At 40.0% G+C, this 72,089-nt stretch overlaps 2 protein-coding genes across 7 annotated transcripts; both read right to left on the bottom strand.

Annotated features, from left to right (window-relative positions):
* Positions 1 to 15,152: 15,152 nt before the first annotated feature.
* STK31 (serine/threonine kinase 31) lies at positions 15,153 to 56,858 on the bottom strand. 2 transcript variants are annotated; one of them, XM_074574862.1, is made up of 24 exons: positions 56,790 to 56,858; positions 56,424 to 56,462; positions 56,269 to 56,321; positions 54,736 to 54,834; positions 53,673 to 53,747; positions 52,760 to 52,918; positions 50,689 to 51,044; positions 48,627 to 48,795; positions 46,501 to 46,616; positions 45,468 to 45,627; positions 39,622 to 39,744; positions 34,533 to 34,712; positions 31,921 to 32,037; positions 30,743 to 30,862; positions 30,119 to 30,250; positions 28,984 to 29,085; positions 27,918 to 27,998; positions 27,428 to 27,553; positions 26,595 to 26,720; positions 26,265 to 26,351; positions 25,251 to 25,400; positions 23,309 to 23,434; positions 20,981 to 21,049; positions 15,153 to 17,115 (listed from the first exon to the last, which is right to left on the bottom strand). In XM_074574862.1, the coding sequence occupies exons 2-24, from the start codon at positions 56,449 to 56,451 to the stop codon at positions 16,897 to 16,899; spliced, it is 2,973 nt and encodes a 990-aa protein (XP_074430963.1). In that variant the 5' UTR covers positions 56,452 to 56,462; positions 56,790 to 56,858; the 3' UTR covers positions 15,153 to 16,896. The 2 variants fall into 2 exon arrangements, with proteins under 2 accessions (XP_074430963.1, XP_074430964.1); XM_074574863.1 differs by lacking the exon at positions 25,251 to 25,400.
* A 2,057-nt stretch (positions 56,859 to 58,915) lies between these two features.
* Positions 58,916 to 70,349, bottom strand: FAM221A (family with sequence similarity 221 member A). 5 transcript variants are annotated; one of them, XM_074574855.1, is made up of 8 exons: positions 70,068 to 70,349; positions 68,911 to 69,034; positions 68,157 to 68,330; positions 67,502 to 67,692; positions 65,143 to 65,349; positions 64,187 to 64,297; positions 63,447 to 63,535; positions 58,916 to 61,659 (listed from the first exon to the last, which is right to left on the bottom strand). In XM_074574855.1, the coding sequence occupies exons 2-8, from the start codon at positions 69,000 to 69,002 to the stop codon at positions 61,597 to 61,599; spliced, it is 927 nt and encodes a 308-aa protein (XP_074430956.1). In that variant the 5' UTR covers positions 69,003 to 69,034; positions 70,068 to 70,349; the 3' UTR covers positions 58,916 to 61,596. The 5 variants fall into 5 exon arrangements, with proteins under 5 accessions (XP_074430956.1, XP_074430955.1, XP_074430954.1 ...); XM_074574854.1 differs by lacking the exon at positions 68,911 to 69,034 and having other exon boundaries at positions 70,007 to 70,349; XM_074574853.1 differs by lacking the exon at positions 68,911 to 69,034 and having other exon boundaries at positions 70,068 to 70,347.
* Between the last annotated feature and the right edge of the window lie 1,740 nt (positions 70,350 to 72,089).

The raw sequence follows: 72,089 nt of genomic DNA, 5'->3' as shown, positions 1-72,089 counted from the left end.
AGAAGGGTGCTTATCACAGCAGTGCTGGTGATGGTTCACTTTAAGGAAGGTTCTCAACCTGTATGAACCAGCCACTGTTCCTGATATTCACCACTCACAGCAGAAGAGTGGAGAGCAACAACACCATCATTTCATTGTTATGGGGGGTTTTGTTTGTTTTCACATGTCAAACTTCAGTAATTATATTAGAATGTGTGGCCCTGTTAATATTTCAGATAATGAGATTAAATCCCTAGGACCCAAGCTGCAATAGAAAGGAAGCCAACTGGTGGTTTGTGGAATCAACCAAGGCTGGTAGAAAGACATCATACACTGAAAAGAGTGAGGCCTCAGACCAAAAAAAAAAAAAAAAAAAAAAAAGAAAAGTGAAGTGTGACAACAGGAAGGTCCCCTGGGAAGCAAGGGAAAACAAGGAAGACTACATTCCATTCGTGGATTTCTCAGTGCAAGAAGGCCAAATCAGTAACTCCGTCTTGGATGGGTTTCAGACTTCTTTGATATCTGACCCTGGTTAAGTTGCTAGGAAAATAACAACATCTTCAAAAGAAGAGTGGGAAGTTTAACTCAATAAGCAGAGCAGGTGCTGTGTTGGCAGAGAGCGCTGCGATAGCTGGGTTATATTAAAAAAAAAACAAACAACAACTGTAAAGAATTTAAATACCTTCTTAATTCTGTTTAAAACAACTCAGATTATTAAATTATGTCCTTTAAGGAGCTTTCTTGATGCTCCTTTTGTGAAAAGAGGGTGTCAGAAAAAGCAACCCTTTAAAAAAAAAACTCACTAATATCTGCCTAGTATTACAAATCCCGTTCATAGCACCCTGTTCTGCAAGGAGACCTCATCCCTCAAGGGAAGGAAATAATCCACAACTATAACATACTGACCTTGCGACACTATTCAAGCAGCAGGTGCACGCAATGGTGAAAGGGGTGTCTGCCTTTATTTAATCTGCAGAGGCAATACATAGAAAAAAATAATGAGGACTAGTTATGAAGCACACAGGACACTTTGTTCTGTACTTTATGAGAAAGCATCAATTACTGAAGGGAAGGCAGCAGTATACCGTGGGAACAGACTGATGCTTTGCACAGACCACAGTGAGGAATGCTAACAACAGTCCAGACGGGCTACAGGGAAGAGATTTTCCAGAAAAATTCCCACTTTCATTGCAGTTTGCATCTACCTTTCATCACAGCTGACTCTACACTCATCACTTAGGACAGCACACCCAATGCATTCTTACAGTGCATTGTACTATTTAGAGATGGAGAAGTGTTCATTCACGTAGCTCACTATAGGCTTTGTCCTGAAACAGTTACACTACCTAGAGGTTCATCCAGGCACATCCTAAAACCTCTCGGATGGCTGACATTTCCCTTGCAGCAACTGTGTTAGGTGTCTTCCACTCTTCTGCACAGAATCTACACCAGCCTCCCAATCACAATGAAAACAGTGGCTCCTTCTCAGTCAATCTGTGATGAGATTTTAACTTTGAAATAACTGCAAGTCTGCCCTCACTTTCAACGGCACAGCTACTTGCTTACACTCTCTTAAATAGCTTTAATCTCTCTTTAATTTTTCCTCCCCATTTGCTTGTTTTCAGCTTACATACCTTTCTAAACAATTCCCAGATACATTTTCTAGTTCCTACATTCTTCTCCAAAAACCTCTATTTGACACTAGGTCTCACAGTGTCAAAGACACATGCCAGGACAGAATACTACCATCCAGAAGTGATTACACAAGACCCACGCACAAACATGTCCACATCCCTCAAATACTAAATGGCAGTTTTGTACCTTAATCTTGCTTTCAGATCCTCCTTAGCACGCACTCCTTGCCTTCTAGAGAGGAAAGCGCTAGGGATATGCACAGGCTGGAAGAGTGGAAAGCCTGGGGCTCTTCACCTGAGAGCACCAGCTGATGGCTGCAAAAAATATACTACAGAAAATGTAAGTAGCAAGGATCTGCTCCACTGTCTCAGCACACAGTAAAGGGGATACTCAATGGATCCAAGAAGATTCAGAAGTTGTAAAAAGCAGGCACTTTTTTCCATCCAATTTCAGCTTTTACCCAAAATAACTGAAGACAGATACAGAATTAGACACAATTCCAGTGAGACGAAAACCAGGAATTAAGCGCCTGCAGCTACCACAACTCCTGAATAAGTTTGATTAGTGTTCTGGTTTGGGCTGGGATAGAGTTAACTGTCTTACTAGCTGCCGGTATAATGCTGTGGTTTGGATTTAGGATGAGAATAATGTTGATAACACACTAATGTTTTTAGTTACTGCTAAGCAGTCGAGGCCTTTCTGCTCCTCACACCACCCCACCAGCGAGCAGGCTGGGGGGCCACAAGAAGCTGGGAGGGGACACAGCCAGGACAGCTGACCCCAACTGACAAAAGGAATATTCCATGCCATATGACATCACGCTCCGCGTTTGAAGCCGGGGGAAGATGATGGAAGGGGGGATGTTCAGAGTTACGGCATTTGTCTTCACAAGTAACTGTTATGTGTGACAGAGCCCTGCTCTCCTGGAGATGGCTGATCCCTACCGATGGGAAGCAGTGAATGAATTCCTTGTTTTGCTTTACTTATTAAACTGTCTTTCTCTCAACCATTAATTTTCTCACTTTTCTGATCCTCTCCCCCATCCCACTGAGGGGGAGGGAGCGAGTGGCAGTGTGGTCCTGGTTGCTGGTTAGAGCTAAACCATGACAATTAAGGTGACACAGATTCTCATTCCATAAGCAGTTACGACTTTGGGGTTTTTTTGCTTTCCTTTAAGACCAGGGCTCTAGATCCAAGATTTGTCACCCAAGACTTGAATGTCTCAACCGGAAGCCAATGCGTTTCCATTGATTTGGTACAGAAATAAGATATGCCTTCAAAGCAGTCCCTTTGGCAAAAGCATCTGGCTTTCAAAATACTTCAGAAACGATCATCTGCTCTCCGAGGTGCAAAGCATCTGCCTTCTAAGTCAGCAGGTTCTGTGGCAATAAACTGACAAAACAAGTCACCTCCAGGGTCAGCAGTGCTGGTGCCTTTCTGCAGAGATTAGCTGTGCATGCCTGACAGTGCCATAACTAAGGACAATTAGTAAGTTTACAGCAGCCTTAAGCATGTTTGTCTGAAGATACAGATGCATGAGTCATAAACAGGCTCTTTTAGGAAAACATCAGTACAAACATTTCTGCTCTCTATATAAAAAGCACTACTGTTTAAAGGTTTAAGCTGCTGATATGCACCTTAAGAAGTGATAAAATACTGCATTGAGGGTGTACTGTAAGAAATAGGAAAGATACTCCACAAACATTCAAACATTAAAAAAAAATTCCAAAAAAAAGCAGGACCATGTCATGATGGTTCCATAAACAAATTAGTAAAGAGAATTAAGAGGCATACACCTTTGGAGAGACTTGGTTTATTAGAAACCTTTGTTCTAGGTTAGTGATATGCCCTGAAAAATTTATCTCCACTTCTCTCACTGGTGTTAGGATCCAGCATGAAAGCAAACACTGTTCTTGAAGCAAACAGGTAACACATTGAATTACAGGGAGAATAAATAGCCTCCTCCAGCTATCAGGCAAGCGTACTGTACGGTTACTGATTCAACCACACAGAGGTTTTCAGTACCCATGCAGCAGGCGAGGCACTGCCTGGACTCAGGCAGCACACAGAGGCTCTTCTCGGGCTCTGGGCTTTGTTATGCCACAGCAGAAGTTCACACACAAAAAACTTTCTGCACCTATTTTTCTAAACCAGGTGAAATAAATGAGTAACAAACAATAAGAGGAGGGAGAAGAAAGACTGAAAACAAGAAATAGGTGATTGCAAGGTCTTACTGTGTATAAGGCAATAGCAACTCCAGGCTGGACTTAAAACACACACATTGAGCCCATTATCTGTAGCTGCTGCTCAGTCTGGCCATGAGCCTAATTTCTCATGAAGAATCACAGAAAAACGTTACTGTACATCTCTGCATTCAGATTCATTACAAGCACCCAAACCTCCCACTGAAATGCCCACATCAGTGCCCATACATCATCCTTTGTCATTCAAGTGCCAAAAGATTTTCCTTTCAGTTTAATTACATCAAGTATTTTCAGACTCGTTATTGCCACTGCCATAGCCCACAGTTACCAAAATCACACCCTGGGCACGTGCCACGTACTTACACATCCACGCTGCTCTGCAGGTGCACAACAGTACATTCAAACACCTCATCCTAGGCATCTTGTCAGGCATCTTCCCTTAACTGGGGCGGGGGGAGAGGGACCTTCCTGCGCCAGCTGAAAGACCATTGCCAGCAGGTCGAGGGAGATGATTCCGCCCCTCTACTCAGCACCACTGAGTCCTCTGGAGCACTGGGTCCAGTTTTGGGCTCCCCAGTACAAAAGGGACATGGGCATACTGAAACGAGCGCAGCAAGAAGTCATGAAGATGGCTACATGGCCTGGGGCATTTGCCACACGAGCTCAGCCTGAAGACCAGAAGGCTCGGGGGTGATCTTATCAAAGTGTATAAATACCTGATGAGAGGGTGTAAAGAAGACTGAACCAGACTCTTCTCAGTGGTGTCCAATGAAAGGACAAGAAACATAGGGCACAAACTGACATACAGGAAATTCTATTTAAACATAAGAAAAAGCTTTTTTTTTTTATTGTAAAGGTGGTCCAAAACTGGAACAGATTACCTGGAGTGGTTTGCTGTCTCTATCAGTGGAGATATTCAACACTCGATTGGGAATGGTCCTGAGCAACCTGCTTTGAGCGGGAGGTTGGACTAGACAATCTCCAGAGGCCCCTTCCAACCTCATCCACTCTGTGACACGCTGGTTCTAAGTGTCTGTCTAATATTTAAACAAGCAAGCGGTGCCTAAGTCAGGGAGAGTAAGCACATAAACAGATATGCAGGCTAAATCACTTTATCACAAACTTTTTTTTTTTACATTTTTCTTTTCATAGCATGCGTACATCATATATTGTCTACCCACACACTTGTGACAGTTTTGAGTTCTGCTTTGGCATGCCCCGAGTTGTTCACATCGTCTTGGGGAACATTAAATTAAAATGTCAGCTTTCAGATTAGATACATTTGAGTGCCTTTCTGTATCTTTGTCAACAGCAGAGTTAGGAGACAAAGATTTGGATGCAAACAGGCTTTGCCCTAACATTTACTGACTCCTAGAGAAGAGTAACCGAGATGAGTCAACAGCACAAAAAAGAAGTGAATGCAAGCGCGCGTGCAGGCGTGGTTTTTTTTATCATCACCCCCCAGATATTGCACTTATTTCACACAGCAACACTTTGAGAAGGTATGAGGATGCAAACCCCTCCTCCTGCATGAACATCAACAACTATAAATACAGTTACCAACAGGCACTTTACACACTTGTTATAGAAAAAGTTTTAAAGGTGTCAGCATCTGGAGAAACTCAATCCCTGACAAGTGGTGCAGGTGAACCATGGATCCCGGTAGCAAGCTAAAGGCCTGATGCGGTAACGAGAATGTTCTGCATCCTTTAACTGACCTGTTAAAGAAAGTAAGGTTGGAACAGACACCTGAACATGAACAGAGAAGCATTCTGTGCTGCTAGCTAGCATATGAAGCGATGCCTCCCTGTGAAGTTGCACTCAAAGGAGAAATACCCAAAAGACTCGCAGGGATTCAGTGCAGAGGAAGACAAGATTAAGCAAGACAAGATGCACAAAATTGCAGACTGAAAATCAGACTGAAATAAATCATTACATTAATGAAAGTGGAACAACTTCTTTTCCACCCAGCTCCTACACAGGGCAGAATGTTCCTTGGCATGGAAGAAACTGTGGAGTTGATATGAACTGATCCATTAACTATCTGAAGAGGACACCGAAACTTATCCAAAATACATCCATGTCAGTGGTCCATCAAGTTCCACTTTCACAAAGAACCAAACTCTCAGAAATCTGCCACAAATTAAACAGTAGCTTCATGTTTCCTTTTTCCCTTAGATTTTATATGCATTTCTTCAAATGCTTAGCTTATCGTAAAAGAGCTTTTTTCATGCTGTATAATATCGCAGACCTCCTCTCCGTGCCCGATGAAGGCTGTCCTATGTCAACATCTACCACATGGTTAACAGTTAGATGAGTAGTAACTTCAGAAGAGACTTTCAGCCATTGGCTGAATTTTCCATTAAAGGCATTTAAATTTCCATGACCATTTAATTTTTTTTTAAAAGACTACAAGAAGCTTTATAGGAATACCATTTCAGCTTTAGTTCCCATCAAGAAACCCTGGATGACTAACAAAAAGCCACCAAATTCACATCATACATTTCCCAGGTATGTCTATTCTAGACGTACATCTTTCCTATACATTCAGGAGAAACTGATTTTAATATTTTCCAGGAAATGACAAAATGTTTCTTGAGCATATGTAATTTGGGAATTATTACAGGAGCCATATGTTAATGCTGTAGCCTCAAAGAAAATGCACATGCTTTCATCCATACTGTTCCACTCCAGGTGAGCAATACAACATGCATACCATTCCTGTGCAGAATTCTTCCCAAAGCCTTTATCCGCAACCAAGCTTACACATCTTAGGTCAACACATTGATTTAAAAAGCAGAACAGAAGCTAGCTAGGCATTAGGCCTCCTCATCACACAGGAGTTGCAAAGCTTTGAGTACACAGCAGGGAAAACAGTGACACTGGTCCAAGTTCACGAAACCACTGAAGACACCTGTTTCAATCCACCTCCACTGAACAAAGCCTTTAGTCCCAGACTTCAGCACTTTCTTGATGTAAAGTCTTTCTGATGAGGTGGGAAAATACTGCACATTTACAAACAGAGAGCTGGGAGACATGGGAGGGATTAGTCTATACCTTGAGCTCAGTGCCTGTGGTAGACTGAGAGCAGCGGCACAGACTCTAAACTTAGAACTTAGGGTCACATCAGATGACTGAAAACTCTTCCAAGATAAACGCTACCCCAATTGCATGGATGCAGTGAACGGAAGAACACTCATTGCCAAGACTGTCTCAACAAGTGAACCGTGAGAGAAGGGACATTTGGTTTCTATTTACCCAATTTAATCAGTGCAAAGAGTGAGGTGGGTTTCTTTACCTTCTCCTGGTTCAGGATTCCCCCTTGACCTTTGATTCCAAGCTTCCTGAGAAAAATTCAGCATGAGCTAATGACTAAACATTCTAAAAGTCTAAAACATTCTACAAATTGAATCTCTTCTGGAACGCTTGGCACATCATTCCCTTTAAAAAACAAGTCTGGTTGCATCATACTCTGTGTACTATTATTTTTTAATACTACTCCTACCAGGGACAGCTGAACAAAACCAGGAGGTGTATTTCTCAGAAGTTCACATCCTTCTGCTGCTTATTCCTCCACCTGAAGGCAACCGTGACTGTATCATCATAACTACTGCTGCTGCAGATACGACAAACAAGCACAGCAGATGGGGAATCAACAGCAGATGACAACCTGTATAGAAAGAGATCAGTTTTCATCATCAGGTACCATTTGTAAAAAAAGAAGAGGTATAAAAACAGCAGATAGGATTCTGGTAACGCCTCTCAAGGGACAAAGTCAGCCCAGATTTGAAGCAGATTTTTTGGGAGGTGGGGGGGTCCCATACGAATACTGGTAAAATGCAGCATCTTGCCCAGCCCGATGACAATTTACCAGCAGGCGGTGTGTTATCTGGCAATTCTTCCCCCATGGCAGATTAGACATATAGGCAGTATACTCCAAATAGAACGTTTCCCAACAGGATCAGACATCCGTGGGTGTTTTCAGCCTTGTATCCAAACAAAGCTTGGTGTCTTACTAATCATATACCCATAACATTCTGGACACAAAAGACAGTTACTGCTTGCAGCAATGCATTTGACAACTAGCTAAGGACAACAGGCCTCTGTCTAAAATAAATAAAAATACTTTAAAATGGATTTAGAGATGTACTGAACAAGACTTTACAACTGATAAAGCCTTTGCTGAAGTCATCCTTGCAGGCAGAACCTATTACTTTGAGTGCTGCAGGTCTCTGCAAGTGTCAAGCTGCCTTTGGTACAGAACAACTCATGTATGCAGCTTCCAATAAGGAGAAGAGGCCAGCCACTTTTTAAGCTTCCTTGGACTGGAACTGCAGACACGTCTCGACTGCATGCAGTTAACCTACGTCTCCTTTCCCTACCATCTGCAACAGAGGGATTCTGATCGAGGATTCTACCTTTTAATTTATCAAATTCAAGGTACTCTAAGTTCATACATTTTTTCTTGATGAAACCAACACACCTAATAGTGATGGCTTAAGGTAAAGTGATACATTAAAAAAAAATACAATACTTGTGTCATTCCTGACAGTCAGTTTGTCTTATCTCACTACAGTACTGGAGGCTTCAAGCCTCCCTAAGCCCTGCATTCCAGTGTTTAACTACCTGAATTTGAATGTTTCTTTCCCTAATGTCTCACCTTAACTTCCTTTGCTGTAAAAATCAACCCATTAATCCCCAAAGGGCAGAAGTAGCAATAACTCCATTTTGTTCATCTCTGTTCTAGGCTTTTATCTCTTTGAAGACTTAAAACACACCCTTTCTTTACCCAAGTCTTTTTTCTAGCTCATAGATCCTGGTTTGTAGACCTTCGACTTTCTCATACTCCTCCCAGAACTGTCTCTGTGGAGTTTTTATTCTTCCTTGATGCGTGATGTCCAAGTCTGGAAAAAGTACCTTGGCCAAGATAAAGGGTATCCCCATTATTTTGCTGAAAAGACAGATGATAGGTCACTGGAGATGTTTTAAGTCTCCAAACATCCTGTCTTCTCCAACTGATTTACTCTGAAGTTGCTTGATATTTAACTTGCTAAAGCTAACTTAACCTGTTTTTGAGGCTACTAGGATAATCAGTGCATGGTCAGAAGACATGATTTTGCACATTCTTTAGAAATGACCCAATCTTGCACAGCAACTTATGCAAATGAAAGCGAGTTACCATACTAAGATTTATCAAAAAAATGGAAAAAGCAGAGATATTAAACAGCGGCTGACAATTCATGGATCATTTCAGAATTAATTCTAATGGCACAGCTGAACCACTTACTCACAGAGCCACTCTGTGGAAAGAGACAGGCGTGAATGAAATGAAAGCTGGGAAGCAGCAATCCTAGAGGAATCTAAACACAAACACCAGAATGCATACAGGTACGCACACGCGCACAGGATAGTTTCATCTGTCCTCAACACTGGACAGACATACGGCAGAAGGGGAACCTGCAAGCATTTTATAAAAACAAGGCTTGTTTCAGTGAAGTGCCACCTCTTAGTGGCACACTATGATTATATCCTTACTTTGTCAAGCCTGTGCCTACAGCCAATACCCCAGCACTTTAAGCTTGTATAACATTTACCTTAGCATAAGCTTGCAAGCTTAACAAGGACTGAGGATACTGATTTTATATAATGAACAATCATGGGCACAAAGATGCTGGTCATACATTTATATGCACATAACTTGTTTCTCCTCACCATGCTGGTTCCTGAAAAAGCAATAAACGTTACTAGAGCAAATCCATTCTCCTGATTAATGCAAGTTCTGATTTAGTAATGTATCGCTACCTACCTATCTATATAAAGACTAATCCTTTCTGCAGAGCTTTTCAAACTTCAAAACAAAGTTAGTAGGTGGCATGGCATGGCACCTAAAAAGAGGGGACATTGCAAAACAAATCACACCACTTGAAGATTTTAAACTGAAAGCAAACTCACAGAGAGTAATAAAAGATTACATTTTCTCTAACTAAATTAGAGACATCAAGCATTCGAGGGCCTGACAGTACTTCTGTAGTAGCACTGACTTAACACTAAGCAAATGCTGATTGCTTCCTCCTTAAGACTGCCCAGGATCGCTCTGTAAGTGTCTGTGCACTGATCTATGGTGGTAGGTCACCTTCAGCAAATGAACAAATGCATTTCAAAACAATTTGAACAAAGCATAAATTTTAGGTGAAGGTAGTGGTCATTTGATAATCTGAATGGCTTAATCAGCAAATGCTCTGGTGAAGCACGGGAAGTTGTTTCGCAAATTTAAAAGGTTAGAGGGACAGATTTACTACGTATACGTAGGAACAATCAAATCTGCATTCTCTCCTACGACTCGGGTGAGACAAGACAATTCTGCCACCTTACTGTTGAGCTAGTTATCTGATGACACACTAAAAAAAGAAACAAAAAGACTTATGAATCATAAAATGCTACTAACTGCAGCGGATGATGAAATTCATGACTCAGGCTACTAAGATTACCATGTTCCAAATTATACTACTTGCATTTCTTTTATGTATTCCTTTCCAGCTAGTGTAATTTGTAGTTACCATCAATTAAATGACAGTCATAAATGGAACTTCTAAAAGATAAAAAACGAATCGTGATGTTGAGCCAAAAAGCAAATAAAAATGGCAAAAGATTAACTTCATAAATGCCCTGAAGCATAGTATTAAGACATTAACAAACATGCCGGTCTGTCAGTACGCTCTGACTAGAAAATGTTTTACATTTTCAATACACTGAAGTTCAGCCTTTTGGCCCATCTAACAGCACTAACAGGTTGTTTTCGTGCCACTGTGCTCTTCCAAAGGACTAAAGCGGTAGCTTCTTGTAGAGTTAGGATGAGCGGGAAATAATACTGCCACCTATGCTTTGAAATAGCATATGGGTGATATGTATAGACACTATCAAGTACTCTTCAGAGGTACTGTACGTTTCTTAAGCTTCCTATCAAAGCCTGTCTTTTTTTAGAGAGACTTTCACAGAAGTAGAAATACCTAGGAAGGAAAAAGTGCTGTTCAAAAACCAAGTCAGTGGTATCCAGAATCTCCCTGAGTTCCCCACACCACTTCTGTCTCCAGCAGTGGGAGCAGATGACTATAAGTAAGAGTGAGGGTTTTGATCCTATCTTTAAAGATCAGCTGCTTCCCTAGTAAAACAGTGGGACAAGATGCAGCACACATCCAGACAAGGCTGGAAGCCTATTATTAAGTTGGAGGAAAAAAGGCTGCTCTGTGACAAATCACTACAGCGTACCCAAATGATCAGCCTCACAGTTTATGCCCATTAGCAGTCACGTTACTTGCAAATGGCACCAGTATAATAACTGGTGTTAAAACAACAGTGTCTCCAAAAGAACACCAGCACTAAACCATTCTCGACTTCTACAATAGTGACAATGTAAGGAATTAAGTACTGAAATACAAAGGCTGTTGAGTCATAGTGACTGAACCTATGAGGCCCGGACAGCAAAAGACGTCCCAAGAATTTAATGGCTTTGCAGACATAGGACCTTTTAAAGATCCCTTCCAACCCAAACCATTATATGATACTGTGATAGCTTGAAATGTATCCAGACGCTACTAAATTCAATATGCAAGTACAAGTTTGATCGTTTCACCAAAAAATTTTACACACAGGTGCAGAGCAAACAGGTAGCCACAGTAGCCAATCCTTGGGCCAATAGAGAAGTTAAGAACAGACAAACAAAAGGTTCCAACTAGGGAGGGGGGGAGGTAAGGGTGGACTTTACAGAGGAAAGGTGACAGCTGGAAGAACAAATGAACAACAGCTCCACCTCTTGCTGGTAAGACAGAGGATAAAAATTACAGGCAGATTGATGAGTTTATGACAACTGCACACCTGCAACATGATGAACATTGGCAACAACCAGCCTTCAAAAAGAAGCTGGCATTGCTTTTGTGGAATCATTTTGACAGTTATCTTAAATTAGGAGAAGGAAGAAAAGTTACTATGGAACAGATCCACATTTCCCAACAGCAGACTTCAACTTTAAACAAAGTCCTATGATGTAGAAAAGAAAAGAAATATGTTTTTTTCAAATAAAACCCCTTCCAATTCCAGCAGCCTCCACCTGCATCTCCTGATATCAAGGTCAGCAGGCTTTTGAGTATTCATCCAGCTGTCATCACAGCAGCCGGACCAAGGCATCTTCAATCTGTTTGCTCCAAAGGAATTCTCTTGGTTTCTCTCCTGAGGGAGACCAGATCTTCTGAGTTGTGCTGCTATATGCACTTAACGTTGTATGTGACTTCTACGCTGCACAATGCTTCTTGGGTGTTTGTTCTGTGTTTCAGACTGTGTTTCTGGCAGGACTTGCACAGCTTGCAATTTACCACAGTTCATGCAAACACAGCATAAAAATTTGAAGTGTGCTAATTACCACTTAAAATACTTCTCTTGAACCTCAAGACGCTTGAAAGACTGTCTACTGGGTATGTAACTCCTATATTCTCCTTCAAGAGCTGCCCCTGTGTCTAGTCTACTCCTACCTCAGCAGGGCAAGGCTGGGGAGCAGGCAACAACTTAACCCACCACAGGGTACATAAGACAACGCTATTAAGGACTTGCATTTCATAGATTTTTCAGATTCCAGTGACACCACAACAGACTGCCTTTGAGAACAACAGAGAAATCTCATTACCAGAGCGAGGAAAGTGAACAGGAGAAAAGTTCTGAAGCAGTTGGCTAGACAAAGAAGCTGCAGCAAGGCCTAGAGGACTCGGTAAGTGATGGAGAGGATGTTATAAACGTTCCCTCAGCCCCTGGAAATAACTACATGCAACCATGTACTGATTGCAATGCCATAACATGCACTTCAACAGCACAGGAATCCTAGGCCACATCTTGGAGAACAGAAAATCCAAGACATACCTGGTAAGGGCAAAACTTGCTGCTGAGTCACCTAGAGGAATAGCATCTTGTACCTCAAAGCCCCACGGCTCACATGCACCATCTTCTTCCACCTCAAACAAGGACTCTTTCTCCAGAGCTGTCAAGTCTGCCAGTAACCAGTATACTGATGCCAGGCGGTACAGCTCTTGGCTTTGCTGGAACACAAGGCCATAGAGTTGAAAAAGGAGATCACAAAGAAACTAGAGGGCTGCTAAACTGACAGATTAAACTCATAATACTCAGGAAACCGTAAACTTCTGGCCCACACTGGGACTGTCGAGATGAGACAGAACAGATCCAGTCTGCTTGACCACACTACCACTTATTAAGATTGCAGGAAAGTTCACAAGTGAAGAAATGAGTGTCAGGGAGTTTTGGCAAGCTTTCCCAGCTCTGCTGTACAGCAAGTCCTGTGGTGGTCCTGCCCACAGGCCTCAGGCAGCTAACTAGCTACTGGCATCGCAGGTGCCTAACAAATACAAACCAATATCACGTCTTCACACAGCAGGGCAAGTCTTGTTTCTCCCCACCTACTGATAACATACCTTGCAGCTGTAACACACACACAGATCCCAGACAAAAGAGATAATAAAATATATTTTAAAAAAACATTCCAATTCAAATGGTTTTAACTTATCAAGATGCTTCTACACAGTGTGATCTTGATATATTGCAGCCCCTGAATCTAAAGCTGCCAAAACCCAATTCCAACACCCGAGCCCACGTGCCTCCACCACAATGCAGGTTGGTGCTAACGGAACAGAATTCCACATTGTAACAGCAGATCTGTCCACAACCCTAAAGGACAGGACAATTTGACAATTGTTTTCAGTCTATCTAGCCACAAGTGCGTCTGCTGTGAAAAACGCATGTTTCAAGACAACCGCTGCAGCAGCCGGCATGGTGTATAATCTTAGTGCCTGTCAGCACAGACCCAGAAATCTAAGGAAAGTTTTCACCAGCATTTTAAATTACATGAATGAAGATCTGGCTCTCAAATACCCACCGTGATCTATAAAGACATCAACTTGCAAGCTAATAGACTCCTGATTTGAAATCAGGATGAATTCATACCAATTTCCTTGTAAGTTGGGGAAACGAAGTGACTGCAGATGAAATAAATCCTTGAGGCAGTTTCCTACGAAGGAGTACAATTTAACCTGCAGGCTGTACAAACTTGCAGCCACCATCAGGAAAAAAAAAAACTGTTAAAATACTATCAAGTGCTGATAAGGACTCTGTACTAGGAGAAAGCTATTTGGAATTACAAAGAAGCCCCACCCTTCTCTAAACCACACAGGCAGAAGCATTAAATACTCATGGAGTGAGCAGCAAACTATGTGGAAAGACGTAGTAATGTTATTATGGATGTTAGGGTGGCCATGAAGATTAAGAGGCAGTGAACAAAGCAGCAGGAGTCTCCAGAAGTGACTCGAGGTGCAGCATTCAGAAAAGAGAAGTAGTTCCCACAGCTCCACCCAAACCACAGAGATAAGAAATGCTGATGTTCTCCCAATGTGATGAAAGAACACCTCTTCTCAAAGAAACTCATCCCTATCCCAGGTCTGCGGGCTAGGTTAGGTAGAGACAGAGAAAGCGTTTGTTTGCAGGTGCCTGAAGAAAGCATTTCCTCTTAGGTGACTATGTTACCAGATCTACAGCCTACAAGGTGACTGTAGTAGACGACTTGGGTATAATGTCCTGAGCAAAAGCCAAGACTGATACTGACACACAACTGGTGGACATCAAGGTAAGGAGTACAGAGAGAACACAAATCTGAACAATTAACAAAGGTTAATTGTCCTCACGAAAGGAAGGTGTCAGCACCAAGACCTCTAACTGCTGGCTTACCATTAGAGGCCATAAGATGATCTGAATGTCTCAGGGCCCATGACAGCAACTGAATTCCTTACTTCCCAGTGAAGCAATACTCAGGCCCTGAAGGTCCCCCACCAACCTGGTCTATGCAAAGACACTGCTCAAAACTGCAGAACACTGATACCAAGGAAAAGTGAGATAAGTTTCCTTTGGGCTTCTTAGAAGCAGCAACAAGCGAGTAAGGAGACAGACTGTTCCTACAGGATCATCTCAGCGTCCCTTCTCTATCTTTCAAGTATCCATCTTCTAGCCAGAAGAGATGCTGTTGAAAAAAGGTGTGTCTCAAACTAAACAGCAGGCATTCCATTATCATGGATTAGTATTCACATTTGTCAGGATAGCTATGCTACGTGACCCTAAACCAACCTATTTTCTTAATGCCTGCAGCAAGTAAGAAATGAGAAGAAAAGCCAGAGCTACAAAATTACCATAGAAAAGGTCAAAGTAGAAACAAACAGAACTGGTGACACTAAGTCTGTAATCAGCATTTTATTCAAATGGCAAGGCTGTCTCGTAGCCTGACACTCGTACATACCAAGAGATTTCAAAAGTTTTATTGCAGCTTGAAAAAAACACAAACCCATCTCATGTGCTAGGTCCCACATGTAAAATCATATTACTTATAGTGGGTGAAGAGATTTTGAAGAGACCGCAATTTTTTTTAATCAAGAGACTTCTGTTTTCAGAAATCCAAAGAGGTTAGCAATTTGAGGATTTAAGAAGTACACTTCAGGTTGCATGGACTCTGGAGCAGGAAAACTGGGCAAAAATTTATTCTAATATACATGACACAGCATGACACAAACCATCAGGTTAGTCTTCTGAGCTCTATTGCATGTTTAACATTAATTCAAATTAAAGTTAACCTTTTATTAACAGTGAAAGACTGCAATCGGTATTTGGAAGCATCCCACAAAATTGCTAAACTGTTAATTTTCATTGACAAAAAAGAAGTTATTATTCTTCTGTGATTTCTGTAATGAAAATATTTATAACATTAACCAAAAATTCTGCATAAAAAAAACCTATTTTTAACAAAGGTTTTTCTATCATTGGTTATACACACATTACATAAATTAAAAAATCATTATCATTTAACGAAAAAAGGATGAAGCACCTCACATGCTAAAAAACCATATACCATATAAAAAACTAATTGGTTTAAGGACGGAAAACCAAGTCTACTATCAGAGGTGGATCTGCCAAGGTGGTATCTTCTATCCACCGTGGCCTGTATTGTTGTACCTGAAGGCTCACCAATTCCCCTGCTGCTGGCTTCTTGCCCATTACATACTGCATTTTTACATTCTTCATCCAGCTTCAATAATTCCTCTACAGAATACTAGTCTGCTGACAGCACTGTCCAAGAGCAACACCCAGAGGCTAAATATATTGCTACAGCAACTCTGCACACTTTGACCTGTTTCTTTATGAGAAGAAAGGAAAACCTTCATAAAGATAAGCAACGATTTCCTGTAAAAATAAAGAGCTGACAGATCTCTTTCACTGGTAACGTTAACAGCAATGTGTTCCAGGCAAACAAACCTGCTCAAGAAAATCACACCTTTATAGCTATTGTCAGCATTGTTTTAGAACAGATGATATACACACACACTTATGTAGAGTAAATAAGCAGTTTTTGCAAATGCGTGTGTATAGTATTATGGTTGGCAGCAGCACTGCAAAGGAGCACCTAGAAGGGCGCCCACTCTCTAGAAAGCAAATAGCATTTTTCAAATGCAGAAAGACAGAAAAGAGGCAGGCTGCTCTCCATTTCCTTTACACCAGTTATCAAAGCAGTACGTACCGTTTTTTTTTTCTCTTACATCTTGAAAGCAGTTGCTGTAGGAACAACTTGTCTATGCAGAAGCAAAAAACATCCAGCAAAAAGGTAATGCCCTAGAGCATCTTTAAGAGGAACATGTTATCTGGAATCCCAGCAAGAAGAGGGATAGAAAACTGAACACAAAAAGAAGTTACTAAAGCTTAATCTTAAAGGCCTCTGGCATGTAACAAGACTATTCTCTGTAAATTTAAAGCCTACATAACGGACAAAGAAAAAAGGCTGACAAAGAACACAGTAACATCACACTTATACCCCCCAAACACTTATTTAGAATAAAATGTACTTAAACACAGTGAAGATCGTGTAATCACAAAACATAACTGCACCTACCAAACCTCGTATATTTTGACATTTCAGATAAGGGCATTGATTTCAAAACCAAACAAAAACAGAAGTCTCAATCAAACACCTGATAGAAAAGTTCCTTGTCTATTGAGTAGGATTTGCTCCGTTCTCCTCAGTTAATGGCACTTTTTTTTCATCTGTCTCCTGAGAATCGTGTTCTTCTTGTGGCTCATGCTCTTCACCTGGTTGTGGTGAAAGTGGAGTTGCATCAATTGTGAGGAAGCAATCATCCCTCAGCACCTGCTCAGCTGTCAGTCTGTTACAGCAGAACAAATTCAGGAGAAGAGATTTAACTTTATCATCCTACAAACAGAGGGAGAAGGATTTCATCAGTAAGCAAAGCAAATTCAATTACAAATAACAACCAACTATTTGATGAACACATCTGGTTAAGTCCTTAGGGCCCAAAGCTCTTAGAAAACGTTGTACCATAGCATTCGCAATGGTCAGCAACACTTGACAGTCATAATGCTCATTAACAACAAAATAAAAGCAAGCATTCAGCACCAGGTCTGTGACACTGGTGCCAGCAGATTTCACAAAAGAGTATGAGTTATTATATTTTAAAATATCAATTCACTGAACTACTATAAATTAGAGAAATACGGAAGTTGATCTTTCTACTAAGAAGGAACAGAAAAAGTGCCATTCACCTTCTGCAACTTCATCTTTTAACTTTTGTCATACTGTTTTATTTCTCTACAAGAGCACAGGAAAAAAAAAAGAAAACCCAAGTAACAGGCTCTAAATCAACAGCAGCTATTTTGCTATTAACTCATCACTTACACTTAGGCTCTTTGGATTTATCAGAAGGGATTACGTGCCTAAACGCTTAGCACATTAACAGCGCTAGACTCCATACACAAAACATAAAAACACAGCTGCTACACATACGCATAAACATCAGCTGTTGAGGGAGGAAAAGCACACAATGGATTTGGACAAGGGGCAAGAAAGACCATCTCAAATGCTGATCTAGAGATCTAGGTTACCAAAACTCAATGGGAAGAGAATTTTTCTGTAAGAAGGCTTGCTTGTTCACGGTCTCCTAGCCAGCAACACCTCTGACGAGGGTCAATAAAACAGCAAAGCACAAGACACCAGAACACCTCTCACCTACTCCCATTTCATCCAGACAGAAGAATCAATGTAATGCAGAGGAATGTACACAAGCAGTCAAAAACTTGGAAGACAGAAACAAGCGGACAATTTCCAACTCTTCCACTAATTACCAGAGTGACTCTTGAGAATTAGCCACTCCCCAGATAGTCTGAAATCTGGGTGAAGAGATGAGATCTGAAAACTGTTGCTCTTATAAGCATAAGGGATTATTAAATATTTATAAAACATTTAAAATGCTAAAAGAAAATTCTCAGTTAAGAAGATCCAAACATGTGCAATGAAATGCAGGAGTGAACCATGACTATACACTTCCTCTGCAAAATTAAAAGTGAAGAAAGTCTGAGCATTTCAAGTGCTTGAGAAGCTTTGTACTTGTATATTCGCATTTCATGATACTATGAACTGTCTGTCAATAATAAATATCCCCTTCTCGCCACCTTCTTGCACTAAGGAAACTGAAAATTGATTCCATGAGGAATACTGCTGTAGGACAATATTTCATTGTGTGTACTCCATTTCATTGTCTTTGCTCTTTTTTTTTTTTTAATATGCAAAACTGGATGCTGCAACAAAATGAACACTGAACCTTCACATAGCTAAACGAGTGACTAAAGAGCTGATGTCTAAACTTAGCTTTTCCTCAACAGTTACCTAACATTAATATCCCTGTTTTAAAGCTTAACATTATTTTCCCATGACAATTTTACATTTTCTGAAAACAACAAAAATTTTACTAGTTGCAAGCGTGCAATTCCTCTGGGCAGAAGACTGAGATGGAAGGGAAATTACCAGTCTACCAAGAGCCTGCAGATGGGCATGGAGATTAATTCTGAATAAGCTGATTATAGATAAAGCACTTAAAAGCAAAATAGATTTTCCCAAGAACTGGGACAAGGATTAACAGCCAGAGGTCTAAAAGATTCCCCAAGAAACAGATGAAAAATATTTATTAGTATTGCATTTCATAGTAAAACCCTCACGTGCACTGCAGGCAGCACAGATTGTTTTCCAGTGGACATTGGTGGTTGGTGCACGTGCATTGCACATGCATCCAGGATGAATCCTTAAAAACTGCCAACAATGATATATTGATTAGAATTGTATCACCTGACAAGGTCACAATCAAATGCTGCTTCTTTCATCAGGGAGAGAAAATTAAAGAAACTTGCTCTTATTAAAAGCTATAAAAATGAGTTGTTAGCATCAATAATGACAATAACGGCTAAATTAATTAGCTGTCATTAATTGTCTTGAGATAAAGGCAGCTGTTTGCACTCCAGAAAATACCTGCTACAGAAGAACACAGAAGTATAATACCCTGAAATGGCCATTTAAACTTTGAGTTGGATACTTCAGACCTTATTTGCAAAACACTATCACAGCAGAAATTTTATGGAAAACAGAAGTGAACCAACTCCTATTTTTAATGTCCCAAGAAATCTTTTCTATTTCCTTGAACTACGTTTCCATTATGCATGAGAGAAAGTTAGGTTTTTCAGTATCTAAGGATTATTATGCATGATCCTGAATGACACACTGGGCAGATGGTTCTGTACAAGTTTTGTGGAATACATTTAAAAACCCCTAGTTAGCCTTAACAGTGGGTCATGAAGCACTGAATCTTCTTTCCTATAGTACTCTACATTTCATGCAATTCATTTAATTTTTCATAAGAAAGCAAGCAACTATAATGAGCAATAAGAAATACTATTTACAGGATCACCTCCCTGCTCAAGTGCCACATGCTTTATTCTTTTATTTTCCACGGTAGCGTCATACTGGAAATAATTTTGCAGACGAATTTGGTAGTCAGTGCTGTGCTTTATCAGCAATGCTTTCATCACTGGAGAACATTGTTGAAATTAAGTTATTAAGAGACATAATGTAGAGGATAGGAGTCATCTAATAAAACAAGATTATTTACAGTACACTGTTATGCACTGATACACAAGCTACCCTGCCTAGACACTGGAACCACCACAGCTATGTTAGTCTGGTACTGTATCATGACAATTTCTTAACCTAAACACAGTAAACAGGATACGCTAAAGCTCATAATGAACACAACTCCAGTAATCTAGCCCGGTGCTTTAATAGTTATCTCCACAAAAACAGGCAAATCATCAATACGCAAGTATAACCAATAAAGAGGGATTTATTATTTGGGTTTCTTTTTTCTTTTGACAAAACAACCCAAATTTATCTGACCAACAGCAACTCCACTGCTTTGTTTTCTACTTTTCCATTTAAAGTATTTTCTACTTTTCTGGAAAACATGGGGATTAACCTCCAACTCTTCCCTACATTCCTTAGACAATTCTATCCATAACCTAAGATTTCACTTATAAGCTAAACAGTCACCTGCTTGCAGGTTTTTAAATAACAGCATAAGGCTTGATTTAAGGAGTTTCATGGCCTTCTCAAATCTAGATAAAGCAGTAAGATCTCACTTAAAGTAAGAGAACAGAATAAGCATGATATGAGAAGTAGTCTATACAGATTAAAAAGCACAAGGGCAATTCACTCAAGGGAGATGGGAAGTACACAGGACAAGAACAAAGCACTCCGTAATGAGACAGAAGTAAAGCAAAAAGTATGAAGCAGAAACTAGTCTGAAAAGGCTAATGATTTGAGAAAGGTCCATAAACCTCCCAGTGAATTTCTTTAAACTACATAGGGTGGCAAGTCTTTTGTTATTCCAACTTTTATAAGGAGGAAAAGAAATCACCTGTAGCAAAGGTACCAGAGTTTGAGAGCAGGCAACAAAACAGGTCTTAACTTGGTGTCACTCAATTAAGAGTTATCTATAAAGAAGTTGCTCCTCCTGAGGTTGGAGTTAAATATTAAGGGAACTCTGGGGTTTTCTACCTTCTCAAACATAATTTTATTTGTGCATGCTATTTAGAATCATTCAAATGATCAATTAAAAACATCTTCTCAACCCAGCACATACAATGAAATGTCTGAATTTAAAAAAAAAATAATAATCAATTAACCACCTCTAAACAAGAGCAGTCTAATCTTCATCATCTGACAACAGACATACCATGACAACTGCATCCACCTCAGGTGTTCCATCTTCTTTGATGCCAAACTCCTGGTTTTGAACGCAAAGCTGTAAATGAAAAGATACATAATGCATAACACTGGTGGATCTTTTTTTCCCCCCTTTATTTTAACAAAACGAAACATCAAGCAAGGATATTCCAGGTTTCAAGTGAAAATGGTCTGTTATGGGAAAATGGTAGGGAAGAGCTTTTTTCCTAGTTTCACAGTAGGGTAAAACATGCAAAGCGTTCAAGTTCCCCTTAAACAGAAACAAGGAGAAAAAAAAATTAGCATCAAAAGAAACTTTCAGAGGTCAAAAGAAATAGACTTTTGAAAATATGACTCAAAGTCCGTGCCCAAGCTGTACATTTAATTATATAATCCTCTTTAAGAAATGCTGAGGGGCAAGTGCACTCTAACAGACAAATGTGAACCCTGTACCCATACACAAAGTAAAACTTCCCCAGTCTTTACTATTGCCTAAAAGCACGCCAGATTACAGCATTTTTCAAAACCCTGCCTGCACATTAAGCTGAAAATGCCTCTATCCTGAACAATTACATAGACAGCAAAAGGAAGCACGTGTTTAGTCAGTGCTGGGCTCTTGTGACACAGATCAGCTGAGAACTTGGAAAAACACTGTCTCAATTTCAGAAGCGGCACTGCTGTTTAATGAGGGAAAACATAATTTCAGATGCCAAACATGAAACCGGCAACTGTTGAACATAATACTAACACTTAATCTAGAATTTTCCATCAAATGATCAATACAACACCAAGTCCAAACTGAAGATTAGTTACATGTGGCTTAGTCTGAAATTCAGCTGGCAAATTTGGATGAGGTTTCAGAAGAATGCTGATCTTTGCTGCATCTTAGATATTCCCTTCAAACAGAGCCATTTGTAAAACTCTGTTTATCTTTTTTTTCCCCCACTTTTTTTTTTTATTCACTTGTAAAAGTCTTTTTCTCTAGAACAGCTGTAGATCTGAATAGCAGCAGTACTGAAAGTGTTCTAACTAAACCGTACCACATTAATGAATTATAAATACCTGTGATTACTTCTCCCAAGTAAATAATGACAGGACCAGAGGAAATGGTCTGAAGTTGCAGCAGGGGAGGTTTAGATTAGATATTAGGAAGAATTACTTTACTGAAAGAGTGGTCAGGCACTGGAACAGCCTGCCCAGGGAGGTGGTTGAGTCTCCATCCCTAGAGGTGTTTAAGAAACGTCTAGATATGGCACTTCAGGGCATGCTCTAGTGGCAGAGATTGTAGGTTGTTTGGTTGGACTCAATGATCTCAAAGGTCCTTTCCAACCATGAAGATTCTATGATACTAAGCTACACTTTAGTTCATCTATTTCAGTAGAAAAATTGCTTATTTTTAAGCAACCGCTTCGTAAATCGGGAATAAAACATAATGAAGAGTGACTTTTATATGAACCTGCTTCATCTTCTCAGCACAGGTAACTGATAGTGGCTACCTATCAACTTGCAGATTAGTTCTCTTCTAAGAAGTGTTTTTAAGATGCTGCGACACAGAAGGGACTACTGAAGCCATCACTGTGTAGCTGATGGAACTGCTTCCCAGGAAGATGTCCATGTACCTTGAGCTCCAAGTGGTACTCAGTGAACCAGTTCCAATATATCAAGTGCTCATGCAAAATCACTGCCTGGGAACATCAGCACTTGCTGGGTAGTTTGCTGTTTTTCAAGTTTGAGAGATTTGTAGTTTTCCCATTCAGAACACGACACTGACACCCAGAGTTCGGGAGGTAGCAATACAGTGCGAGAAGACAAAAAGGAGATGGAGGAGGAGATGCTGTGCAACATACCACCAAACACAGGGAAGTAGATTGCTTTCTCCTCCCTGGCATAACATGCACTACAAAACAAAACACTTATCTAAGCACTACTGCCAGCAACAAAACATATGACAGTCCCATCCTTGCCTTCTTCTTCCCTCTCTTTTGATTTGGGTAATTCCTCAGGGGCAAGGTCACAAAAAAAAGAAGAAAAAAAGGCTCAGAAGAAATTAACAGGAACTGCAGCAATAACTGAAAATCCACAGCATGAAGAAAAAAAATCTGTATTTTTTGTTCATATTACTATAAAATTACATTGTCTATTTTACAGAAAAATGCACTGTCTTCTGCCCAAAATCGTAACTTCCATTTGTTCCACGCGTACCACTCAGTTGAAAACACCAATGCTTATTCCGCCAAAATAGTTCAAAGCAGGAGCTGGAGATAACAATTACTGCTCTTTATAAGCCTGCTACAGTTCCATAATGTTACGAGAAACTCTCCCACAAGCCATAACGTACCCAGAACAGAAGGCAGCCGTAAGCATACATGTCAGAGGCTGGAGAAGCTGGCTGTCCCATTTTCAGTTCAGGAGAAACTAAGCTCAGCGTACTAACAACCATAGTGTTTGCAGCAGCACGTTGTTCCTACAGGGGAAAAAAAAGTATACCCATAATTTCAAGGAAGACCAACAGCACATTGAAACAGATATATCTCCCTCTCCCTTTTAATGGGCTAGACAACTTTACCATAGAGTTCTGTGCTGACCCCGTCTGAAATGTAAAATCCTCCTTTACTGAGCAAAAAAAGTGGTGTGTAAAGCAAAAAAAAAAAAGAGATAATGTCACCCATCTATCATCTGTAACTGTAACAGAAGAATAGGGATGGCAGATTTTACTCCATACTAGAACTATTAAAGCTCATAAGGTGGTAAAGAATACAAATTGCAAAACTTCTCGAACTAGAAAAAAAAATCACAAATATTAAAAGACATTCAGCACTATTTTGGACAACTTTAGTTCTAAAGTTCAGTTCTGACAGCTTTCCTGTTTTTTCTTCTCTGCCTTTCTGGTCTTTACCTGAAACTAGCTGCTTCCTCCCTCCTGTTTCCAGCATGTTTTAGGACACACTACGTCAAAATAGAAGCTAGACCCTGAGTTTCTACCCCCTTCATGACAGCAGTCGGTCAGCATCAGCTATAGCCAGACTGGAGAAGACTAGTCTCCAGATTGCCAAGCATACTCAGTAACACATCAGTTACCAGCTCCGTTCATGCATTTGTGACTGCGCAGAAAGCACAAGCACTGCGCAGTACCAACACCCCTATAGAAAAGGCACAAACTGGACCCAGCGTGTGGAACGTGGGTGGAACCTTCCTGCTCGATCACACATGAGCTGCTCATTTGGGCACAGCCCACACCTGCAGGGAGGAGTAACAAGAGGGACAGTCCCCCTCAGCTCTTGTAGTTTTCACAGTGACACCATCTGTACTAAGTATTACCTTTCAGAAAATTCAGCTGTCAAAAATTTTAAAGCATCTCTCTTTAGCATGTTGAAAATTGAAATTTATTTCAAGAGAAGCACACCTTGCTGCCCAAGCATTTGACACTCTTCATGAGCTTAACAGATAATGCATTCCAAAACAAAAATAAGGGTTCTCAATAAAGTTTACTTTTATTTGTATTATGTTTATTATATTAACATAATGACATATTATTATAATAAATATTACTATTAAAAAATGTAAATAAGCATGAGGCAGACTTCTAGCACAAAAATGTTTTGGCTCAAACAACTTGAGTTTAGAAAGTCAAAACGTGACTACAGAAGAGATACTATCACTGGAGACTTCGCTATGTAAACACAATGAATAGTAAGAAAATAGGTTGTGTTCTTAAAGAATATTAGATTTTACCCTACTATAGGAACTATATACCCTACTATAGGAACTTACATTACTATAGGAACTGAGGACTAAATCAGAAGTACATATAAATGCAGGTATATGTAGGCAACCTGTAAAATCGTGTTAGTTTACCAAATACTGCGACAGACACATACTAGAACCCCATTTTGTATCACACAGAAAGGCAAAGACTTCCCATAAGCTTGACTAGCCCTTCTTCAAATATGAGTTCTTACTCTCACCTCTGATGATGGCGATTACCATCAAATATACAAGACAGACAGCCAACAAACTACTGCAAATTCTCTTCTTTGTTCCACTGTTTTGCTTAACGAGCGCCCACACTGAGTAATTCTTTTTTCCCCATCCAAGATTAGACTGTGTTTAGAAAGCTTTCAGTAAGACTCAAACTGCCCAACCCTACTCAGAATATGAAAACGGGAGTCTCACTGCTAAGTGCTATGTTTATCAATAAATCTTACTTTGCAAACACAGTTGTGTTTTGCTATATAATTCTGACTAAAAGTCACTAAAGGAATTTTTTTTTTTTTTTTTACCTCTGATTTTGTGAAATCAAAATCTCCAACAATTCCTTGTTTTCGATTCACAGCAAAAACATTATTTCCATGTAGAGATCCATGTACTAGATTAGCTCCATGCAACGTTTGCAGACCTTGGGCCACTCCTTTCATCACTTGTAATGCCTCCTAATGATTTAATTTGTGTGTTTATTACAAAGATAGATATGGAAAATACAAAGCACAGTTTCAAGTAAGTTTCTATCCAGAACTAAGACTTCTTTTTTAAGGTTTGTACACATTCGAAGTTCATGCCAATTCCGTTTTATGAAGTATGGATTAATTCCCAGTAAGTAAGATTATTATGACTTGCACAGCCAGGCATAAAAAAATAAAATTAATGAAAAAAAAATTTAAAAAAAATTAAAAAAATCCAGTCATCAATTAACAAATCACTAACATAAAAAGATATAGGGGGGAAAAAAAAAAAAACAACCCAAAAAACCATTCAACTTGGACTTTTACAAGTAGGTCCAAGTCAGCAAACAGAAGCTCTAAATCATTGAATAGAACCAGAGAAATGACTGCATTGTCTGCTAGCTACTGCCAGGGATGACAATCTGAACTGCCTATACACTGTGTGAGGATGAGGGAAAAGAAAAGGAGGGGGATGAGGAGGGGGAGGACAGAAAAAAAAACAATTGCACAAGAGTCCTCTAAAACTTCAATACAGAAATGCCTGCCTCTGAACATCTAACATGTTCAACTCCAGTACTTTTAAAATGAACTAGTAATACAGCTGAGGCATTAATTTCAACAAAAGAAAAAAGTGTAACGAAGCAAAATCTCTTTTAAAAGTTGCAAACTACTGCCTGACCAGATGCTAAGAATGTCAGTCAAGCTATCCTGTGCAACTTTGTACAGTCAATGTCAGCCACCAAAGGGAGTACACTGGTGAAACACTATCAGCACTGTAACATACAGCAAAACAATAAGATTTCAGTTTAAAAACATACAAAATAGAATGCTGATAGTCTAAGTAGTTATACTTACTTCTAAAGTTAAAGGTGTAACAGCCTGCAAAGCCCCCAAACTTGCTCCTGGGTAGTACGGGACCATTAAATACACCAAAGGATCAGACTTCAACAACAAAAAAAAAAAAGAAAGAAAGGACAATTAGATTGTTTCAAATATCAGAAATATTGGGAAGTTTAACATGCACTGGATATGTGATAAATTGATTCATTATGTTTACTAAGTAGACAGTTTATCTAAACTCAGAAATGAAATATTTTTTTGATTCGGTGCTCCAACTTGGCATGTAAAGCTTTAAGGCACAACTGCAACTAAACCAGAAATCAAGATAATGAATTTGAATCTTGCCTTGCAGAAAAGAAGAAACAACAGTTGTAATAATCCAGATTTCTCCTTCTGCTGATCCCAAGCTCTGTGATATTTGGCAACTCTTTCTATCACTTTGGCTTCTGATCTTACATCTACGGAGTATCCCTTAAAAACAAAAGAGATACCCAAGCCATTACCCCTAATGCCTGTAACATTACTGCATTAAACTTTTTTTTTTTTTTAGATTAAAGAAATCCATATTGTTAGATGCCATCGAATAACTTCCTCTTCTACTTAACACAAAACTCAATTCCAACTGTCATAGATTGTTCCCATATTTTCTTATTAACTTTTAGAAAGTCTGTACCAACAAAACAGGGAGCGTGTCTCAAATTTGCTATTTAAATAAGCCAAGTCAAAAGCAAGAAGAGTATTTACAACTATGCCTCTCATAATAGTACATCCCCTGGTTTCCCAATTGCTAGCAGATTGGTAGAGAAGCAGAGCAGTTGTTCTTGAAATTTCTCAGTGAAATGATGAGGAAGACAAGCCAGCATCTGCAGAAAGAGACAGGAGTAATGAACAGGAAAAAAGGCCCACCAGATACCAGAAAGAACAGACAGTAAAGGGGAAGCACTGTTCACTACAGCAGTCCTCAAAAGAAGTGAAAAAACATCAATAAGCAATATGGAAGCAATCCAGAAGTAAAACAATGCTTCATGTTCTACAGGCCCCCACAAAAAAATCTGTCATCAGAAAAGGGCTGTTAAACACAGGGATGTGAAAGGAACAGCAGAGTTCATTCAGAATCAGCACGTTAACAAGCCAAGGCCTCACCTGCAGCACTAACTCACAGCCAGTGCCAACATTACCTTTAAAAGAACCTTCTGGCCCTGAATTTCTGAACACACTAAAGGTCGCTTCGAGCTCAGTTCCTTCATGGGCTCTGCATCCAAAAGGTCTCGCTCCAGGCTGCGTGTCAGAAGTCCACCAGAGTTCTGAAGCACATGGACACACCAATATCCAGAGTAAGTGCACGGCATTTAAAAGCTGTTAAGATTCAGAGGCTCTGACTACCTCTCCTTCTTCCTCAATCAACTTAGCAAAGCAAAAAACCAGTTGGGACATGTTAAAAAGTTCCAGCATCTGTTACCAAGAGGCTGGCCATGATGAGGCACCTAATCAAACCCCTTCCTTGAATATTCCCCAGAAGAGGGCGAGAAGGAGGAAGACCACAACAAACAATGCTAAGGGTATATAACTCCCAAATGGACAGAGAGCGTGCAGAGCACTGTTGGTGTAGAGCCTTGATAGTGCCTGAAACAACAACTGACAGTGCATTCAGACACAATCTCTGCTTACCACATAGTTCAGAATTCCTGCTTCTGGATAAAGAAGTGGTAACTCAGGGAACCATTTCTGTACCAAATACGTCAGCTTCTCCTAAATGAAGGAAACAAGGCCCACAGCTTCAAGTCACTATTGTCTGACACATATAAATATACGCTGACATTTTCAATATATACCCAGGACATTCAAATGTACACTGACCACGACTGTACCTCCTTCAACAACACCATTCAAAATAACACTGCCATTTGCTTTAACAAGGGGGAAGGGGGACCAACACGCACACAAAATGAATGCAGCAGATCAAAAGGGAAAGATTTTTGAAAGCTCTGAGGGTGGGTAGTGTTAAGGCCCCAAACAGCTCACGCAGTATCACGGAAAACATTCACCTTTTCTACAAGAGGCTTTAGTAGGACTAAACAAAGGAAAACAACTTCACTACGGGTAAGTGGAGGAAGGTAGAAATCAAGTAGTAACACAGACCAGGCCAGCATCTCATGCATCTCCAGACCCCACATAGCTGTAATGTAACTATTACACACAAACGCTACATCGGCAGAGGTAGGTGCATCACCACCACAAATCCTGGTGCCCTTCTACTCGCTCGCAAGGGAATGGTTTTCGATTCTTCCCTCCATATAGAGAGGGCTTAGAGAAAGAGTGTTCTAAGATAACTTCGAGAAAGTCATCCGCCACTTCAGGATAAAAGCCTGTTTTAACCAAGTCATAAGGAAACAGTTCCCCTTCTTGCAAGAACTACAGTCTTTTTTCCTGCAACTGAGCTTACACTTCCACCTGCAGCTCTTACGGGTTGAGAACTACAGCTCGGATTTTTTTCTCACGTCACCTCCTTATGGAGCAGTGAAGAGAGGGAAGATCTGAAGAAACTATGTTCCAATACAGATAAAATTGATCAGCCTCCATGCTTTCTCCCATAGCTTTCACCAAAAAAGGGTGAACATTCAACACTATAAAAATCATATTTTTTTTATTTTACCCAGAGCACAAATTAAAGCAACTGAAATTCAGATGTACCTCATACAGGTTTTTTTAGTTGCCTAAGTAGTTTAATACTTACATATTCTTCTCGTTCCTTGGATATTTCCTGAAGAAGCCTATTTCGCAGATGAGCAATTTCCTCTTTTATTCCCATCATTTCAAACTCACTGTAATCATCAGACTGCATTAAGAATAACAAAGTCAGTGTGCTATTCTCATTCTGCTATTATACCAAACAACAGTAACCTACTGTATCAGGATTAAAAAACAGCTTCCATGTCACAGTTCTGGAGTTGAACATATTCTTAAATGCATATTTTACTCAGTCTCCTTCCTGGAAACCCAAAAGAACCTCTTAAAACCTAATCACCAAGAAAGGTGTTCCCTTTATTTATGTGACAGACCAAATGTTCCAGCCCTTTGCCTACTTGTTTCTGAAGTCAAAGAGCTTTTTTTTTGTTGTTTTTTAATTAGCTGATCACATATAATCATAACAGCACCATCATCCATCTACCAGCAATGACAGGTTCCACAACTCAGTCACTTTTTTTCTCCCATAAAAGGCATTTTCCTCATGTCACCTCATTATTCAAGAACCCTTTTCCCAATGGGTTTCATTAGTGTGTCTCATTTTAAATCCCTCTTGGAAGCTTACTGCCCCTTTACAATGCTTACAGAGACACATATGCAGGTTCTTTTTTTCCTTAAGCATCACCAGAATAATTAAATGTGTGATCAAACAGCACTGAAGCTGGGGTAATATTTACATTCTTTGGACTCTTCTGAGGGGTAGTGGGGAACCCTGATAATTAGAAGAGATATTGACTTCTGTCACCACAAGGGGAGGCACACACATTATTAACAAAGTAAAATCTTAAAGTAATCACACAATCAGCACAGTAAGAAGAGCTGGACAAAATTGTTCACGCTGTGAAAAGTGACCGTCACCAGAGGGACATAGTTAAAAGCCCAGTGCCATAGCTGGGAACCGAAACAGAAAAGTGGCGAAGTACCAACTTCTTTTTTTTTTTTCTTTAACCCACCCAGGATTATTCTCAGGCACCTGTAAAACTTCCACAGTTAAAGGCAAAATTCAGATCACAAGATCTGAAACTATTCTATACAGTTATCATTTACTCGGAATAGAAAAAATTAATATTTCTAAACCAATTTAAAAAACAGACAAAACCACCAATACTGTAACATTTCCATACTTCCTCAAAGTTGTTCTTTTCAACCAGCTTCCACCTTAACTGGGCCTTTAAACTTTTCACGGTTTTCTTAATTGATAATAAGTTGTTAATATCAGGTCTTCTATTCAGCCATTCCTCAGCCTGCTTTTTGAACTAGGAGGAAAAGGGGGAAGAAAAAAAAAATCAGAAAGCGTTCAAGCATTCTATTTTAATATGCTTCAGTCCAATACGTTAGAGAAACTGCCTGAAGCCTATCTGAATTCAGCTTTTCAGGGTCTTTCCCCAAAGAAGAGGGATTTTATTGTGTTTCATTTTAATTACATTAACAACCTTCTGGAAAACCAACATTCTACTTAAAAGCTCAATCCCCTTAAGTTACATGCTGCTTGTAATGAATCCAGAGATTCCAGCTTCCACTGCTTTATTTTTTAAAAAAGTATCTTTGTATCTAACTGAAATGAAGAATTGGCTGAGGTAATGCACAACTGCAGTTCTCAAGCTTTAACCCAACCAATGTCTCATCACTAATATACTCCTAGAATTTCCTTATAAAAAGATAAGAGGACATCTTTCAAAAAGAAGTTATGTCAGAAAGGGTTACTACTATAGATCAGTGTGGCAGAAATAAATAAGGCATAAACTCACCTCAACGCTGGCCGAGTATCTGTTCTGTATGACATTGATCATACTTTGCTCCTGACAAATGTCATGTATAACTTTATTGTAAGCACTCATAATTATTCCCTTCTCTGCTTCATCAGGCTCCTGGATTGAATTACACAGAGGGAGATTAAAGATTGAGAGTCGTTCCTCATTTATACACAGCAACATTTAAGATGTAAAACTTTTACTGAGAAATTCCATTGTTAATGGCAAAAATAATTTCTCAGACTTTTCCCTCTCTTCTTAAAGAGATTCTAAAAGGGAAGTTAGCAAGTCTAAGAGTTCATCCAATAGTTCCAATAGAATAAAACTGACTGGCACTCCTATGCCGAAGTCCAATTTCATATTGCACATCCTACGAAAGACTTTTTTTAGGGATAGCATGGTTAAATAGATCTGAAGCATTAAAGCATGCAACCTTTCTTCTAAAAGAGTCACTGGTTCTATCACAAAGAGCAGTCACAAGCAGACTAAACTACTGGTTTGTTGTTACTATGATGCTACATTGGAGGACAGGTTCAACTTTTGCTGATATGACCATTCTCTGGCACAACAGAAACTCATTGCAGAGACAATGCAAGTACCTCAAAGAATTGGCAGAAGAGAATGGAGGAAATGCTTATCAGAAAAGGTAAATAACTGATAAAAAGGCTAATGCAAGCACAGAAAAAGATTACCAGTAAGGCAAGAACGCTTGTCCCATGCAAAATTGAAGTGATGAAAAACTATTCATCTCTTAAGACTGCAAAAAGTAAATGTATCCATACACATTCACTTAGAGAGGCAATCCCATTATTTTAAACAGAAACTTAATTTTCATCACCTGTATTTTCAACACAAGCACCAAAACTCAGTACAGCTGAAAGAAAGCTCCTCTGCACATAGAGAGGGAAGAATCAGTTTCCCCAGTATTTCTTAGTTAAGCCAGTCATACACACAGCGAAACTCCTGTAACCTAAAGCTGTCCTCTGCCTGTTGCCTGGAAAACATTTTTTCTCTCTGAGGAGCAACCTGAGTGACTTTAACATATTTCCACAAAAAAAAAAAGACACTGCTTTGTAGCAAATAAAATCATCTGATACATTAAGAAAAGCTTTAAACGGAAATCAAAGATAAATAAAATATACAGAAGTCATGACACAGTAGGCATGATAACTTACATTTAAGTCAGTATCCAGTTCTTCACAAATAGCCAGCTCAGCCTTTTTGAGAATTTCATCTGCGTTGCCAACCACTTCCTCTAAATCTGAAGATGCTTCTGACATCAGGTCAAAACACTTCAAAGAGGAAAAAAAATTAATCACCCTTGGAATTGAAAGTAAGTAGTTAGCAAGCAGACAGCAAAAACAAACAAGAAATACAGAGTTATAGCACTACTGGAAATCTAATCAGGATTTGTGTCAGATCTCACCTTTAACTGCCTCCCCCTCGAGTGATACAGCGATTTCTGGAACTAACAGAGTTAAGATTCACCAGGCAAGATGAAAGTTGATTCTTGCCTTGATCAGGTTTTATTTTCCTAATCTCATTTTGATTTTTACCAAAAATGAATTTCACATCAAAAAAATCAACGTTTGCTGCCCACACAGTGATACACAAGATGCTCAATACGGCAGTTTCACTATCAAGTGGGCTTTCCATTCCTACGTAGCACTACCTGAGATAAAGACACATCCTGGCATCTATTTCACAGTTTATCAAGCATGAAATAAGGTTAAAGATTTCACCAGGAAACCCTAAGTGTTTTCATGTAAGTCAGAAATAACTTAGCTTCAAGATGTAAGATACAGAAGATGCCAGAGAAAAATCAGTAAGATCAGCTTATTACAACGAATGTTGTTTTCAGCAAGGTTTTGTTACTCATATCTGCAGAAGAAGAGATATTACATTGGCAACCAAAACTAAAATGAAAATATGGTCCTGTATTAAACATGCAAGATACACACTCATAATAGAAACCTGCAAACTTCACCTCGTTCATTTACCTATCAAGCATGTGTATGCCACTGAAGATTGAAAATATTTTATTGCTTTAACCTTAAAGGAACTAAAAATAAAAACTTTAATAGTATAAGTTCAAACAGTATGTTGCTCCCCAAAGCCTGGGGTTGCATATCAGAAAGAAGCCGTCTAGTCTCTGAAATTTCCATGTCTGTCATTGACCCATTTCCTTACTGTAGATTCCAATCAATGATAATTTAGATTCAGAAAGAAAGGAAGAGGAGTATCTACTTAAATTAAGGGGAAGGGAAACACTTCAAAGAAGCATTTGCTTTACACAATTGCTCACAGGTTTTTTTTAAAAAAAGAGCTGTAAGTTAAATTGAAACAGAATAATTATATATCAAAACCTAAAATGTTTGAGATGGATAAATGACAATTTCTTCCTTGGTCTACCTACCAGTGCTTTACCAACTCATGCCAAAAGTCTACATTTTCTGTGTCTCTGAACTGTTTTTGGAAAAGTTCAGATTTGAAACAGGTAAATCAAAGTTCATCACTACACTAACAAACTTTAGTCACTTTTATACGTGCAGAATACCACCCTGAATTGTGCCCAGCAATCACAGAAACCCACCTGCAGGTTTGTTTGCCCCCTCTAATAACTGACATGATTATAAACATCTGCAAGTAATTATATTAATTAACATTATACTGCACATGACACATGCCAAGCCTACACTGCTGCTGCATTTATTGTCAAGTCAAGGAACATTGTTATTCCTAACAGTGTCTGGCCACAGTAAATGCTCTGGGTACAGTGAAACCCAAGGACAGAAAACCTATTCGTTATGAAAAGGCACAATCCTCATGGACTAGGTACAGTTCACATGGGCAGGAAGGTTATGCTAACACAAACTCAAAACATTTACACACAAGTGCAACAAGAAAGCGATCAAGGAAGCTGGGCCTGCAGGAATGGAGGGAGAGCAGCTTACAGTCTTCTCAGGAAGATTAAGAGTCCTAAAATGAGCGAGAACATAAATATTAAGCACAGAGACAGGAAAGCTGCAAAGCTTCCTCCCTACTTTGCGCTTTCTTTACAAGCGGAACTCAGTGTATGGTAACCCACTTCCACCACTGATTTCCTTTTAAGACAAGTCACATGCACTCAACTGCTATGCTCCAAATCTCCTACAACTCAGACTGAGAGACACAGCATGGTCAGAATGGTATTCCAGAAAATATTGCAGGACACGCAAATAGAAGTGGACAATTTATTTGCACAAATTCCCTACATTCAGCATTTCAGTGAGACGGGAAAAAAAAGTATCTATTATATATGTCTACAATCTCTACCTAGATCATGTCGAGTCAGATTGGCTTCTTCTTTGCAGTGATCTTTCATCATCTTTCAGCAGCATTTATGAACTAGAACCTTTTAAAATCTCAAGTCTTTCTATCCAAAGGCCACTTGAAAGATCTGATTAAACCATTTCAGTCACACCATGAACAGACAGAGCACACCCATACAAAAGTTATACTTGCATAACACTACTGATCTTTCTGCAAAAGATGTCCTTTCATAAGAAAGCATAAACTCTGTCTCATCATAAAAGTACACTAAGAATAAAGGTAAATTAACACTTCATTCCTCAACACATTACCTTTCCACCTGTATTGAGGCACTGTCATTTGTACCACTGCTCATATGCACAATCTCCCTGACATAGGTACTTGTTCCTACTAATGCCTAGTCCTCACAAGCTCAGTGAGACAGTGACATACTTCATCTTTTCCACCAACAGGAAAGATCGACTGTTCACCTTACCTTTAAGATGCCACTGAACCAGTCAGCAAGAATTTGCAAAGCTGTGTCCGTATTATCTCTGACACAAATTAATTTCTTCACTTTAACACTCTTCCACTTAAAGAAGTGTTGAAATGCCTCCTCAGAGTCATCTGCTTCAGAACCTTGACCATACACCATCTCCAGAGAAGCAGACAGTTCCTGTGCATCAAGTGAACCAAACAAAAATAGGTTTGCAAACCAGAAGAATTTTGTGTGCAAGAAGACAGCGCACTATCTATAAAAATCAAGACATTCAACAGAAAAAGTTAGCACTAACTACTGGCATAAAACTATTTCCACTACAAAGGCCTCTTTCTATATCCAGTGAAATATATTTTATATTCCACTTTCCTCTCAGATCTCATGGCAGTATGTCTACCAGAAAAATGCAACGCAGAAAAGGACCTCACACAGAGATCATACAGTCTGATTTTTCCCTTCAAAACACGGAAGGAAAAGACACCACAAAAACCTTAACAGTTTATAAGAAGTCATGCGTATTCTAGTTTCTTCTTCCCTACGGATTGGGCTTTACAGTCCAACAGGACTTCAATGGGGTTCAATTTATAAATGCTCCTCATAGAACTACTCAAATTCAGAAAATTAAGTGAACTTGTACTAAGAAACAAGGTGAGCAGCCAGACACTCGAAGAATGCTTCTGGACTGATCCCTCCCTTCAAAAGTAACTGGTCAAATCTCTTCTGACACACCTTCATCATCACACTGATACCTAGATGGAACAGCAACTACCTACATGTCTGACACCTGAAGGCCCTCTGAAATGAGTTTTACAGTCCGGACACTTCTATTTTCATCTAAAAGCCAAGTATTCTGCAAGTACATGAAGCACAGGGTCCATCTCCTTTTGACTTGTACTGGAAAACAAACTAAAGTGCTACAAGTAAGGGAAAGTATGAGGCTAAAGTTCAGGGCAAACAGAAAACACTTTTAAACAAAGAGCAGCCTGTCAAATGACCTAAAGAACAAGTGGGGTCAGGGAGGAATGTGTCAGTCAATTACCAGTGGAGACAACATCCTGGACAGAAAGCAGTCTTCCTTGCACCTGGGTGGAAAGTCCCATGCTGAAAAAATACTTGAGAGCTACACTGGTGTTTGCAGGCAATTTGCTGTAGTTTGAAAAAGAAAATTCTCCCTGAGCAGTGGAATTTGACTGAATGAACCTGTGTTTTTGTAATAAATAGCATCCTTCAGCTTTCAAAATCCATCACTTTACTTATCCACATAATTCTCGACAAGATTACTACAGAAACCCAGTGAAAGGCTGCTGACAGCTTACATACAGCGTTTCACTTTTTTTCTTCTCTCAGATCCCAGAACATTTGAGTTAAGTATCACAGGTCTTCCCAAAGAACACCTAGGTCATGTAGATACAGAACACCACCACAATACCTCTCTCTCGCCTCCTCTTCAGAGAGGTTTTCATCTTTGCCAGGAGCCTTTCAGACACTTGAAACAGGTCATATCAGCAACCAAACATAACTTTAAGTAAAACAGACTGTCTGACACTGACACCACAGGGCAGAACGTGGCAGCAATGAACTCCCCTTGCTGAGGACTGCAGGTACTTACTGCACAGGTGAGGAAGTGAGCTTGACCAATTTTATAGAACTACACACTATTTTACCACAACCAGGCCCCAACTTTAGAGACACAGTACAGCAAAAGTTCAAATGGGATCCACAAGCACAAGAATTTCCCCACATAACAACTAACTAAATACAGTGATCATAAAAAAAACCCCAAAAAAAAGAACCAACACCAAACAGTATTTTTTAAAATACTAAAACTAATTTCATAACAATAGTTACTATAATGAACAGCATTTACTTAGTATAACAGATTGTTTGAAACAGCAATTTTCCAACTCAGCCATGTGACATGAGCTTTGTACAAATATGCTTGTCTATAAGCAAATGCAAAAAGGAAGTTTCTGCTACATTTATGGAGGCTATTTAAATCACTCAGGTGCACAATAGATTTTTCTCACACTCTCTTTTGAACAACTGGATTTTAACACATCAGGACACACGCGGGTAGAAAATGGCACTGCAAGGGAGAAGCCGAGTTCAAATGGAACAGCGTGATAGGAGGGAGAAAAAAAAAATCAGGCTCTTTAACAGCAGCAAAAAATGGGTAATAGAACTAAGAAAAGTGGTCAGTAACAGCTTCATATCCAATACCACACCCTGTTTACAAAAATAGCAGCAATAGTTACAGCAGAAGAGTATCTGCATGCATTCCACCAGACCATCCTCAAGGAAAGAATCAGTTAAGTTACATCCTATGTCTACCCATTTATTTTTCATACTATAAGCACACTTCCCAAAAACATTAGCAACTTCACCTGTATATGGATACAGAAGAAGCCTCCAGAAGGATAACAAGTTATCATATGAAGACAGCTCCATGGTCTGCATAACTACTATGCACTATGCATGAGGCAGAGGAAACATGCTCACAGACAGCTAACAGAACAGCCGACAACTGTTAGGATCACACCCTAGCTTGCTTTAGAATTGTCTAGGTTGGAAGGGACATTTCAGATCATCTAATCCAACCATCAACTTAACACTGACAAAAACCACCACTAAACCACATCCCTCAGCACCATGTCTAGCCATCTTTTAAATACCTCCAGGGATGACAATTCCACCACTTTCCTGGGCAGCCTGTTACAACGCTTGATAATCCTTTTGGTGTAGAAATTTTTCCTAATATCCAATCTAAACCTCTCCTGGCACAACTTGAGGCCATTTCCTCTTGTCCTATCGTTTGTTACTTGGGAGAAGAGATCCCCACCTTGCTACAACCTCCTTTCAGGTAGTTCTAGACAGTGATACAGTCTCCCCTCAGACTCCTTTTCTCCAGGCTAAACAACCCCAGCTCCCTCAGCTGCACCTCAGAAGACTTGCGCTCTAGATCCCTCATCAGCTTTGTTACCCTTCTCTGGACGCACTCCAGCACATCAATGACTTTTCTGCAGCAAGGAGCCCAAAACTGAACACAGTATTCGAGATGGGGCCCCACCAGTGCTGAGTGCAGAGGTATGATCACTTCCCTAGTCCTGCTCACCACACTAGTCCCGATACAGGCCGGGATGCTGTTGGCCTTCTTGGCCACCTGGGCACACTGCTGGCTCATATTCAGCCAGCTGCTGACCAACACTCCCAGGTCCTTTCCAGCCAGGCAGCTCTCCAGCCACTCTTCCCCAAGGCTGTCACGTTGTATGGGGTTGTTCTGACCCAAGTGCAGGACCCGACACTTGGCCTTGTTGAACCCCATACCACTGGCCTTGGCCCATCGATCCAGCCTGTCCACATCCCTCTGCAAAGCCTTTCTAACCTCAAAAGTAACTTATGTGTATGCCCACACTCTCAGCCCTCCTTTTAACCGATGCAGTGTTAGCACTTGGAAAGCATGGAGCTGACCAACTGTTTATTTCAGTCCTAGCCAGTTGGACCGAGCTGTGGCTGAAGCTGCTTGAATTTGTCTGTAGCTCAGACCAACAACAGTTCTTACTGGACGGTATGAAACTTAAGTCAGAAGAGATGTGTGATGCAGAACAGAGGTTTGCAATACACAGCCTCAGTGAGAGGGGCATTAGCTCGCAAGCTCCTGTTCTTCTGAGACACATTGGAAAAATACTTGTTTCTCTAGAAGAGCACAGAATGACCTCCTTCAGCTCTATGAAATTGCAGCCAAGGTTCTCCCTGTTATTTGGTAAAAACTTATTTCTGTTTTCCTACTTGGGAAAACTATTTTGATCTTCTAGCTCCTAATACAAGAGAGGACCATCAACACACTTAAGCTAAAGCACAGAATTCACTTAACACACCTAGGAGCATTCAGTACCCCTTCAAATATTTTCAAAAAACTATTAAAATTTCACTGCAGTACAACCATCTAGAAGATGCTTAATGCCTACCACCTAGTGGATTAACACAGCATAACCTTAAAACATACACCAAAAAAAACCCCCACAAAATATAAATGCCCTGTACAACTACACACCACAACTTCCCTCTGTCTGAAGGAGCAGGAACCACACAGGGCCTGCAGTAACAGAAAGCCATGAAATGCTACCCATCCAATATCTTTTCTACTTAGACACCAATCCGCATGTCAGACTAGAATCAAAAAATAAGTGTATCAAAACATTTTTTTGAATGGCATTGAAAAATAATTCCACTAGAGAGTAATTAATTCCATGAAAATGTGAATGCTTCAATTTATTAACGCTGTTCCAATCTTAGACAAACTTACATGCAGCCTGTAATCATGACAAGCTGTCAAACTATTGCCAACCTTTTTCCCTTCTCCACAAACACTTTCAAAGTCAAAACAAAAAAAATTTAATATTTCTGAAGAAGAAAAGACACTGTTTCTAACAGCAAAGGCCAGAAGCACCAGCTTGGTGTTTCTACTGGTAAAGTCCTCTTCAAAAGTTCTTACTGCCTCTGCAGTAAGGCTATTTCGCCATCTAGTTCACCACTTTCTGTTGTTAGGCTGGCTGGGAGGGAGAGAGACTCTTGGTATAAACACGTGCTTCTGTAGCATTTCACTCTCACCTTAAAAAAAAAAAAGCTTAAAACATTTTAGACTTTGCTACACTGGTCCAAACTATACAGCCACCTTAACGGAAAAGGCTAGGAAAGTGTCTAATCCAACCATAAAATTCAATGCAGTTATCCTGCAAATTGCAGTGACTTTTTAATTGTAGGTTCTCTCATTAACACCTGCCTCCTAATAAATATTCTGTGCTTTATGAAGTCTTGTTAGTCACGAAACACAGTACCATAAGAGAAAAGCTGTTGCTCAAATCCAGGATCTAGGTAATTTGCCTCTAGAAACAAAACATCAAGGAGACCTAAGTAACACTGAGAACTACAGGTGTCAAATGTACAACTTAACTCAGAAGTGTTATCTAAAGCTTCATCTGCTGCTGTCGAGGTCTCCAACTATATAACATTTAACATTAAGAAACACAGGTTTCTCCACAGGTTCTCAGTGTTTCGGAATCAATACCAATTAAAGCAGCCTCCTTACCTGTAATGTTCTTGAGCGCTCAGAGAGGGGCAGTTGATCCACTTCCAAAATTAATTCTTCCACTGATGAATACAAGTTCTGCTGCACCTCATCTCTCTTGGCAATCAATTCATCTATTTCATCCTACGCAGAAGAAAAAGCAAGTCACCCAAATGCCACGCATGCAGGAAGTGATACAAAAAAGCATTAATCCCTCAAAGTATGATTAGTACAATACATGCCTGACTAGGAATGAGTGAAAAAGCAAATTTTGTTCTTAACCTCTACTCCTACGACATGACCACCTTGCACAAATACAACATTCTTTACAGTGCAAAAATATGACTACATTATCAGACAACTAAAGAAACAGTTTCTGCATGACTGTTGATAACAGAAGGAATTCCTAATTGCTACTGTAAACATAAAATGTCCTCATTGCCCTGCAGAAACAGGAAAATATATATGAACATGGAAGACCAAACTGCAGCTTTACAGACTTGCTGTAAAGATTTGGAAAATCTAGTGTGGAAAGCAATGAATAAAGAAACAGAAACCAATAGAAGAGTTAACCATGACACTAATCCCAGTTTCACACGGAGCCAAAGAACAGTTAAATGAACACTTCCTACTAACAAGTAATATATAATATGAATATATCTGTAATATAAATATGTCTACACAAACACGGGTTCTCAGTGTTTTTAAATTTGATTTACCAAGTGAAAGCTTAGAAATTGACTTAATTAGGAGTTTGTATCCACAGAAGATAGACTAGAAACCTTTTCCCTGTAACAAGCAAGGGCAGAATGAGATCCAGTGGTTGGAAATTGAAAGATGGACAACTCGAACTAAAAATAAAATCCCAAACTGCAGCATACACTGCTTTGGAACATCAATTAGCAATTGAACAGATGTTGTAATTTAGCCAGACATTAGTGGGCTGGATAATAAAAATCAGTGGATTAAGTTCTACTATAGGTGAACACAACATATTGCTTCAGCACTTAAAAACATGAAACAACAACAACAGAAAGATTTAATAGGCACTTCTGCACTTTTTAGGCATCTCTGGTGACCAAAAACACATCCAATTTTTACAGACTTCCTGCTGTTTTTCCTGCATAAGACAGGAGCTAGTTTGTAAAAGAATACTGTAACACACTGCATGAAAAGTGTTCTTTATGACAAGGGGTCTTTATTCCTTTTTAAGACAAGATTTCTGCGGAATATTACTTCAAAAACTAGAGCAGTAGAGACTTAATGTAGCAGAAAATTCAAGCAGGCAACCAAACTCCAATTAATAACCGTTCAAGCACTAGAGTAAATTTAACAGTCTACACATGACGAAATGATAATCCAGGAACTCAACAGACAGCTCAGGACCCACGAGACAAGTCTCCTTCCAATGTCTGCCATTTAATCGCATATATTCAACAGTTCATGGATCAGATAATGCCTGTGAAATAACAATAAATTCAGAGCGCATTAAGTACACAGGCAGTATCTTAATAGTCTGCTTTACAAAGATGTAAGTATATGGGATAGCTAAAACTTATCTCTGGCACCAGCACCCTCATTAAGCTTCTCTATTTATGCCACCCTTACCCACTTTTTTTAATGAGCAATGAGTTCCCCTTTTTTAAACACTGGTGTGATTATTTTTCCATCCTTCCCACTAAAAATGCTGAATATGTACACTACAGTCTCTAATAAGTTTCTAACTCAAAATCATAAATTAAGCAACACATCCTTACAACACTAGCTACAATGTCTGAAAAGCCAGAATTTGTATTACACCCTATTGCTATGAGTATCTGCCTACATTGCAATCACAGTAACTTGTAATTATCCCTCTTTTTTCATCTGTAAAGCTGCCATCCTCTCAGTCACATTTCATAGGAGAGCTAGTTAAGCTACCAGCACCACTACCTTCCTATTTGGACACAGAATTTACATCAAATTCTACAATTAGTTTTGAATATATTTTTAAGCATTACCACTACAGAAGAATCACCTTTGTTATTTTCATACACACCATGCCCCAGTACTACTTCAGTTCACTGCTTATCTTCTTATGTTTCCAAGATATACGTTACATAAATACCTTATTAAGAAGAAATGCTCCAGTGGCCCACCTTCATTTTTGGGACAGTATCCAGGACAGACCCAGTTAAACCAGCATATACCAACTATGGAAGCTTAAAATTAAATAATGCCATTTACTTTGCACTCAAACTTATTGGGTTTACTCACACCTGTGATATCTCTTTAAGATGCATTAAGTTTCCCCAAAGCAAGACAAGATGTTCACTCCCAAGGGCGTACAAACAAATGAGGCTTGTGACAGTGAGAGAGGGCACCAGCACTCTAGGGAGGTTAAAGGAAGAGCACATCGCTTAGGCAACTGAATAGCAAGATTTAACTTAGTAAATCCAATTTTGACAGATAGTGTAATAAATAAAATCATGTTTGTTAATCAAATCAGGCTTTCTTAAAGGCTGGTGAAAAATTACAATGTTTCGACTCTTCACATACTTAAATCGCAGGCATCCGGTGTGCTACCTGGTGCCTTTGACACCTCAAGGCCTAAATCATAGGCATCCAGTGTGCTATCTGGTGCGCTTTGACACCTCAATGCCTAAATCACAGACATCTGGTGTGCTTTAACACTTCAAAGGGAAGAGCTAAGTTATGCAATAAGCTGAAAAGAGTCACCCCAAGGACACCGATAAAGATGAGGAGCCTTCAGCCTCACGACCACCAGGAGGCGGGACAAGACCGACCCCCTAGCAACACGTCGCTCAGACACGGAATATACCAGGATTGACACATATACGGGAACCACAAGAGTATATAATCAGCTACTTTCGGGAAGTGGGGGTGCGCCGTTGGCGGAGCAAAGACTCCCCGGCCGCCCAGCGCTGTTTTGCTTGCTGCCGCTTGCTTAATAAACTAATTTGATTAATTGGACTGGTTCCTGTCAATTATTGGGCCACAATCTATAACACTAGGTTGACAGATTAAGCAAACAGAGTTAAACAGTCTGTTACAGTTTAATAGCCAGCTATTTCATCCATCTGTTTGGGATCACTGGGCATCCTGCACACTGGATTTACACGTACCTCATATTAACCGAGCAAAAAAAGCTTGTGACATCAACATACTCAGTTGCACTATTAAAAATATTTGTTAGCCTATCTACAGCCAGTATCATTTAAGTAGGGATGACAGGCAGAATAACAAGCACACCCTTTCACTGTGTGCATCCTGGACACTTCCTGTATTTGAAAATACAGTAGACAAGATTCTGTGGCACATTACAGCACATAAAATAGGTATTTAAAAATCAAAATTATTCTCGGGGGAGAAAAAAAGATAAGGCACTACACTGCGCATTAACTTTTGGTACCATAGCTCTAGCATGATGCAACCAAAACTTTTGTTCTTTACCTTTCACCTACCAAAGTCTTCAAAATACTTAAGACAAATTCCAGAAGAGTCATGAGATGTCCTGCTTCCAGCTGCTACCACTTCATCTTGAAAAGTAAATTAATCCTTCAGGGAGCTCTACAATTCCACACAAATTCCCACTTGCATACCCTTTGCAGCCAGCACTCATGCACTCTAGAGGGTACCTGACATCTACACATTGTCTTTATTTTTCCCCGTTTAAAATATCAGTGACACTACCATGACAACTTCCCCTCTTCAGATAGCAGGATTTTTTTATATATTTTTTTTTTTTTTTTTACAACCGCGCACTCTTGAAAAGTCATAAGATTTCACTTCACCATTCATTTACACCTAAGCTTAAGCAACCAGGAACAATGTCAGAATGGGCAGGGGGGGACAGGAGGTGGTGTTGATTTTGGAACAAAAATAATTTTCAAGCCACATGTCAACACAAAACAGAGGGCTACACAAACACATGTGGAGCTGCCAGAAGCAGCATAGTGCTGCAAGCTCATTTCAACAGTATTTCAAATATTTTGGCTGTGTAACACACTACAATGCACCATGCAGGCATGACTTCATTGTTAGCCATTCACAACTGAAACAGGTGTCAACATCCAGACTGTCTAACGTACTCCAATAAATTAGTACATCAGAAAAACCTCAAGGACTCTTCAAGAATGGAACCTTTTTTCATGATGTTTCTCATGGAAGAATGCTGCTTGCTGGGGTTTGCAGCTCAGAAAAAACCCAACAGCGCAAAAACCCAACAGCGCAAAAACCCAACAGCGCAAAAACCCAACAGCGCAAAAACCCAACAGCGCAAAAACCCAACAGCGCAAAAACCCAACAGCGCAAAAACCCAACAGCGCAAAAACCCAACAGCGCAAAAACCCAACAGCGCAAAAACCCAACAGCGCAAAAACCCAACAGCGCAAAAACCCAACAGCGCAAAAACCCAACAGCGCAAAAACCCAACAGCGCAAAAACCCAACAGCGCACACACACTACTACATGAATGAAACCAAAGCAATCACCACCTCTATTAAAAAAAACACTTTGAGATTCCCCAGTCACACCACCATATGTGCATCTGTCCCAACTCTTCTCCATGTTAAGGGTCTTCTTTCCCTCTATACCTGGCCGTACTGAGTTAAGGCAAAACTAGACAAGGGGGGCAAAAACAAATTCTAAGATGGCTTTGCAGCAAATGGAGAACAACTTGTCTGCTGTTATTCAAGAAGGCTTACAGGCCCACCTGAGCTCAGCCATCCTATGTAATGTCCAGAAAATTGCAACTGCTACTATTTCACATGTGATCGGGAATTCACTCAAGGAAAGTTAAAGCTTATGCAAGTGAATCCCTAAGCAGCCCTGGCTCCTGGGTACCTCTCAGTCTAGCTATTCTTCTACACACTGCTCCCCTATACAAGATGCAACACTAAAATGTCATCTGCTTATTAATGTTTATCTTAATGTTGTAAAGTTTAAACATTTGATTGTCTTTTATTTATTAAAAACTATTTATTTTCACCTACAGCAATCAAATGTATGCCATGCCATAGATATTTTAATACTTTTTTAAATACTTTTCCCTGCACAAGCAGCAGCAGAGCTTACTTGGGTTCTCCTCATGGCTCGTTATTTTCTAGTCCATTTCATAAGCTGCTAAATTCAGTGTAACACAGCAACACTTCTTAAGTAAACACATTAAAAATGTTATACTTGAAAATGGTCACAACACATGTGCTGTCATTCTCCCAGATGCACAACTACCATCCCTTCCCTCCTGTACCACAATGCCCGCCACAGACCAGGGAACCTTCCCGTTCCCAAAAGCAGTATCGCTGCACACGAGGTCGCAGTAGACAACCATCCTTACCAACACTGCCATGCCTCTGTCCCCAGGCAGGCTTTTTCAGATCTGTGGTTGCAGAGAAGTTACACTAGGTGGCAGCTTTCCTCTATACAAGTCCATCTTCCTATAGAAGCGTACTTGCATACCCCTCTACCTACACCTCCCCAACAACAAGAGAAGCACATACCAAGTAGTGGCATGCTGCTTTAACAAAAGGTTTTAAATACAGATACTGCAGCTGCACAGCTGAAGCGGTTTCTAACTCTTACAGAACAGAAACATTTTAGCTATCATGTTCTAACTTCCTTATGCTTCTTTACAAAATCAAGGGCGTCAAAGAGTCTAACACAAAAAATAACGCTTCACAATAATAAAATTCACAAAAAAAATAAACATCAGTTGTGGCAAAGGCAGCAAAGCCTCCAATGTTATCTAGTAAAGGACAGATGTTTCCACGCTGTGCTCATGCTATTCAGCTACGCTTATAAGACTAAATACTCTGTCAATAACTGTTAAAGTATAGCTCTTGAGAAAAAAAATAATTCCAACCTACCACATTTCTGCATAGCCGAATTCTCTCTTGAGCCAAGTCATACTCCGTCCAAATCTTCTGCAATTTCTCCAATGAACATGGAACAGTGAGACATCCTTCTGTAACTACTATTATGGATTCTGAGAGCTGCTCCCTAAAACGACTGTTCTTATTTGTCTGTCTAAGTTGTAAGGAGGAAATAACATTTTACCAGTTGTTTCTTTTTTCCCCCCAGAACTTAAACAGTTTAAAAATCAATGTTATTCAGACCCCTTAGAACATACAAATTTTGAGATAGCACCTGCCGCGTTAATGACCTACTTTCTTTCAAAACGTAGCAGCAGCAATTTTTCTCATTCAGCTGTTAAATCTTTTTTTGACAAAGGACCAAGAATACATTCATTACATCTAAGTATTGATGAGGTTGTACATGGAAATTCACTCCTGCTTTTAATTTCCCTTTTGTCCTATTTCCTCTCTTGGTATTTTTTTTTTTACTCATCTTTCATGAACACAAACACCAATATATATATTCCTTCTTAAAGGAGCTGATGGTCATTTCTATTTCAAGTCTTCTTCCCACTGAAGTTTTGTCCCGTCTTTTTTAAAAGTTTTAAACGAGACTTTAAAACTTCTAGTTTTAAACTAGACGGGAAATTTGGGCTAAAAAGAAATACGCCTCTCTCAGCAATACGGACACCCAAAGAACTCCAACTGCCCTGGTGCTTTTAACAACTAGCTGCATTTACTAATTAGCATCCTCCTTGAAGATGGAATTGAAAGCTCTTCTTGCAAAAGCTATGGTAAGGGAACAGAAGTGAATCAAAGTAATCTAATAAACACTGAGAAGCAGGCAAAGCAAATTCCAATGTAAGCTTCCAAAAAGCTCAGGTTTCAGCCTTGCTTTTGGGAAGTACTCCCCTCTGTATACAACACTACATTTTTCTTAAAAAAATAACAAAACAAAACTTTTGGGAAATAAAAAAGCATACATGACTTCAAGAGATAAACAGGGCAATGATAAGTGGTACTATTTTAGAAAAAAAATACATACCTAACTTCTTTCAACGCCTTCACCTTAGCAGCCAAATTTCTCATTTTTGTTCCAATGTAATTATGCAGAGTTTCCTCAAAATTTCTAGCAGTTTTCATGGATGCTTCCTTCTCGCTCTGAATTATTTATCATTTTCGGAGCAGTGTTTCAACAAAGAGAGGCAAAGATAGATCAATATTCACAACAGACAGAGTTACTATGATGCAGACCATAATTTAGACTTTTGAAAACTAGAGACCAACACACACATGTGCACACACATACACAGAGCTGGCCCTCCTCTAAACACTTAACAAAATGCCTAGAAAGACATACAAACCAATGAGAATAATTTTATTTTCTTTAATAGCTTCTTAAAGGTTAATGGTTCACTTCCTTCCCCTCATTTCAGTAGTGATGTATTCAATTGTATTTCTTCAATTACTCCCCATTTGCTAACAAGTCTTCAGACAACGTGGTATTTTTTTCTTTCCTTGCTGAAAAATTCAGGGAAATGTAAGTCCAGGACCTCATTAAACTCCTTTCTCTTATCACTACCACAACTCAAAGGGGTGCAGCAAGACAAGAGCTCTTGCGGTACGTACAACCATCCTGACCTTCCTACAAGGAATATTTTCAAGACAAAATAAACAAGGAATATCTTCAAGACAAAATAAGGAATATTCTTGACCCAAAACAAGCCTGTACACCACATCAGGCTATATTCCTCAAGGGGCAACCTAAATTTAAAAGCTCTTGCTCTCATACAACAGAGATGCTTTTATAAATTCCACTTCAAGTAATGAAACACAGTCTTTAAAAGTTGTGAGCCTTTCAGACTCGCTACATATTGTGTTTAAAAAAAAATAAAAATCAAACACAGAACGGTTTAAATAGTTTTGTATTTGCAGATGGGCATGATGTCTCATGACTGCAGGGTGTTTAAGTACCCCTCAAAGCCACCACCACGCATCACCCTTCTAAAACAAGTCATTGCCTACCACAGTGGTTTTAGCAGGGAGCAAATTATTTTCTTACTTAAAAGGAACACCCCCAACCCTTTCTTTTAAAGCAGTTTACTTGCATTCAACACAAAAAGTAATTAAAACTTGCAGAAAACAGGGTTTTTTTTAAAGAAATCATCAGACTATAGATAAGAAATGCTTCTAAGAATTCCTTGCATTCAAGTATTTTTTTCTTAGCTGCAGACAGGTATTCAGTTGCTTGTTAATTCAGTTTGCATAGAAGTGTACAAACATTGTATCTTCAGTTGATGGAGAATCTGTGCACTGACAGGTTTGTACATGTAGAAACACAGGTGTTCTAGGTAGAGGTAGCTGAATAGCACAGCTGGTTATGAGTAGTTTTATTCCACAAGAAAGAAAAAGGAAACAGCTGTGCACAAGTTCAAGTTTGGAGGTGTCAAAGGGATTTACACAACAGTAGCTTTTCCTTTTGTATATGTAGAGATAAGAGTTTGCACAACGTTTTTCTGAATTCATGCAAATATAACATTTTTTCACACAACCTCTTCTTACCACTGCTGTTTATCACACTTAAAACCATTTGCAGCATTTTTAAGCCTATCAGTAACTATTACTAAGTACTGTGCTTCTCAGATAGCGCTAGGAACTTCCCCTGGAAAGACATATAAGCATCATTTCTATTAAGCCGCAATTGAGGAAACAATTTTTATCCAGTTCTAATATCCCACAGCTGCTGTGATTCTGTGATGCTTAGGAATTTTCAGCCCCACACACAGAAAGCTGTTTTTCCCCTTAAGTGAGCGGAAAAAAAGGCAAAGATTACATCCTTATACACAAAGCACATTTTTAATCACAAAGTGCAACGTTCATACTGAACACCTACATCCAAACCAGCAGCTGCATCATCAAGCGTGGTGGCAAGCCAGTACACACACCAAGGGGAGCTAGGGTCCAACCTGGACTGCAAAATGTCTGCTGACGCACACTGACAGCACCTCCCTGCACCAGGGCAAGACAAGTCGTCACTCAACCAGTTTAAACCTTCTGTATTCCAAACAACAGCACACAGCTGAACCACAGTATGATGAAACAGTAAGACAGAAGCATTGTCAGGAACACTTGCAATGAGGAGAGATGCATCCTCTTCGTATTTCCACATACCTGAAGTTCACGCTTCAGCTGCTGAACCTTCAGTTCTAGTTCCTTCTGTGTCTGCAAGAGATTTATGTTCTCCCTTCTGAGAACTTCATTATCTTCAGACAGTTTCTGATCTGGTCTTATTTGTGCGAACCTGGTGTCTGGCACTGAGGTAGAAGCTAGCATTTTTTCCCTTTTAAAATTAATGAAGAGGAATTAATTAAAAAAAAAAAGAAACCCAACAAAACACAATGTGCATTCTTTCATGCTATTGTAATTTCAGTAATGACTACAGAACACCACATCAAAAAGTCTACAGAAGCACCTACACAATCATGCTTTACTTCTTCAATCTGTATCCCTCTCCACACCACTCTTTACAAAGACTGTTGCACAACATGGAGGAAAAAAATACATCATTTGAAGAAAAACTTGGTATGTTTTCACTGTCACTAACTCAAAAGTCTTTCACGTCCAAAAAACATCTTACGATACCACAGTGCAGACCCAGAAAAGCCAAAGACCACTGTAATTCAGATCTTCTACCTACTAAATAAGACAAAGCACTTCCAGGTTAGTGTTTTGGAACTACACCCTAATAGTTATTTTTATAACGAAGAGTGATGTGAAGCCATCTGTCTCAGAGTACTGTGATAGTACTGTACGGTATTAAAGCTCCACTAGACCTCACATCAACTTCATCCTCACCTGCATGGCTTTGGTTACATCTTAGCTTCTTTCTTTCTCAATTTCCTTCGCAGGCATACCACCCCAAAAATGCCTGTGATGTGCAAGAAGTTAAAGGACACCAGAACACACAGAAATGAAACAGACGATCCACTAGCTGCCAGCTACTCAGGCCAGTCAGGAGAGCTTTGTACAAAAAAGTATCTCAACTGCATGCCACACACAAAAAAAAAGCTATTTCTTTTTTAAAATCAGATTCACAGCATATCTCCAACTCAGAAAACAGGGCAGATCAGAGTATCAAAATAATTCAGGATGAGGCACTTTACTATAAATTTAGACTTTTTTGAAGAGCACCTCTCATATTAGTATTTGTTAACAGCATAGACTTGCCTAAATGATCTAATTGTAAAACAGATTTGGATACCATGCTAGTATGTGGAAGGGCGCGCCTTCAGGTGATTCATTAAAACGTTCTAGAAGCTCAAATTATGGAACATTAGCAAATTCTAAACAAGTTTTTTTGGAGAACATTCCTTCTTACACCATCTCAACTTTCTGAATGCCAAGTACCGTCTTTCCCACCCACAAACATTTTTCTCAGCAGCCTGTTGCCATGGCAATCCTAGCAACTGTAGGAAAAGTCTCTTTAAAAAGATTTCTGACAACAACTGTAAATGCCAACTTACCACTACCTCTTGTCTATGTAATTACAAGTTGCAGAGACACCGTTGTCCCCTAAAGCTTTCCCTCTAAAACTATGATTGCTGGCTTTATTTCTTATAAGCACACATTGTTACATTCCTAGACAAATAAATCATCAAAATATGTTTGTCCTGATACATAAGGGTACTTTTACACTCTACGTTTGTGCCCAGTGAGTTTTTAATGGAGGTAAATAAATAGGGGATAGCTACAAAAAGTCTTAAGGACAAGCCAATGGAAATTACAGAGATACTAAAACAAACATTATTGCATTGCCTATCACTGCAAAATGTGCTACAGGCCTGATGTCCTGCAACCTCTGCTTTCAACTAAGCCTTATGGTATCTCCTCCTCTGCTTACTAGCTGCTACCTCTTGCTGCTTTTTCAAAACCTTGCAGGAGGAAGAACAAGCTATCCAACCAGCAACACCACTAGTGAACAGGTTTTTTAGAGATTTATGTCCCAATTGCCCTCACCACAGCCTGCACAAATACACACACACAGACTCACATATACTTCCCCTCCACGGAGTACCAGTATTACTTGATGCAGGACAGACAGAAACTGAACTTTGTATTTTAGACACTCGCTTCCCCCTTCATCTTCTCATATACCCACATCCCAGCAAGTAAGCTAATTAGATCATACAATACATCACACACAAAGTTTTCTGTGACATCCCCGCTGCCTTACTTTGGGGCAAACACAGAGTTTCCCGTAAAATTCTGAGTCCTTGTGCTGGCAGCTACTTGGTCACAGCGCCTTCTTGGGATGCTGTACAGTGCATGTGCAGACCTGTTTACCCCCAGTGGAACTGAAACTTTTATCTTCCTATGCTGATTTTGCATTTCATCTGCTTTTCTTTCTTCTGCATCTTTAGTATTTCCTGGAGATGTGCATTTTTCAGCAAACCCTGCCTTGACCACCTCTTTTCCAATATCTATTTTTTCATATTCTGCCTGGGCAATAATGGTACCATCTTCATGCTTGCCTTTGTGACGTATTTTTATTTCTTTTTCAAAAACTAGGCTGCTCAAGAACTTCTTCCCCTGTAAAATAAAAATACACTTAAGTTGCATACTGTACACTCTGAATACTTTTAGCTGAAATCAGCCACCTTTCTTCTAAGAAAAAGAGGACATGTTTAAGACCAAAACCCAAAGAGCTGCACAGGCAAAGCTTATGCTTAACACATTTATTCTGAAACAATGCTGTGTCTGTACAACTCTAACTGTACTTGATCTAATCACTGTCAATGCCAGACTAGACTTCAACACCAATAGTTCTCCCTCAATGTTCAGCTTTGCAGAATTCAGTATCATTTATAAGCAGAAGTCCAAAGTCTCATCAACTCTCAACAGAAGTTGGCAACTGGGTTATACAAGTCTTTTAGAGGATACTAGACCAACTATTTAACAGTATTATATAAAATAATATTAAAAAATACTTGAATTATTACCTTGTTTAACAGCCTTTCAGTAAGTGGTCCAGAAGTTGAAACAGAACATAGCGACAAATGAATTATGATGTGTATCTACCTTATGGAAATCTACCTTACTAAAACTACTCATTTAGAAATCAGGAAATGTGAGAATTGTCAGCTATCAGTTTCATCAGTAACATCAAAGAAAAACAGCTCTGGAAGACTGGGGAATGCACTCAAGACATCTGGGAGAAAGTTATCTTTTATTAACAGGATCTTTTTTTCTTTTTGCACCACCACTTCTGAAAACAAGCTGGTTTTGCTGAAAGTTAAGAACAGAAGGGGTGGGCGCAGAAAAGCTACACAGCGCAAGCAAATAAAGCTTTACCTCAAGAAACAAGAGCTGTTTTTAAAAAACAAATACACACCAAAAAAACCCCACAACCACCCCACACAAACAAAACAAAACCCCAGACAATTGAGAATGGAGATTTTCACCTGTCTTAAGTAATTAATCACATTAAGAATGCCAGTAGGACCACAGGGACGAGACCATACACAAGGGGTCTCCATATCTCCCCTAAATGATAAAGGCATAGACAAGGCAAGCAGGACAGCCGCTTCCTGCCTCCTCCCCCAGCAACTGCTGCTCCCAAGCCACCAGCCGGTGAAGCACGGGCAGTGCCAGTGACAAGCCTTGAAGAAGCATGCCATTAAGACTGCAAAACAAATGGTGTCCCTGAAAGGGAGACTGCCACTAGTAAAACTCGACGAACAGTCACTAGTGCCACTCAAGAGGGCTCAAAGCTTTTACCAGTCCTGTTGGCATCAGCTCCTGAGCCTTTAACAGTCATGGCCAGCCAGGGATGACAGGGTTCCTACTACCACTCACATTCACCTGCCATTCCCTCTCTTGATCAAAAGTTTGTACAGTATCTAGGCACATGACATTTGAGGAGCTTACAGACAGAAGTGAATTTATGGCAAGTTCTGTGACTTAAGGGGGGTATTTTTCTCTCTGAAGGGAAAGAAACAGAGGTACTTTGTTTCCTCAGTGATGGAAATAACTCGGGTCAGTCAGAAATAGACCTGAGGCTCTGAAGATGGCAAAAGTATACTCCAAAAATCACCTCCCAGCACAATCTGAACCATTTTTGACAAAACCATTTTAGTTTCTAGAGTACGTTCAGGCCAACAGATCACACAGTCCTTCCCAGCATGCCCAGCCTTCACAGTTAAACATCCAGTTCTTAGAAGACTCCTCCTGGTGACATTGTGCTGATATTTGGCAGCATCTGTTACAGATCCTAACATCTAAATGCTTGAAAATCTGTTACTCACCTCATCAAACATGTTTAAGTTCTGATCAGTTGGTATCTGCAGTCCCCAGAGCCTGTACTTCTTGGCAACGCTTGGACATTGCAAGTTTGGTGGAATTTCAACTATGTCTGATCTATTCAGAACCTCAGAATTTCCATAGTCAATGTACAGTACCTGACACTGCAACAATAATATAAAACACAAATAAACAGAAGTTACACAAACCTTCTACAGAAATATGCACTGATGACTACTAGAATATAAGTATTTTAACGCACATGCACGTTGCAGAGACCAGAATCGTCCGTACTGAGACTAGACACCCTTCAGAGGAAGGAGCAGAGTTAGAGAAGTCTCTTACGTTGGCACCTGTGTAAAAGCTTAGCAGCAAACTTTAAGTAACAAAACAGATCTTTGCTGGCATATTTTTTCCCCCCTCTAACGGCTACAATTAAGAAGCAATATAGAAGACTTTCTTCAATGGACAGATATGCAACCTAATGTTTCCATGCCAACCATCCTGTCTAGAAATTATAATTTTAAACAGGAACTACTAGCCTCCTGTACCAGTCACCTAATGATGATTAACAACTCTTTCAGGTCATTTGCATCACTGCTAACACGTCACACAAGGCTGCCATTTCCACCACTCAGAAGTGAAATTAAATTGCTTAACAACATTAACTACCACTTGTGAATCTCTTGATAAAGAGATACGATGCTTTGCATTTTGCAAGCATGTCATGTTTTGCTAGTCTTTTCATCAGCATTTTTCAAAATTTCATGTCACCTGAATTTGTGTCCCATGTGTCTATTCACTCTTTTTAAATACAATCACACAGCAAGTTTCAAAAAGAGAGAGTTGCATTTTTTCCTATCATCCTGCATGTAGAACTGGTACACAATTAAAGACTTTAAAAAAAATTGTTCCTGCCTTTTCACTGCTGATCACTTGCTGTACCATACATCTGTACCAACATCCATCTTCAGAAAAACACCCACCATAAATCTGGAAATTAGGAAAAAAAGATCAAGAATAGCATTCTGAAAATATAAGCGTATCTCAAAATGGTATATGTAATACATTACAAATTTTATTTTCACACTATCCTATAATTATCACAACAGCATGAAAACAAAATAATGCATTTGACATCCTATCTCTCATAACAATCTATGCTAATGCTTCAAAAACATAATACTCTTACTCCAAAACCAAAATTTTGCAACTAGAAAAGCACCAGCATTTTACACAGCACACTCTCATGCCTTTGCTGTTAATGTGTTGCTACAACATTTTATTGACACTGACAGCTTAGTAAGCTTGACAAAGGAACAGGCCAGTCCCACCACAAACATGCTGCGCTGGCTGTTGTTGCATATTCTTCCTTTTCAAGGGGAACGTAGGTCATTTACCTGTACACACGAACAGTTCAGACAAATCATTTTATTTACACCTTACTTTGTGGTAATCCATCAGTAGTTCACACACAAAAACAGAAGTTGCCATCACTCTTCGTATGCTTGTCATAGAACTGCTATTAAATATGTCCTTGTTAATTCCTTAAGAGTACTTTGTTCAGTGCATTTAACATTACAGGTTTTTGCTCCATCTCAAGAAGTATGGAAAATCTTACAAAGAATCGCTTCTCTGAGAAAGCGTTGCTCACTTGTTAAAGATAACCCATAATGTATACTGGACAACAAAAGAGAATTCAGCGTTCTGTATATTACCTTCTTGTAGTTTTCCCTGAGCGTTAGAAAAAAAACTACGGTTCCATAATTTAATTGAAGTCTGAAGTGCAGAAAGATTTAAACTTGCTTACACAAAAAAACTGTTTTCTTTAGGAAAGCTAGTGGTTCTTAAAGAGATCTGAAGAGAATATAACTCACAGCATAATGAAAGATCAAGAAAACACCTAAGAAAATGGTTGCACAGAATTAAGTCTTTTGCATTCAGGTGAAAAACAAACTCCACATATACACAACCTACTTACCTTACTAAAATCAGGTTTGCCAAAAACTGCATTAGCCTGAGGACAAGCTTCTGCCAGCGCACAACTTAATTTCAAGAGGTCATTACATCTACTGACATTCTAGGAATTGTGAAGAGAGGGTACGAGTTATTAACTGTCACTTTTAATAGATAGTTGATGGGTTATAACAGCCAAAAATTAAATCAAAACAGTTGCACTGCTGTTGAGACAAGTAATGCCCCACCTTAAGCTTTCAATCTTCATGATTTTAGTTGCACTCGTAAGCCTGCTCTCATTTTCTTCCAAGAATTAATGACACAGATCAGGGGCAGGCAACGTACCCCAGAGAAATAGTTTGCAATGAACATTTTTAACAGTTTAATTACCAGGTTCTGTAAGCAGTATGCAGATCTTACTTACTAATCCTTCTTCACAAATTTTATTATGTATTTGGTGTTCTTTTTTCTTTCTCTCCTTAATACAAGGCGACAACAGCACTGGCATACCTCTTGTTCTCTTTACATGCAAGACTTGGGTTTTGGTTCAGCTGAGAGAAGCAGAGCCTTGCCAGTTACAATTTGGTATCTGAATCACTGTAAGAGTGGGTCAATTCCAGTAACACAGCATTTATTAGACAACATTCTACTCATAATTCAAAGGAAATGATCCAGAGCTCAGAGCAGGAAAGAAAACACTAGTGCAACTAAACATTTTGCTAACCTTCTAAGTACACTCCTAACTTCTGTACCTTACAACATTAAATAAAACACTGAGTCTCAGAATGCCAGGTTAAGAACCTAAAGCAGAACTACCTATAACTATTACATCTAAAAATCCCTTTATTAGAAGTGATTCCATAAAGAGAATGAGTAAAGCTTGGTCCCCCTCCACAAGTTCCTTTCCTACTGAGGTCTTGGCAAAGCAGGTCCTACAACCGGCTCAAAGCTACACAGGTGCTGACTAATGTGCACACACCAGTTAGCCAGCAGACCAAACAGAAAAGGCAAGCTTTGGTACTCCTAGATTTCCCCCTTTCCCTGCTGCACCCCCCACATTAATGAAAACAACTCACTGTTTTGGGTTTTCTAATTTTCCTCACTCCTCTTGCCCATCTACACAAAACCTGAAAGGACCTAGCATCTCTGAACCACCCCCACGTCAAGCTTCATTGAAACTGCCCCAGACACTCAGCTGTTCGAGAGCAGGGGATTCACCCCCAGCAGAGCTCCAGCTGCCTCCTACAGTATTCTTCAGTCAACAGCAAGTATTTTAACCCTCTATTATTATTTTTTTTGCCTACCAAATATTCAAGAAAACCCCACTACAATTCAAATGATGATGAACAATTCTTTTTGTCATTTCAGAAAGAATACCTGATTTCAGTTAAAAAGGGTACCATAATATTTGCAATTCTGGAATCTAAATTAACTTTTTTTTTCCCCCAACATCAAATGCTATTAATTACTCTCAATTCCATAGAAACTCGCCGGGGGAGGGGGAAGAGAAGATAAGATTAAACACCTCAGTCAAAATCAAATAGTTCTTTGAATTCACCTGCGCCCAAAACGTTACAGCATCTTCAACGTGGCAGCCCACAGCATCTTCAACTTGAGGGAGGGGAAAGAAAAAGAATTACTCTCAAATGTGACTTAATTTAAGACGATGGGTTGCGTGGTGACTTATTTTTTTAAAAGACCGCCTCACATTACCTGTGTCATGCTCTGTGTCTCCATCCATGACAACAGGTTCTAAAACGTTACAAGATATCTACAGTTAAATAGAGACGCTAAGGTATTTTTCGGGTGGTGAGTTTACACGCATGCACACCCACCCGCCTCACAGGCCCACACGACCCGTCCCTGCCTTAAACCCTTCACGGGCTCCTGCTCCCCATCACCTCACCCCCACGCTTCTCCTCAGCCCTCCACCCTGCCGAGGCAGACACACCCATTCCTTTAGTGAAAAACACTATTTTTAGGCCAGGACGCGGGCCATAAGACTGGCAACCCCGCTGCCCGGAGACTCCAGCCGGCTGCCGGCCTCCCCGCGAACAGCGCGGCGCGGCCCGACGCTACCTCAGGCGGCTTGGGCCGGCTCCGGGCGACGGGCCCCGCCGCAGCCGCACGTGCTCCCGCCACCGGCTCTGCGCACGCGCCCGACGGGTCCCTCAGCGCTGCCGCCGCGCGGGCGGGGCTTCAGCCCTCTCCTCTCCCTCAGCGGGGGCCGCGGGGCGGCGACGGTCGAGCCGCGCCCCCTTGTCTGGGCAGCCTGTTCCAGCGTCTCAGCATCCTCGCAGTAAAGAATTTCTGCCTAATATCTCATCTCGACCTACCCTCTTCCAGTTTGAAGCCATTACCCCTCCTCCTATTGCTACATGCCCTTGTAAAAAGTCCCTCCTCAGCTTTCTTCTAGGGCCCCTTCACACACTGGGAAGCTGCTATAAGGTCTGCCTGGAGCCTTCTCTTCTCCAGGCTGAATAACCCCAACTCTCTCAGCCTGTCTTCATAGCAGATGTGCTCCAGCCCTCTGATCATGGCCCTCCTCTGGACCCATTCCAACAGGTCCATCCCCTTCTTATGTTGGGGGCTCCAGAGCTGGATGCAGTACTCCAGGTGGGGTCTCACCAGAGCGGAGTAGAGGGGCAGGATCACCTCCCTCGACCTGCTGGCCATGCTGCTTTTGATGCAGCCCAGGATGCGGTTGGCTTTCTGGGCTGCGAGCGCACATTGCCGGCTTATGTTGAGCTTCTCATCCACCAACACCCCCAAGTCCTTCTCCTCAGGGCTGCTCTCCATCCATTCTCCGCCCAGCCTGTATTGGTGCTTGGGATTGCCCCAACCCAGGTGCAGGATCTTGCACTTGGCCTTGTTGAATGCTCTGAAAGCTCATAGGCACCAGGCTTTTCCTATAAATCCGTAATTGCGTGCCCAGATGTGCCCTTTACCACACAAGAGGGTGTCAATCAGTGCATGTGGATCCTGGTTTTGAAGCATAAGTGAAGCAGCATCAGGGAGGCTCCTGCACTGATGACATCCTCGCTGCTGGCCTCCACACACCCTCTGAACATGCTCATCCCATTCCCCTCATGCAATGTGTCAGTGCTCATCTTTTGGTTTCACACACAGCAATTTGCAGTTTTCCTGTCTTGTCTAATAGGAGAAGAAAAACTGATGAAGCCATTAGCAAGGCAGAGGTGCCAGTGTTGCACAGGCAACGTGTTATGGTTGAGTCTGGGACTTTCCCTCAGCAGGTGACTGAAGGAGCATGTGGGCTCCGTGACCAGCCAGGGCCGACCACACGAGTCCAGTGAACGTAAAATTAGAGCTAAAACTGGTGTAAAGCAAATAACGAGTTACTCTGCCAGAAGACAAATGCTAAGGGCTCCAAAGCAAAGGTAGGATTCTAGACAAAAGTAGTATCTTTTGTTACGGGGAAAAAAAAAACCAAACAGGTACACCTGTGCAAGGTCTTTTAGACTGGAAAACCTCTGTTGTTGCTATCTATTGTATTTGTGCTAAGAAAAAACACTATCACTACCTGCAAAGGTGTCTCTTTCCTTAAGGTACATGGCTACAACAAAACAACCGCCAGAGACTCCAGGGACATACAGACACGAGACCTGCGAACTGTTTAACATGCACAACATGCTGTAAAGACACTGACAACTTCACAAAATAATTCTGCACGGATGCCGTTACTGGCTGTGAATTCACACATCCCATTCCCCTTCCTCCCAAACCCAAGACAGAGATACGCGATTTATATTTAGTATCAGAGCAGCACGGAATGGGAAAGAGCACCTTCCCCTCCACTTAGGATCCCTAACCAGCCTCTACTGTCATAAATAGCCAAGGTACATCTAAGCCTTTTCATAGGATGATTAAAGCTAGTGAGAAAATGCTGTTCTGCACTCTAGGAGTGTTATAATAATGGCAAAATAATGATTTGAAAGCCAGCTATTTAAAAAATGAGAAGTGCTTAAACATTGCCCAAGACCTACACAATTAGTGTTTACCAGCTCAGAGCACTCTGGCTATGACAACAAACCATGTCTCCCGTGCCAGATTCCTTGGATTAGAGTCAGAAACGGTTAACGGGTATAGCTGAACAACAGATATACGCCCACAAATAAATCATACAGATGAACCAATAACTTATCCGTCCCATGATATTATGTTCAAAGTTCACAACGGCTCCCAGGAAGACCAAGCATCAACCTCTTTGTTTATAATGACCACTCTTAATGGCAAACATACCAGCATTTGGTCTCTGCTTTTAGCTTTACAAAAACTTTCTTAATGAAAGTATAAAGAGATTTTTTCAATAGAATTGGAGGTTGCAATTTTGATCCTACAAAATGATGATTTTTTTTTTTTTTAGGATAAAAATAAGAGTAATTCCAGTTAAGTGTCAATTTCACTTAAGATGTGACATCAGTGTCCGGTTTTCACAGCCAGCAACATTATGAGATATATTGTACCTAGTTTTTCATGTATAGATATGAATAAAAATTCTGCAAAAAAGTACTACATGAGTACCAAGAAGTCAAAAGTACGCCCTCTAGCAAGGAAAGTGAGTTTCTTTTACTTGGACATCATGAACATGGGTGAAAAGTGGTCACAACTCCTAAGCAATATTTAATGCAGTTGGTATTTTTATGATCCCATCTGTTTTCCAACTAAAACCAAATATTATGAAATAAATGTAATAACTTTTTAGTATCATTTAAGTGGAAATTTTAAATAAGTTTAAGCACGGAATAATTTTTTTTAAACTAACTATGATAAAACCAGTTCATGATTATCACAGTAGTTTAGTAAGGCTGAATTTGGCAAATATTTAAAACTGACAGGTATTTTCATCTCAAAATGTCAAAAAATACATTATTTCCTAAAAGTAAAAACTTATGTTATCAGTATAAAAAGAAACACAAAATACAAGCATTTTGTAACTATTAAAACCTCTGTCTTTAACAATATTTTGCTGTGAGAAACCTCATCTCTGAAATATACATGTAAATTTCTGGAACTGTATTCCCTAATGGGTATAGCCATGGGATAAATACGGAAGTAGAATAAATTTCCACTATCAAGCTTGTAACAATCTCTCTGAAGACTGAAATATTTTTTCTATAATTTTATTAACCATTTTTTACAGATGTTATTTACATTTGTTTGTTTCTTGTAATTCTATTGTGAAATCCCCATTTACTTATGAGACTTGAGCATCTGCAGAAATGATTGCTTATAAGGACCAGAAGAGGGAGCTCAAATTAATATTTTTATTTTTTAAGTTAAAGCAGTATGTTACAGTGTAGAATTTAAAGCTAAATGTACTTTTAAAATATTCATTAGACACTTTGATATATTATGCATTTAAATTAAACTAACAGATTGACCTCTCTGATTGGCATCTGTAGTAATGGCAGTATAGCTCAGAGTTAAGGTAAATGGCCTTTTTTAATCTTTGAATTTGGGCAATTGAGCCTTTCATTCCCTTCTCACTTGGATTCCACTGCCTCCATCAGTCACTGTACGACCTGCATGCCTTCCCAAGAACTCTCCTTCCCTCCCACAGCTGATATCTGAACGAAAAAGCAAGTTGCCCGGCACCAAACGCCTTCAACCTCACCTCTTTCCCTCTGCCAGTCAGCCACATGAAGGCGCACAGAGGCATTGTCTCTGGTGGGAATCACAGTTTTGTCAGCTTCTCCCAACTCTTGCTATGAAGTCTCAGTACATACATACATACTACCTGAAGTCTTCCGTCCAAGAGACACCTTCAAGTATTTTTAAGGACAAACTGACATACACCTCTCTGTTTTCAAAGGACACTAACACAAAGTTAGGTCAGGCTCTGCTTTTGCCTCCCAAACTGCAGCCTCTGACAGCTATTCTGTACCAAGTTCTTGCTGTGCTGCTTGGCAGATTTAAACCACCATAAAAAGTTAAGAAATTTTAAATTTTCCTGTCCCCTACCTTTAGCACAATATATGCTGCCACAGCTGTGAATATGGACATACAATACAAAAGCACATCTCCCTTCTTGAGGGACTCAGTCTGTGTTGGATTACACGTGATGAAAGAGTATCTGTTGAATAAATAAGCCTATATCAAACACTATATAAATATTTGTTTACATGCAATAAATAGCATAACCATTTCCACTTAATGTTTTCAGAAGTTTAATGTAATAGAATCATTATGGACCATATCAAACAAACAGAATCAGCTAGAGAAATCTGTCATAAAGTATACAAGCAGGATACCTTCAAGTAGCTACTGCGTATGTGTGGACATGGACTTACAGAACCTCACATGTAAAAAAGTATTTATACATTGCCAAGAAAAGAGCCTAGAGAAGTGTGAGAGAAGGAGGGTATGTTTGAATCTTAGGTAAAGGCGGTGAAACCAACAGAAAGAAAAAAAGAAGATTTAAAGAAAAGATTAAAATGTCAATATTAGCAGAATAAATTCCGCCAAGTAAAAATCCATGAACAAGATGAGTTCTAAGGACTCTACAAATAAAGAAAGTGTGTCATAAAAGTCTAAGAATGGGACATAGATTTTCTTTGCCCTATTACAATGTAATACTTAAATACATGCTTATTCTCTCAGATCTTGAATAACAGCACTGTAAATCTCTAAATATCATTTTCCATTCTCAAAGGAATATCTATGTAACAATTCTGGAGATTAGAAACGCATTGATTAAAGTACCAATTTTATTACAACAAGATAATTAAAAATTAATTTCAGCAACAGACCAAAACAGCAGAATAAAGAAATGAAGAAATACAAGTATGCGGGTATTCACAGCAAAAAATACTCTCTAATACAATGATTAACACTGTGCCATATACTAACTATTTCTTTATTAATTTCATGGCTTCTTTGATGGTACTGGACTTTTCTCTTTCCGTTTAGCAGCCTTCTCCTTTTTCAGCTGTAACAAAGAAAGACACCAACAGTGGTTCAAGCATTAATTTGCAAGTCAGCCAGTAATGCAATATTAAATTGCTTCATCCAGTCATAAATTTACCAGAGTGATATATGCAATGGAGAGAGCTATAGATCATTATTAGCCCAATCTAGCATTGCTTACTTTTGCATCACAGGACAAGTAAGCATTTCCATAGCTCTGTAGCTCCTCCCCTATTCAAACCAGGGATTCCTTTATCTCTGATAATGGCAATCTAGGTATTTACGTATCCCTCCAGGCCAAAGTGCCTCACGAATGTTCACAGTTTTATCTTTATGTCAATGAAAGAAGTTTTATTACAGACATCTAACAGACACAGACTAACCAGCATGCACAAAATCACACAGCAAGTTTGTTGCTGAGGTAGATGCTAAACCTCCATCTCAATGTCTCCTCACTGACCCACAAGGTCGTGTCTTCCTCTCGTAAGATTTTTCTACACAGTAGGCTCTTATAGCATGGTATGATTTACCAACATGCATACATTTAACTCTGCCATTTTGTAGTAAGACTATTAATCCAAACAAATACATCTGTTGTTTTTAGAAGCAAAAGTTGTTCTCGAGTATTGTTACATTAGTGAATGAAATTCTATTTAGAGCAATTATATGAAAGGGATGCATGGATTTTTGCACCTCATCTAACATAAGATAGCATGTTGCTATCAAAAATGCAAGGAAAAAGAAAATAATATTTTTAACATGCTTTTTTTCTTCCCCATAAAATAGTGTCAAAAGGAAGCAAGGCCCTAGTCCTGATCTGGATGTCTACAAATGAACTCACTGCTAAGCAATTCTGTTGTTAGTCTACACAGAAACTCATTTTAAAACATTTTTCCACATCTGGAGGCTTGAGGTTTGTATCTGAAATTCCTACTACCTTTTGCAAAGAAAATAAAATCTTAAGGGGAAAAAGAAATGTAGCAATTTGGATTTGACAGTAACATGTTTTCTCCTATAAACTGATAATGTATTTGTAACATCTTATCCTATTTTGAGATGATTTCCAAAATAAAGAAAATTATTTAAAATTTCACAAAGCTACAACAGCTTTCTCATTAACAAACACCTTGTTGCAAGCAGCGAGCGTAACAGCAATTAAGATTTTAAAAGATAATTATCTAACACTGCCTTACAAAAGAATTGATAAATAGTCAAGACATACTTCCAGCTGAGACAGTGGAGCTAAGGAGCTAATGTAGGGAAAGTGTTCTTTAAGAACACCTCAAGATGTATTTAAGCATCTAAGTAACCTACACCACAGGGCATTTAAATTTAAGATAGACAGTGGGGTGGAGGAGGCACCTCAAAGGGGGTGATTCAGATCATCTAAGACACATCAGATTTAGCCCAACTGCACAGACATTCGCGTTAAGGAAAACATCATAAATGGTTTTATAAATGAGGTAGCAAAACACACAATCCTAAATGTCACTGGGGACTTTCTGCGAGTCTGCTTTGTTGGGGGTGGTTTTGTCACATAGGAAAATATTTTATTTTTCTGTAATGGAGAGTTACCTCACTAAAAATCTGCCCTGTTAAGGTAAACACCATCCCAGACATGACTGGCCTCTGAAATCCTGCAATAGCTCATAATTGTACTTAAAACTTTATTTTAGGAAGCTAGTGTCTTCTCAGGAAGCGAACAAATGATATAATGCATTTATATGCCACTTAAATCATACATGTATCTTTTTTAGACATCCTCTTGTGAAAATACATTTGAATTAAGCAATAAATGCAGTAACTTGCCCGTTCTTGAAAACATTTTTCAAAGTAAGCCATGTCATCATCTTCTGAATGCCTTCCATGAGAAACTTGCCTTGTAGCACTAGAACCACCTGGCAAAAAAAAAAAAACAAAAACAAAACACCATCCATAGTTATGTTTTATGTTTAGCAAAACACATTTAAAATGAGAACTCACTTTACAGGCAAGTAACAAAACCCAGCAATTGGGACCAAAGAGTAACATTTTTAGTCTAGGCTAGTGGCTATTATAAATACTCTTGGAGGAGTTCAACAGTTACATTAATTGCTAAATACTTATACTAAATAAGGGACATAAAATAAGCATAACCGATCCATAATTCCATGCAGAAAATACTTTCTGGCAGAAGGCAGTTTCACAGGATTGCACTGAATATGTATGACCCATTCGGATACAATGAGCTTCTAGTAGGAACTAAAAATTTAAAAAACTGACCAAATGAATAAATGACACCATTAATGGGGAAGATACCAAATGCTACAAAAAATCATTAAAGTTAAAAAGCATATCATGAGCAAAAATAACAAGCAGTGACAAACCAGTTATTCTAAGCACTTCAAGTACATGAATGTTGCACTAACTTTTCACATAATAAGGCTTCAATATGCATTTTAATTTTTAACTTTTATTTTAGCCCAAGCATCCTTCAACTCATAAATAAAATAAACTAATTTTATATTAAATACTTTTTGTAAAACAGTATTATCCTACTAATATAGCACCTGCTATCTGTGAGATGGTTTGAGCAGAACTAGAAGGTGCCTGAAACGCTTTTAGAAATGGATGATCCATGCTGGTAACAGGGGATTCTAAAAGTTCATCAGAAGGAGCCCCTGTTAGAAAATAAGTTGAATTAAAACAAAAATTAACGTCATGAGATATATTAAGAACATACATGATGGGGTCAAAACAAGGCTACAGATTCGTACCTACAACACCCACTGCAGGCCCCATAAACTCGAGTTAACAAAAGCATTACAGAAGATGGCTTCAAAGGAAATGAAAAGTTTTGGTTTTTTAATTGTTGTGGCTATGCTATAGTTTCTAAACTTCAGACAAAGACAGGAAACCAGATCAGAATTTTAAAAAGCAATAATGAGTACATGGCAATAATAAATATAACAGTATTTCAGGACAAAATGTCTCCATTACTAAATGACACAAAATCACAGAGCAGCAGAGGTATCGAGGCCAACTAATATCCCTGTCAAAAACCAAAGTTCTACAAATGACCTCTTTTTCTTACGAACACCTATTAACTTTGAGTTAAAAAAAAAATAATGCTGTAACCGTATAACCAGGAAATACCTGGACAGTATTGGGCTAAAGGATTAACGCAAATATAACATCGAAGTATTATGACATGGAGGAGAAAAACAGAAGTTACAGAGTTCTTTCTAAAAGAAATGCTCCACTTCAACCAGACGCTACGGGGTTGAACACCAGAAATGCTGGTAAAGAATTTTTTTATTGATTCACTACAGGAAGTTGGACAAAGTGGTCACAGTGGTCTCTTCGCACATAAGGAGTGCTGGAAAAAGTAAAAAGAACCTGTCCTTAAGTCATACTCCTATTGATCTAGTTTGCCTTCAAACTCTGAAAATCTATGTTGAATTACTACTTTTCAAAACTACTTAGTTGAAGAATTAAAATTTCATCTCAGGTCAGCTGCACTTACCTATTCCGCTGTCATCGAGTCTCATGTAGCCTGCTGCTAGTGAACTAAAACCAGTCAGTCCTCCCATAGCAGCATAAGGAACATCCTCCCCCACAGGCTTTCCTTGGGCTAAGCGCTCTTGTTTAGTTTCCACTACTGTTTCATGAGCATATGTTGGCTGCCCACATGCACAGGTAAAGCAACTATGAAAGCCCGAACACTTGGAACCTAATCAACAAATAAATAAGCATAATGAGTGAGATTAGAATGGAATTTATACTTCATGGCAGACAAAGCGGTGTTGCCCTAAACTGATCCTGTGAAAAACTAGAGTTCCTTCCCTGCAAAAGCATCCAGCTATGCTTTCTATTTGGAAGCACATATATGATTTGGGGCCAAGCAATCAGCTGTCTTTGCTGCAACCTTTGACAGCCTCTTTTCATCATGATATGAAAATGCAGGAGAAGGGATGGGTGTGGGGATTAGATCAGAGGGGTCGTCAAGTCTCAGGGTCTCATTCAGTCAAGTTTTTAGTACCTCAGAAGATGGAGATTCCACCTCCTGGATCAATGTTGGTCTTCCCTTGGAGCAGACATTTCTTTCCTAATATCTAATTGGATTTCCTATGTTGCAACTTGCAGCCAATTTTGGCAGTATTATCTCCAAATGTGTACAGCACATGTCAATGTTGCATGGCCAGAAAACTTCAAATCACAATTTATGATACAAATCACAATTTAAATGTCTTTTAAAATTAGCAAAATTATCTGGGTAGTAAACAGAGGCTGTGGCAACAGCAAAGTAGGTTCTACGTAAGAGTACCGTGAGACTGACTTTCAGGGGGTTTTTAAGCTTGCGTAGCCACAGGATGTAACTGAAATAGTTACACAAATGACATGGGACATTCAGAAACATGGAGTGAAGTGATGTATCTGCCCTAGCTCCAGCTAAGACTGTCATCAAAACCCTGCCGGAGCAATGATGTGAACAAGAAACTGAGGAACTGATTTTGCAAACGTTTCATTATACAATTTACCCTGCTTCCAGCTCATGGTTACACTTCATTTTGCAGAGGACCAAAAAAGATTCTTTTTAAGTCTTGTGTAGTATGTTCAAGGATCACATTCTTGGAAGTGTTAAAGGCTTTTTCGTATCATTTTGGGCACTTCTCAGTAACAGAGCTCCTACTCTGTATTTGGATACAGAATAAAGTATATCCAATATATAAAGTGCAACAGCAATATTTTTTTCAATTATAAAGAGAGTACGTCTCTAATTTATCTATCACATTAGATTTCTACAGCACTGGGCTAGACTAACACCAGTACATTAAAACAACACAAGTCCAAAACAGAAGCAAGTCTTGGCACTTCTCTATGTAATCTTTGAAGCCCTCGGAAGTGTCAAGTATTTTTGAGAAATGCTAGGAAAAGTGCATAATATAAATGATTATTAAAAACACTGTGTTCTAAGGATTCAGTCTGAATAATCCAATTGCACATTTAAGATTTTCACATTGCTTAAAGCAATTTCTTGAAATGCTGTCATATAAATATTTTATGTTTTATTCTGTGGGACATGATTCTTATCCAGCAAAAGTTGTTTATGATTTTTCCTGTACAAATTAGACAGACTTCATGAAAGAAATTTAGTAACAGTATGGAACTCTTAACAAAAAAAATTTCAGCTTATGTAACGAGGTTTCAAACTAAAACATCTTTATGCATTATTTAGTTTCTACGGCTAATAATTACTGTTGTTTCATTACAGTAACCTCAAACAACTGAAGAAAAAAGATTCCTCTTAATGCCTTCTCAAACCTTTTGCTTGAAACTCCATGCCCATTTGCATTTCTAGACCCACAATCCGTATGCTTGGGAACTGCTTTGTTAGAGTGCTAACAATAGTATAATTTGGGAACAGAGTGCTACTTCCTATTGAGTTGAGAAAAGATATAAAAATACACTAACATTATATTCAGCCAGGCAATAGAGGCACAGAGATCAACACTTCTCTCTCTCAAACTACCAAGTTCAAGTAGAGAAGCCATGTGCATGCGGCAGTGGAAATGACAAACTGCAAATGGGGTGCTTTCATACTGCCTAACTTAAGGTGGCTGTCTCCATATGTACCTAACCAAATCATTCAGAAACTTATGCTCCTTCACAGAACTTGGGGAAGCTAAGGATGTTGTTCTAAACCCTCCCATGCAAAAGGCGATGTCTTCCTTCCCATTTCCCATCCTTCTGCAATGACCAAAATGCACATCAGTGACAAGTGGCAGCACATACCTAACACTCTGGGCAGAATACAGATCCCTAACATGCTGTTCCTGTTAAGTTTCCTAGCAAAGAATGCTGCAAGTCCATCACCAACTTACAAGAGTTACACGAAAATCCAGGCGCTGCACTGTGCTGATCAGCAAAGTGTTTGCACCTACAACGGATGGGCTGTGTGCCATTTAGAGGGACATAGTGATAGGACTGGCACGGACAACGGCTCACTCTACAAGGCACACAAATAGGACGATCTTTGGGAATCACTTCATAGTCCATTTTGTGTTGTTTATACCTAAAACAGGCAAAAATAGTAACTTTTATAACTTTGTTAGTATTCGTCAGAAAACTGAAGGGATTCTAATTTATCTTACAAGTTTTGTTTCGAAATATCTTTAATTATATTAACTACTGCTAATTGTTAATTTTCAATTAAATGCATATCAGGTGCTTTTACATCCATTCATCACATAATATCACAAAAGGCTACATTTTTACAGTACTATCAGAATCAATCTGATCTAAAATAACTCACACCTTAAAGCGAATTTACTGAAGACTACAAAAAATCATTTTAGTCTCAAAAAAATGTATGGAGATTTAGATTTAAAAACAGTTATTATGATTTAAAACCTAATTCTCTCAACCCCTAGACCTTAAATTAACTTGCCTATACTGTACTGTAATGTATCTGGAAACATTTTACATTTTTCTGATTTTAAAAAATACAACAGTTCAAGAAAATGAAAAGATTCCTACCGGTGAGTACAAAAGCACAGCGTCTCTGGTCCCACAAGCTTACAATCCATACCAGTTGGTGATCTCCAGCTCACGTACAACCTGTTCTGTAACCGAATTGGTAATACTTTTCTTTTGTACTCCTCATATTCCTCAGGGGTAAAGAGCTTTCCTCCATCATCATCACCTACAATTCTGTAAGCACGTCATAAAAAAACCATATGAGAAAATGAAGACCATAAAAGTAGGTTTCTCAAGATATTTTTCAAAGAATATATAACAACACTCTTGGTTTCAATGCAAAAACAAAAACCTTATCTTTCATAATACTGTTCTAGTGATATACATTTAACAGAACTATAGCTGATCTTTAGAGAAATTTTGTGAATAACACTCCTTTAAAAAATTTGCTCTGATGGACTGAAAACCAGGGTCATAAGAAAGAAGGAAAAAAATTAATACAGCAAACTACCAAGCTCCTTTTCATACGGCAGAAAAAGCAATGGGCATCAAGAGTCGTGTCACCAGCCGGCTCTGCCTCAGACTTCTTGAATGACATCTGGCAAGTCACTTCACCCATCTACACCTAACTGTACTGCAGACCTGTATCAGGTTATCTAATCTTAGTCTAGGCTGAATAAGATTACTCAACCGCAAGTAGGTAACCACACTGCCATCAAATTAACAAGCAATTAAACATCCAGGCTGTCTTCTGCTTTTCAAGAAGACTATGTTAGTTTCTGTACATAAAGGCGATAGCAGCCGTATCCCATACCTCAGACAGACCCATTTGTTTAAGCTATCATTATGTTCAAATTCAAAGTCACCAAATAGCTGGAACTCTGGAGCAGCATCCAAATTCTGCATTTATGGAGACATTTGAAGACGGTAAGTAAAATCTGTAAAATGCAATTTAGACTTTAATTGCAGCACTTAACTATGCTGAAAATTAGACTAATGCCTGTAAATCTATCAGTTATTACCTGTTGGGTGTGCTAGCCTGGTCTAGTGGGAGGTGTCCCTGCCCACGGCAGGGGGGTTGGAACTAGATGACCCTTAAAAGTCCCTTCCAACCCAAACCATTCTATGATTCTTCGTCAAATATTCTGTGAATCTGTACACTGGCAGTGCTGTACAGCACCAGAATAATGTGTCAACACATCACCGTCATTTGCCTGTCAGTCCAGCCCACACCCACTGAATCTGTGTGTAACAAAACACCGCTGCGCCTACCACCTCTGATGTTTTTTACTCAGGGTTTCCCTATGCTAAATCGAGACAACATCGCAGTACTATGACTGAGATCGTGTTTATTTTTGCTCAGGATCGACTCTTCAAGAGGAGCAGCGACGAGATTAGCAAAAACACGTAGGAGTGTAAAGGACATGCGTTTATATGCTGAAAAACACAATTCACGCCGAGGACAGCCCGCGTTCCCCGGCGGAGCAGCACCGTTGGTGGGGGACCCCTCACCCCTCATGGTGCTGAGGCGCCGCCAGGCCGGGGCACAGGCCCGGTCCCGGGAAAGGACGCGTCACCTCGCTGGCAGCCGGTCACCATTTACAACATGCCTTCACACCGGCGGGGCAGGCAGGGACGACGTCCCCGGGGGCTGCCTCTTCACCGCAAGCCAGGGAGAGAGACTCCTCCTCGGCGGAGAGCCGCCCTCGGGCACCTGCAGGGTGTTAGTCAGGCCGCTTCCCATCTCGCCGGTAAATGGCGGGGGAGGGGGTGTTGTGTGACACACCGAAGGCGCCGCGGATCCCGGAGAAGCGGCTTCAGGACGGCGGAAGACGTCCTGAGCGGTGCCCGGGCCGCCGGGATCTCCTCAGGGGAACCGCGGGCAAGGAGGGAAAACCGCCGCCCCCTACCCCTCTCCTCTGCCCAGCGAGGGCGGGCGAGGCCCGGCCCCGCTCCTTCCCTCCACCTCACCGCCGGTACTCCCAGTACTCCGCCAGGGCCACCTCATCCAGCTGCAGCCGCTCCATGCCGTCCCCACCGCCGTGGGGCCGCCGTTGGGCAGGCCACCTGAGGCGCGGCGGGCGGGGCGGCTGCGCGCCCGCCGCAGCAGGTCCCCGGCGCATCCGCAGGGCGGGCGGCGGAGGGACGTGCGGGGCCGCTGCCGGCGCTGCGCCAGCCTGTGCGGGCACGGCGGACCCGCGAGGGGGCTCACACGGCCCCCACGGGAGGGGATTGGTGGTTACCCCCCTTCGCATCCTGCTGAAAGACCCAGAGAAGGCACCTTCAGTGAACTGCAGGGCTGGGAGATGTCTGCCTACAGGTGCGGAGCCTCAGAAAGGGCGCTGACGCAGCCACCGACAAAACCAACCATCCAGCATATCCATGTCCACCCCAAGCCCTCCTGTCTTCTGCCCCTGCGCTCCTGTTGTCCTGAGCGGCTGCTAAGGTAGACCTTACTATGTTTCTGGTGGGTAGGTGAGGGGTGTTCTTGTTTGGTGACTGATTCCCTGGTAGATGTAAGGGAGGGAAGCCTCAGGGGTGCTCAAGCTGGAGACAGGGAGAGCTCAGGACCCCCTCTCATGAGCGGAACCTGCATTAGATGCCCTTATGTGCACCTCGACACCACACCTGCCCTGCGATGGCGTGCCCAGCACAGAACATGCAGAAAGGCCCAATCTACAACTACCTGGAAGGAGGCTGTAGTGAGATGGAGGTCAGTCTCTTCTCCGAAGTAACAGGTGACAGGACAAGAGGAAAGGGCCTTAAATTGTGCCAGGGGAAGTTTAGATTGGATATTAGGAAAAATTTCTTCACGGAAAGAGTTGTCAAGCCTTGGAACAGGCTTCCCAGGGAAGTGGTTGAGTTGCCATCCTTGGAAGTATTAAAAAGACAAGTAGACATGGTGCTGAGGGACATGGTTTGGTGGTAACTTGGCAGTGCTGGGTTAACAGTTGGACTTGATGATCTTAAAGGTCTCTTTGAACCAAAAAGGATTCTGTACACAAGAGGTATGTTGTGGGTACAGGAATACTTCTACAATATCCTGGCAAAGGATAAAGTACAGTTGTAGTCTTTACCTACAAAAATTTCCTCCAGCCTGCCTGAACTAAAAAACCAAAAAGCCTTGCTGCCTGCACTCAAGAAGCACAATTGCGATGAGCTCCGATTGCTCTTAGCTGATACTGCTGCCTTGAAAAAAGGCTGTACTATGGGTCTTGTGTAACAACGTGACAGTGCTGCTGTACAGTATAAATGAGGCTCTGCACGGCAAGGCAATATATATTTGTTCTGCTACTACATGTTAGCTCAGAGGCATAAGTTTTCAATAAGAGTAACATTAACCATATTAAGTCTATCACCTGCAATCATTTGATTCTAGTAGTAGTGTGCATTTCCTCTTTTTAGTTACCCCTTTTTCCTGTACATCAACAGCAAGTCTATCCTACAGTACCATGCTTACCTTCCTAGAAGGTAAGTGGACTGCCGTCACTTCAGTCCCGCTAGGAATAATTAGTGCATGCTGGTAAGGCTTACTCAGGCTCCAGTTACTGCCATAGTCTTGTTTAACCTTTAAATTCCCACTCAAGCTAAATAAATAAACAAACCATGTAAGTTACCAGTTTTCACCAGTTCCATGCTCTGGCCAATATACATCCCCATTTGCTTCTGATTCTGCTGTTGTGCGCTGTATACAAATAAAAGGTCCCAGGAATGTACTATGTAAAAAAAATGCTAACAAAATTATGCATGACTTGGCTTTCATTCCCATGCCAAGCAATATAATGAAAGTCAACAGTAGTATTCTTTTAGTAGGAGTAGAAAGACAGGGTGTGGTTTATTACTACGTTGATGAGCTGTAACCAAGTTGACTATTGCCAAGTCACAAGTCTTCCCTTTATTGTGGATTATGTCTTTAGTTTTGCAAAGTTTACTGAGAATAGGTAACACCTTTTATTAGATCAACTGATACAATGGGGAAAACAGACAAGCTTT

This window comes from Larus michahellis, chromosome 2 (assembly GCF_964199755.1).
Source record: "Larus michahellis chromosome 2, bLarMic1.1, whole genome shotgun sequence".
NCBI classification, from domain to species: Eukaryota; Metazoa; Chordata; class Aves; order Charadriiformes; family Laridae; genus Larus; species Larus michahellis.
This window is presented reverse-complemented; position numbering and strand designations above follow the sequence as displayed.

Coding starts and splice junctions, on each gene's coding strand:
- STK31 (XM_074574862.1), bottom strand. CDS start 56,451: ATGGATGGAGACACAGAGCATGACACAG. Junction 52,919..53,672: donor AAGTGATCAGCAGTGAAAAG/GCAGGAACAATT, acceptor TTATTGTTGCAG/TGTCAGGTACTGTACATTGA. Junction 26,721..27,427: donor GCCAGAAGGTTCTTTTAAAG/GTAATGTTGGCA, acceptor TTTGTTTTTAAG/GGATACTCCGTAGATGTAAG.
- FAM221A (XM_074574853.1), bottom strand. CDS start 70,219: ATGCGCCGGGGACCTGCTGCGGCGGGCGCGCAGCCGCCCCGCCCGCCG. Junction 68,331..70,067: donor GAGTACTGGGAGTACCGGCG/GTGAGGTGGAGG, acceptor ACGTGCTTACAG/AATTGTAGGTGATGATGATG. Junction 67,693..68,156: donor CTGTGCTTTTGTACTCACCG/GTAGGAATCTTT, acceptor TGCCTGTTTTAG/GTATAAACAACACAAAATGG.